Raw genomic sequence first — 72089 nt, forward strand, 5'->3', positions numbered from 1 at the left:
TTAAGACTAAAACCAAAAAATCCTGTTTCTGAAAAATTTAAACCTTCTCGGGCTTCATAATGGAATTTTAGGCAAAAACATAAATTTTCAAGAAATTTCATAGTACACAAACCTCTTTTAGCAATTTTTTAAAAAAGGGTATGCGGGTTAAATTTTTAAGAATTATAAATGCGTTTTTGAATAACCAGCAAAACAAAGGGGCAATAATGTCTTTTCGCACCACAGGGTATCAATATCCTAAAGTTGACTGAAAAGTTTATTTTTTAGTCGACTTTCTCTCTCTTCTCTCGAACGTTCATTGGAGAAGATGAACTCCTTTGTCGGGTTTTCGGCCAGAGGTTCCGACGGGAAGTCCCACCGAGTGTTTGGGTCGGTATTCTTGGCTCAGATCTATCTCTAGGAAAAAATCCAAACCAAAATGGCAGTCAGACGATCGACTTTCGGTGTTTTCTTTTTTCGGGGTTTTCTCAAATGAGTTTTTCTGGTATTCTGTTTGTTTTGTTTGCCTTTTCAGGGAGGCGATGGATATCTTCCCTACGGGTCATAGTTCTAGACAAGGAGAGAGAGTGAGAATAGTAAAAGGTCGATCAAAGATCGGGGCCGCCGATAAAGTAACAGTGATCGCCAAAAAAAAACTGACGATAGACCAACAACAGATAGTTTTCTTTTATTTATATTTATTATATATGTTTTATTTATTTATTTGGACTTGTATTCTTATTGTAGGTTGCTACAGATGCAAAGGAAAAAGAAAACTATTCACCACAGGTATGATGCTTTTCAGATATGTAGGAGCAACACAGAACACAGAAGGGGGTCTCTGCTCTTAAAGTCCCTCAAGCGGAAATGCATTCAAGCTAAAAAAAAAATTCTGTTTCTGTGCAGGTTTCAGTCATAGAGAAAAACAAATAGAGGGCTTCCTGAAGCCCGACTAACCTATCACGCTTTGTCTTGCAGGTTTTGTTGGCAGAAGTAAAAAAAAAGGATGTGGCAGATTCCAAAGATCTTAACCCGCTTTGATACCACTGATGGATGGCACAACAGGAGCTCTGATATGGTATCCTCCAGAATCACGCAGCAGCAGAATATAAATTAGGTCAAGAAGGAGAAAAAGATAGGTTAGTGTTCTGAAGGTTTGCTTTGAGAGGCTTTCTGTTGTGTTGTTCACACACCCTTGACTACTGAGCATGTTCCAATTTATAGATTGCATCTCTCGGTTTCCTTTTGGCTCAACTTTTGCAGATGAGCTTAGCGAGATTGTTGGAACGGGCAAAAACAAAATAGTTAGGTAAAGGTTTTATTTGAAAGCGGTTTTGAAAATTGTCCAAGCATATCCATGAATGGGCCCTGTTCGTGGATATGCCGAGATGTGCGGATTATGGCCACACACCCCCAACATTGTTTTCTGCTTGACCTCAAAACTAATGTTTTTAAAATTTCGGCTCAGCCCTACTCTCTGGTTGTATAAAGGTAAAGTCCAATCAGTAGCGGTTCTTCGCCGGGTATATGGCGGTTGGGTGATCTTGGAAAATTTCCACGTACAATCACATGCAAAATTGAAGGATCTTGTACCCTTTCTCAACAAACAGTGGCAAATCAGAGGGACACATTTTCTTTATTTACCACCACGTTTGGAAGCGAGAAAATGGTAGAAAAAATACAAGCAGGAAAGAAAAAATGTCAACTTTTTCAGCCGTTCCAAATTCCAAATGAAAGAAATTTTTTGAAAGAAAAGTGTGATTTTTGATAGGAAAAATTCTTCCACCTGAGGGGAGTGGAGGAATTTTTCATTTTTCCTATAAAAAAATCCTTTTGCAGTAGGGCAATCATTCACTTAAAGGATATCTCATTCCATGAGCTTCCTCAATCTTCCTCTTCCTCATGCCTACCACCATTTTCATGTATCTATCTCTTGGGTGTGGTCGACCATCTCTCTCTCTCTCTCTCTGTTGGGTGTGGTCGATCACCTCTCTCTTTTTGAGAGGGGTCTCATAAACTCTCTTTCTCATTTTGAGAGAGGGCTGATCGTCTCTCTCTCTCTCTTTCTCACATTTTCACTCCATTATTCTCATGTTACACAAACAATATAGTTTTTTGAGAATGCTTTTTTGGGAGTAAAAAAAAACTTACTTTTTGAAAAATGTTTAATCCCATGTTGATCATCTTTGAAAAACTCCCTGATTTTAAAAAACGTGGGGAGTTGGCTTCCCTCTAGGAGCTTGGATCTAGGGCTTGTCAATTAATATTTAAACTTTGGACATTGGACTTAGATTTGGCTTTGGACTTGGACTTGGATTTGAATTTTGATTTGGTTTGGTTTGGTTTGGGTAACTTTTTATTAATTATTTTGGAAAAACTTGTACCCCATAAAATCACTTGAAAGGCTTTTATTTTCTCTAGCATTTTGATATTTGACCAAGGCAATCAAAGGTCTTTTGCAATTTTACTGAGAGGCCACACCTAACCTTAATGGCTAGCCTCAATGTGGCTAACTATGGTGGGACGTTAGTAATGGGTGGCGGCCACAATGGGATGTTAGTGGGCACATGGAGCCTATTGGAGGTAGTTGTTTGGATGTTAATGGGTGCATGCTTACCATTTGAACCTTTATGGATCCATTCAAACTAGGTTTATATAAACCTAGCTGCCTCAAATTAGTCTATAAGTGAGTGAGTTTCTTCTCCCTCCCTCCCCCTCTCTCTCTCGTTATTTCTTGTAAAGCTGTTTAGGATAATTGTGTCGTGATGACTAATATTAGTGTCAGGAGTGATTAATATTGCACGAGAGGTGCATGTTTGGTTGTATCTCAAAAGCAAGATTGTGTTCAACTCCACTGCACTCATGTTCAATCCCGATAGAATAACTATCACTTTTAAGAAAGCACTGTTGTTGCACACTTCCAAGCTTCGGTCTCACTGATCACAACAAAAAAGTTTCAAATATCCAATATAAACTGCATCAGTGATAGAAGACCTGGCCGCACTAGCTCAACCTGCCATACCTTAGTAGCAGGATCCTACCCTAATAAAAAAAGAAGTATACTTTTAAAGAGACAGCATGCACAAAGGTAAAGAGAGAAGGGGTTGACCGTGTGCTGGTTCTTGATTATTCTCTCTCTAATGGTGCCTTTAATTCTCTAGGTCTTGATGCTTTAGGTGGGAACGTCAGATACTTCAAAACCATTGGAGGGAAAGGGGTATCAGGCTAGAGATCCTAAAATTAATGATTGCCATGCGTCTCAGATTCAAGACAATAAAACATACCCTTAAAGTATTTATCTTGATTTTCAATTTCTTCAAATTTTCTTGTTTTATTATTTCTTATTGTTTAAAATATTAAATATTTTTTTGGATTTATAACCCGAAGAAACTGCACCCACCATGAAGACCTGGTCATGCTGGCTCAGCCTACCATACCTATGATCGTCCTGCCAGCAACCTAAAACTTTGAGGCTAGGACCAGTCTGCGGGTATTGGAGGAAAAAATTCTTCTCTCTTTAGGTCAGGCTAACCTGGCTTTTGGGAGGCAGTTTTGGTTAGTAAATCTCATGAATTTTTATTTATTCATTTATTTATTTTTTCTAAGTAACCAATTGAGACCTATGATCCTGTTTCCAATAGCTTTATTTAAGCTGGTGGTTGATCCTGGGTTTAAAGGTTAGGTAGTCCACCCTATAACACTGCAAAAATCTAGTTCAAAAGATCACTTGCCCTGCATATTTGAATCTTTGGAGTCCCTTTTTGTTTTATGGTCATTTTGACCCATTCTATAATTAAAAGCTTTTTTAGTTTAATGAATTTGTCTAGTTAGGAGCGTTTGATATCTTTGGTCATGCTTGCAGCGCGTACTGTCCATTGGGCAGTCCCACCTAAACAAAATGTATAGGTACAATGCAGTTCTCTTGGCTATTTCTTTTTTTCTAAAGGCAAGCTCGGGTTAAGGCAGACCCTTACCAGTTAGACAACTATACCATTGGGTTTTGAACTTGTAACGTCCCAACACAAGGTGACGTGCACTAGCTGCTCCTACCAGACAAGCACCCCCCATCACAAGTTTCATTTCCCTTGAGATCAAACCAGAAGCAATGTAGAGCTAGTCCACTCTCCTGGGATTTACCACTATAGGGTGTGGCCCATTAGGGCATGATCCATGTGGTTTCCACATCATAAATAAAAGAAAAGGAACTATGAGTTGCCTGAGTGGCAGCAGGGCAGGGGAGAAGGTGCTGACCCCTTCATCCCAGGTTCGACTCCTATCGGGCGCCCGGTGCCTTTATCTGGCAGTCTCTGTAAGGGGGGGCGGACCTTTAAGTGAGGGTTCCTTGTCATAAAAAAAAAAATAATCTTTTTATGTTCGGTTAGGTTTCCATGTTGTCAACATCTTGGAACAGCAGTTTAGAGAAACAGATGCACAACCAACAGAAATTAATTGACTTACTATGCCTAACCTGTCATCTGCACCAATAGGATCTAAAAACCAATGTGCAAACCCTCAATTGCATCACAGGCTTGCATGTGTGATGTAAATTGGAATCCCGATTTACAAGAAAAATCTAATCAACTATGAATTATTTAGAGAAGACAATAAATAAAATCCAAAAATAGCAAAAATTATAAAAAATGCAGGAAATTAACTAAAAACAAGAATAACTGAAATAAAAAATAAAAATAACAATTTTTAGAATCTAACTCAGGTCTTTCTAATCCCAGATCTGTTACTTATCGGGGAATAATCATAATCCTAATAGACTTACACTACCATTTTTTATAAGTATCAATTAAGAAGACAAATCCTAATTCTACTAAACTACTAAAATGAGATATAGATTAATTATTGAGATCCAATATATCTATTACAATGACTCAAAATAAAAAAGTGTCCAAACTAAAATAATATGGATCTCAAATGATTCAATGAACTACAGCGACCTGAATACGTGTAGCTTTGCTCCAACATCAATGTGAATCTACCCAAATGCATGGGTTGGTAGTGAATAGTGAAGCAAGCTATTGGTCAAGCCATGCATAACAAACCCAACTGATCTTGTACTAGTAGATGCCACTTTCTTTGGGTATATATGGACCTTCATGCCATCAGCAAGGGACCAAAGGCATTATAAAAAAAAGGAAATCAGATTTATAGCCACATGATAAAGTTATTTTACTGTAGAGTAAGGAATTCATGTTTAAATAATTGTTTATTATGCATGAAATATTCTTGGTGCAGTGGAGAACACCTTGATGAGATCATGTCCAAAAGATTTTTTCCACTTTTATTTTGTATTAGGTTAGACATCAATTATATATCAATGCAACCTGTCCCTATGTTTTGGCCGAAGGTTCCTTGCAATGTTACACTCCAATTGCAGATATATGAAAGGAATGGGAAATTTTCATTTAGCGACACTTTTTGCATAATTTTCTAAAACAAGTCCGTATTTTCTGAAAATACATACCAAGACAGTTTTTTTTCACTGAAATTGTCGCATTTCATTATGCAATAGGAGCAGTTTAGTAATTTTATTGTACACAACTCACGGTTAACCTTAGCCACTCAACTGAGGGTCACCATTCATCAGTTTCAGTAAAAAGTTGAGCCTTCAAATATTGTATTTTCAGAAAAAAATGGGACTAGTTTTGAAATATCAAGCAAAGATTGGGAGTCTAAATGAAAATTTTCCAAAAAGAAATTGATGCAAGTAAAAGGAAAAAGAATAAAATGAAATAAAGATTTCCCCACTTCTAACCAAGAGAAAGAGAATCAATTGTCAGTGGAAAATTCACTTGGAAATGTACATACGGGACAAGCAAAGTGTGGATTTACATGTTTGCATACATGAATATAAAGAAGATAAAATCTTATACATCATGCCTTAACAAGTATGTTAAGCTCACATTTATCACAAATTCAACCAAGCTCATGTTTAACTAGAAGAGTATTTTAGATTCCCCAAAGAAGTAAGGCTGAACCATGCAACTTCCTTTATTTTGGTCACTTAAAGCAGGTGTGTCAATGGGTCGGGTTTAACCTGGACCAGCCTTACCAAACCTTATAAGGTTTGGTGATAAATAAGAAGGGTCCATTAGAATCCGGGTTGGACCCAAAGGGTCCGATTAATATATGGAGCTGGGTATGGTTTGTGGAATCTTGTGAAAGTTTGTCACAAGATTGACCTTGTGACCAACAATGACTGCTTCAACTTTGTATGTTTCAATTAATTCAAAAAAAAAAAAACGCTTTTCTCAGCTTTATTTATTTGCACCCGCTTGAGACCAAAGCAAACATGCCTCAAAAGTCTCGCAAATGAGAAAATGACTCGTTTGCTCTCACGACTCTACAAACTTATGTTTGTTTTGATGCGAGGGAGTGGAGCTGGTGAGCATCGTTCTTTTATTTGGAGGAGTTAACAATTCTCATGGAATGTATTTTTTTTTAAAGAAATGTGAAGATTCTTGTTCAAAAAATTAAATTTTAAGATTTTCCAATAACAAAGTTCATCATATATTTAGATTTTCAAAATAATTTATAAACAAAAAAGTAAAATTCTTTTAACATTAAAAAACATTTTTCCATATCAAAGAAGTTTAACTTTTTAAACTTCAAAAGCAAAAAAGAAGCATTAAGTTACCACGCATCTTAACTGAAGAGAGCTTCTTGGGAAGTATGCTTCCTCTAACTTAGGGGTGTCAATGGGTCGGGTTTCGTGCAGACCTAACCAGACCCAAACCTCATTTAAGATGATGGTATCTGGTCTGGACCTGAGTTCAATTGGACCCACCATAAGACCTGAATCCTATAAAGATTAACCAGACCCAAACCATAACTGGTAAAATAATATTTTTTTGATCTTTTTTACATTGAAAAATTATGGATCTTAGTCAAAACTCAGGTCGGGTACGGGTTTGGTATGAAATTTCTTAAACCATACCTGGCTCCATATATTGACGATCCCAGTTTCTAATAGTAACTTCTTATTTATCATCAAACATTGACCCCCCCACAGGGCTTGCTTCCGGGTCAAACCCTACCCATTGGCACCCCTACTCTAACTATTTGCTGCCCCTACCTCCTCACCAAGCAAAGCATCTACATGTGAAATTCAATTCTTGCTTTGTAGCTAAATATTATAAAGTAGATATGTTAGTTTCAAAAAACATGTGGGGACCAACGGGGGCTCCGCTTGTTTGGTAGGAGCAGCTAGTGCATGTCACCTTGTGTTAGGACGTTGCAAGTTCAAATCCCATTAGTATCATTGTATAACTAGGGATGGCAGTGGACCAGGGCGGAGACGGGGGACAAGGTCTCCACCCCTGCCCCATCTCAAAATTTTGCCCTCCATCCTTGCCTTCATCCCCACAAGGGTTTTGATTTTAACCTCCATCCCCGGTGCAAGGTGGGACGGGCCCCGTTTCTCCCTAGTCCACTACCATCCCTAAAGGTTTTTAGTTATTTTACTAATGAGGATCGGGGATGGGGCGGGAGAAAGAGTAATTTCATCCCCATCTCCATCCCCGCATGGGTTTTGATTTTAACCTTCTTCCCTGCCTCCATCCCCGTTTCATGTCCTCCATCCATGGTCCAAATAAAATGAGGTGTGGCGGGCCCTGTTTTTTCCCGATCCATTGCCATCCTAGGGGTCTGCCTGTGCCCCACATGTACAATGCCATTGAACAGTCAATTACATTAAGGGCCTGTTTGGAATATGTAGCTGGGATGGGTGCTTATGGAATTTATGCATTTGAACAAGTGGCAGCTGCCAAATCCAAGATTTAGTGTAAATACATGAAAGGGCCTAACTTCCCATCCCAAATGCATAAACACCCATTCCAAACAAGCCCTAATAGCTAGATTGTGGCAATTTTTTTTTCCAAAGAGCACACTACAAATTTTAAGGTGGCACTTGCAACCTTTTTTTCAACAGAAAGGCTATCCAATATCTTTATCTATTTTTCTTAAATAAAAATATTTTTAAGTAGTTTAGAAACCCAAGAGGTAAGCTCACTGAGTTTTATGCTGCCAAAACAATGACCGTAAGTACGGCAGGCAGAACCAACATGGCTAGGTCTATGTTCCTGAGGGTGGTTTTCTCGTGTAAATATTAAAAAACAAAATCTTCATATATCAATTAACTCAAAGTGATAACTTGAGAAGAACATTCATGCAACCTAGATTAGTTGATCCATCTGGATCATCAAACACTAAAACTGGCGAGTAACATACTAGTGGGACTCACATTTCACATGTGAGTATAGGATCAAGGCAAGTATGATAAATAAAGAGGAAGAACTACATTGAGAGCTAAAGAAAGCAAATGAGCAGCATGATCATGTTATTATAATTTTACTCAGAATCGGAGAGTAAATACCAACATATATAAGTCCACTGACATATTAGATTTTGTTAAAATATAAGAATACTCTTTGTTTATGATCTTGGATACCAACAATTTCTATGGAGAGCAGAAGTGATCTGAAAAGTGATTTGGCATCCTCACCGTGGGGTTTTGTGGGATGAAGCAATGGACGGTGAAGATAAAGTGATTTGACAGATCACCTGATCTGCTCTCATTTCTATGCTATTACTTGCGTGCAGTTTTAAACTGTGGATATCAATACAGGTCACGGTCAATGTAACACCTCTCGGCCGGTAACCGGTCGTTGCACAGCGGCAGTTTTTTTTTAGGGTTAAATTAAAAAATAGAGGCCTGAGACTTTTAAAATGGACAAGTTTTTAGGCTCAACATTTCTTAAATAAATGTTTCGAGTGTTGACAACCTTTTAGATACACAATGCCCAATTGGGCATGTTGGTGCATTATTATATTTATGTAAGCATGGTTTATTAATCAAACAGATAGAGTTCGACAACTGCTGTCGATAAATTAGTTGTTAAAAATCACTTCTTAGAAAATCATTGTTGAGAAGCTGCACTGACTTGAGCAGCAAATCAACAGAGCAACTCAGGTCAGGGTCGATCATAGCAGTCCAACTGATGCATCTGAATGGCTAGGATCGATCATTCCACATTTAGGTGTGAATGTTGGTTGGACGGTTAGGATTGAATGTAGGATGAAATCCATCCTATGTCAAATGATGAGATGTGGTAGGTGCTTGGGTTGTCAGCATGGAGATGCCGGTAAATATTGACTTACTATATGCCCAAAATATGGAGTTTTAGTACAGTAGTGAAGGCAATGTCACAGATTCAAGGGTAAGTTTGGGTGTCAAGTGAAATCTGACCAAGGTCATTAATTCAGAAGTTCTTAATGTAAGTGGTGATATAGTCAGCCCTTAGTGAGATGGGGCCTAAGCCTCTAGGTGGGTGGTCTAGGTTCAAATCCCATGAGCATCACTCCCTGTACAAGCCAAAGCGTGGTGACTCTCTGGAGGCAAGGGGCAAATCCTCGGAGTTTTAAGCTGCCAGGACAGTGAATGTAAGTACCGCAGGCAAAGCCAACGCAACTGGATCCATGATCCTGGGGTGGCTTTTTTGAGTGAAAAAAAAAGTGGTGATATCATTCATAAACTTGGGTCACACATTTCACAGGATGTCAAGGAAAAACAACCCATACAGGTATTATGAAAAGTGCATGTAATAGGCATCACTCATCTCTAACCAGCCAAAACTCGGAGTCAAGCGTGGCCCCCAGGGATCCCCTTCTCCAATCTCCATGTTGTGTCCCAACATTTTTGTCCAAGTCCTTCACAAAATATGATGGTGCATTTGAATGCCGTGGATCTCTAATCTGTGTATTGGTTTTTAGTCTCGGTACCATAAAGAGGTCCGAGCTAGGTAAACAAACATGGTATCTGAATTCACATCAAAATGTAGATTTGCAGATAACACATTAAAAAACAGCTTTATGTTTAACCGAGTCAATCCAGCTTGCAGTTAGTGTTAACAAACCATCCATGTTTGTGTGTGTGAAAATGTGTTCCGAGACTAAGTGTGAATGAGCTTCCTAACAGGAATTTTTATGACAATGGTTCTGAAAAAAAAAAAAGACAAAAACAAAGATACACCCTTTCCATCTTAATCTTTATCCAAATGAAAGCCATGAAAAGTCAGCTGACATTGGGGACCCATGGTAATAGACAATTTAATATGCAAGGGAAGGGCTCGAGGAAAACCAAGGATGTATGTATATCGTGCCAAATGTTTGAGAAAATTTTGATTGTTAGGTTAGAGGTGGGGGCTCTCAAGGCTGTGGCGACTCCCTGGGAAGGAGGGTAGTGTGTGTTCTCCCTGAAACACAAATTTACGTATTCCTGTGTGTACGGAGGAATATCTTGAGACCCGCAATAATTCATATGCCAATGTTGCCCACGATGATTTTATAATAAAATAACATATAAAAAAGGTAGATATGCTTTTGACGAAAATGTCCTCAGATAAGATAGATATGCATTGTATGAAAATGCCCTCCCGCTCCCCGTAAATAGATTTGCACGTTTCGCCTTTATTTTTGGCTTGTGTTACAACACATGGCCGCCTTCTCGTTCCTGCCTGATGAGTTGTGGAGCTGATTCAAAGTTTTTGCCCTTGCAGGAAGGGGGGTTCGGGGGCTCCCCCTGCTGCGGGTCGCACTGCGTGGTCAGCAGGCGGGGGTCCAGGGGGGGCAACGCCCCTCGAAAGATTTTTTTTTGGGCTTACGTTTGAGACTCGGTTTCTTATGGATCAGACCCAACTTGTTTAAGTTTAGGGTTGTCGCTATTGCCTTGTATAAATTCTTTCTTTTCTTTCTCTCTTATAACTGTTGAAAAGAGCAATAAGATTTCTCTCTGAGCGGCCATGATTTTTTTTATTCTCTCTGTTGAAAAAAACAATTTATAGTAGAAATCAAATCAAAGAGTAGTGATTTACAGTAGAAATCAAATCAGAGAGTAGTGATTTACAGTACAAATCAAATTAGAGAGTAGCGATTTACAATAAAAATTAGATATAAGAATAACGATTTATAGTAGAAATCAGATCAGAGAGTAGCGATTTACAGTAAAAATCAAATCAGAGAGTAGCGATTTACAGTAGAAATCACATCAGAGAGTAGCGATTTATAATAGAAATCAAATCAGAGAATAACGATTTACAGTAAAAATTTGATTTGTACTGTAAATCATTATTCTCTGATTTGATTTCTATTGTAAATCGCTACTCTCTGATTTGATTTCTACTGTAAATCGCTACTCTCTGATTTGATTTTTATTGTAAATCGCTACTCTCTTATCTAATTTTTATTGTAAATCGTTAATCTTTGATTTGATTTCTAGTGTAAATCGCTACTCTCTTATCTAATTTATACTGTAAATCGCTACTCTCTGATTTGATTTCTACTGTAAATCGATACTCTTATCTGATTTATACTGTAAATCGCTACTCTCTGATTCGATTTTTACTGCAAATCGCTACTCTCTTATCTGATTTCTACTGTAAATCACTACTCTCGGTTTTGATTTCTACTGTAAATCGCTACTCTTTGATATGATTTTTACTGTAAATCGCTACTATCTGATTTGATTTCTATTATAAATTGTTACTCTCTTATCTGATTTCTACTATAAATCGCTACTCTCTTATCTGATTTCTACTGTAAATCGCTACTCTTTGATATGATTTTTACTGTAAATCGCTACTCTCTAATTTGATTTCTATTGTAAATTGTTACTCTTTTATCTGATTTCTACTATAAATCGTTACTCTCTTATCTGATTTTTATTATAAATCGCTACTCTCTGATTTGATTTATACTTTAAATCGCTACTCTTTTATCTGATTTCTACTGTAAATCGCTACTCTCTGATCTGGTTTTTACTGTAAATCGCTACTCTCTTATCTGATTTTTATTATAAATCGTTACTCTACGCAGTTTGACGTTGTCATCATTATCTTTGCTGTAAATCATTATTCTTTGTCTACTCAATTCAACGTTTGTACCCACGTATCATGATGAACAATAGATAGGATGCTGATTTTTCTGGTAGTTCAACTATTTCTCATGAACATACGACGAGAAAGGGTGCTCTGACGATAATAAACGATGGCGACGACAAAGGGTGCTCTGGCGGCAGCAAACGATGACAAATGATGCTCCGACGATAGCAGACGACAATAAATGGTGCTTCGACGACAACGGACGATGACAAATGGTGCATCATCAATCGGAGCTCCTGTTACAGCAGATGGTGCATCACCAAAGGGTGATCCAGAACGTTTATGGCGACATATTGCGAGGAGCTCCTGTTAAAGCAAGTGAGTTTATACCTCAGAGCGAAAATGATGATGATTTTAACCCTTTCTGATGGAAGGACATTTTTATCTTTTACTCAAAACATCATTTTATGACGCTAATGGCAGGAAAGGGTACTTAAGTCTTTGCAAGCACACCAGACTTCGATACTAAGTGATGCTGACACACACGGGGAAATGAGCCCCATGTGCTTACATATGTGGCGCTCATTCAGACCCGAGAACACGCACCTGCGTATTCCGGGGGGAACATATAACCTGCTTCGCTGGGCAAGGGGTAAACCCACAGGGTTTTGCGCTGTTAGGATATATAGTGATTGTAAGTACGGTAGACAAAGCTGGCATGACTAAATCTCTGATCCTCAGTGCGGTTTCTCTAGTTAAATATAAAGAAAAAAGCTATGACCTTGATGAAATATTATTAAGTATGACCTTGAGTGCTTTCATTTGGCAGAAGAAAAATATATATTTTTAGGCTAATGAAAAAATCTCGATCATTGAGGGAACATTAACAGGTGTATGGTTGGTAAAACCCTTAAGGTCTATCCATCCACCAAGGAATACACCCAGCTTCGACCCTGTAGGCAAGGGACACTCCTTGTGGGTTTTGAACTCGTGATGTCCCTTCAGCTGAGTGACATTCGCGAGTTGCGTTTTTTTGATAGGCTAACTTGATCAAATTTCATTTGGCACATAGTATTGCTCTTTAGAGAGAGAGAGGTGACCAAATTGGATTTTGTCATTTTAATCATCAAATGGCACGGTGAAAAGCACCAACAATAAGCCAAATTTTGATTTGGCTGCTTTTGCAGATTTTTTTAGGGTTAATCTTTCCAAATGGTTGGTACATTTGAGTTTTTTTTTTCAAGTAAATTTCATTTTTTGTATAAAGAATGAGGATGACAAGTTACCTAACACCTCTAGGATCTTGACCAATGTGTCACTGATTGCTTTTGGTTGGGTCTCAAACTCAACAGAACGTCCAAAACAAGTGACATGGAAGCAAATATTTTACCCTAGTTTGTTGTACACTCTCATATTGAAAAATCAAATTATGGACAGAGATGTGACACCTATTTCTATCTTTATCTGCTGTTGCTGGTCTTGTTGATCAAGTTGATGATGTTATTATCATTATCATTATTTTTTATTATTAACGTTATGATTATTATTATCAATATTATTGCCATTATTTTGTATCTTTTTGGTGAGTAAAAACTTGAAAGTTGGTATCTAACTCAAACACGAAAGACCCTCAAATGTCAATGCCGCCCTAAGGGTCTAGAGAGCCACAAAAAAGTCTATGGTTGAATTCCTTCCAGTTGTAGGGCTTAAAAGGTCAAAATGAATGTTTAAAACGTTTGATTTCCGGCCACCGAAGCTTCTCACCACGTTGCATTTCCTGGTAGAATCTACCCGTCTTCACCTCTGGTCTGGCTCCCCTGTTGTTCCTCCTCTAGTCTAATCCGATGTTACCTCCTTCCAACCTTTTTCTCTCATCTGAATATAAGAAACTTTATAACCCATATATATATATATATATATATATATATATATATATATATATATATATAGAGAGAGAGAGAGAGAGAGAGAGAGAGAGAGATCCTCCTAACTAAATTTGGGGGAATGGTTGTTTTTTATTTTTTTATCATTTTTTTCAAACGTTAGATTAACCACCATATCTATCTATCTATCTATCTACAGAGATGCCTGACTCTTTTTTGTGCCTACAGTGTGCCTACCTACGGAACTTTGGAAAGATTGTTTCTATTTTTTCTAAAATCTGACAATACAAATGTGATATACACGATACATTTTATGAGAATCTACTTTGGATCCTCCGATTTCAAAACCAAGTTAGGTTTTTATAAGATTAAAAAATCAGCAGTCTATAATTTTAAAAAATAATCAATGCTTAAAAAATTATTTTTTTCTCAAAATAACATGACCCAAGTATAATTTCCTAGTAAATTGATCATGCTAGGGACAAATTTTTAAAAAACAACCTGACCCTATCCAAGCTCGGTAGGCACAAAAAGGTCAAATACCTACCCTTTATATATATAGTCTAGCAGCTACTAATGAAGGTAAGAAACTAATGAGTAGAAATCACTCATTTTTTCAAAACTTATTTAATTTTTTTTTAGATCAAATGTTAGGGATATGTTGGTTTAGTAGAAAACTTGTTTGAATAATGTGATTAAATCAGGTAATTAGGCTTTTAAAGGGGCCCAAAAATCAACAGCCCACAATGTGTCAAAAATTCATAATTGAAAAGATCATACTTTTACATCAAAAAAGCATGATCAAAAGCTTGATTCTTAGCAAACAAATCATGCGGAACACATCTATGTAGTTAGATTGAGTCTATACAAATTGCACCTATGATTTCTACCTCATCAGTTCCTTACCTTCATTAGTAGCAAATATTTTTCTGATATAAAATCAAAGTACATAGATCACATCTTTACGATCAGAATTAAAAAAAAAACAAAAAAACATGAAAAACTTATTTAGCATGTTTTATTTAGCACAATCTCATTACTCTATATATAGAGAAATGGGTTCGTGTTAAATGCAACATGCTAAATGGGTTTTATGCTATTTCCATGTTTTTTCTTCTGTTCTGGACCCCATAAATGTATTGGGCATGGTCCATTTACGAGAAATCTACACTTGGAGTTTTTGATGAAAAAATAATATTTGGAGCCTCAAAGATTTACAAAGTTTTTGGATCGTTGATTTTTTGAACATTATAAAAACCCACCCATGTGTCTGAATCCAACACTTCAAGAGCTGATCCCTATAAAATCAAGAATATAGATCATATTTATACGGTCAACATTTAAAAATAAAATGAAAAAACTTGAAAAACTCATTTAGCACGTTTTATTTAGCATATTTCATTTAGCACAAACCCATTAATTACTCTATATTAGGATTATTTTTACAAATCTAACCCTATGTATGATTTGCTAGGAAATGATACTTGGATCATATTTTTTTATATAAAACATGAATTTTAAGCCTTGAATATTTATGTAAATCTTAGACCATTGTTTTTTAAACCTTATAAAAACCCACTTGTGTACCGGAATCCAATGATCCAAGAAAAACCCTTTTAAAAGCCCAGGCGGTAGGCTAGAAAAGTGGTAGGCGGCTACCACCAACTCATATATAGAGTCACTAGAACATGAGAACTAGAAATATGGGCATTTCCAACACTTTTTTTGTAAATCCAACCATGTGGATGTGCTTGAGATGGTGAATTTGCTAGGAATCAACAATTGGATCATGTATTTTTGATGAAAAATGTGATTTTTGAATGCATGAATATTTATGAAGATTATGAGCCATTGATTTTGAAGCCTTAAAAAATCTCATTTATGCATCAAAATGGGACGATTCAAGAGCATGTTCTTATAAAACTAAACATGCAGTACGGTTAGATTCAAGAGAAAAAAAAATCATGAAAATCACGGTTCACACATTACTTCTCATATTTTAGTGATTCTCCCTCTCTCTCTCTCTCTCTCTCTCTATATATATATATATATATATATATATATATATATATATATATATATATATATATATTTTCTTTGAACAAATACCAAATACATGATCAAGTTTGACTTGTGGTCTATGAACCACTAATTAATATCAATGTTTCATCATGAGGGTAATTTGCAATTCAAAATCCCAAAATATGTTCCAATAAAAGCTATACTTGGTAATCAAAATCATGAACTTTGTTACAGGGATCTTAATGATTTTCTTGACTTGGAATATTTAATCCAACAAAGAATTATTTATTTGAGAACACCAACTATTGGAATACAATGTAACAAAATAATAATTAAAAGAGAAAAGGGAAAAAGAATGTGATTTGGTAACAGGGTAAGGGTGGAAGCTTCCATCAATCGCCTTCTGATGAGATCATATTACGTTGAAGTCTCCTGTGGATCTCACAAAGCTACTCAGCACACCAATATTCAAATTCTTTAAATATATATAAACCCTCTTCCCCAACACACCTTAGCATCCATAACCAAACCTAGAGTTACATACCAAATTCAAGTCTCTATCTCTAGAGTTACCAAATTCAAGACTCTCTCTACCCAATCTCATACATGGAAGGGCTCATTCCTTACCTCTACAAAGCCATTGTCCAGTCAAAGAATGGCAATTATGCTGTCCCTCTTGGTGCATCATGGTTGGGTGAGTCTCCTTCAGCCTCTTACATGAGACTCCCTGGTGATTCTGGCAGGTTCCAATCAGAAATCCCACTCCGTCCTGATGTTGCATTCTCAACCTCCTCTGCCTCTGCTGCTACTGCCACTGCTGTGCAGTCCCCTGTTCGCCGCTCTGCGCTACGTCAGACGGTCTCCGGCTACTAGGTGAGGAACACATGGTGGCTAAACTAGTCCTTTGTTTGGCTTACTTCAAAGGAGATAATAATTCTATGGACTGCCAAAAGGGGTGCCCTGATCTACGCTAAGTGTAAATTGTCCATTGTTGCAGAAGTGCAATTTGTACATGTGCATTGTCATTGAGTTGTAGAGATAGGAAGAAATTCCTATTCTGTTTTGTGTTACCATATTGAGCTCTAGAGCTTGAAGAAGTTCTTATTCTAGAGTATGTTATATGTTATTTGGTGACATTTGCCTTCCTTGCAATTTTCATTTTTTTTTTGGATTTACAACTGGAAGAAACCTCTCCGGGCTAGGACTCCTGCCCCCGAAGCCTATGCTAGGCATTGAGGAAACACCCATGAGAATCAAACCTTGACTTCCCATCTAGCAGCGACGCCCCCACCCCACTAAGCAAACCCCCCTAGAGCTTGCATTTTTCATTTGGTTCCTTGTTTGTTTTGTACATGAAAGCCAGGGTTGTCCTCTTTCATTCTTGGATTTGGAGTTTTTGACCACCAATCTATGATCATAGCATTGGGAAAAGTGTGATTGGATTTTTTTTGTGTGACAAGAAACCCATTTGGATGCAAATGAGTAGGATCGAGGATGAAGGTTTTGCAATTTGTTGCTGTTGTGGATCGGAACCCCCCCTGTATTTCACTGTTCTAGATCCACACTATTTGCATTGCTAGTAGTAAACATTGGGAGAGTGAACTAGCCCTATGGTGCTGCTCTATATCTGTCATGAGTTTGATCATAAAGGAAATCCTGTGATGTCTGGGACTTTGGACATCACGATGCTCGCCCTCACCAATGGGTGAGCTTGCATGAGCTAAAAAGCGTCATTGGAATTACAGGGACAATCCTGGGTTTTGTTCTTTAAATTGAGTGTAATACATTTCAGGATGTCACCCATCCCATTGCTATTCTCACCCAAGCACACTTAACTTAAGCGTTCTCGAGTATGCTTGCACCCAGAGTTTGTTAAAAAATTTATGAGGACCTAGATAAGTTTGGTTTATTTACATAAACCTGCAGCTTTAATGTGTTTGGACCAGAGTATGTGGCTTGAACTCGAGTCAGCAGCTTCAATTAGGGTAGGGTTCGATCGGTTAGGCCCTTGGGAGTTGGGTCAAATTGGATTGAGCTATGCCCTAAGGCTTGCTTCAATCCAAGCAAATCCATAATGCTCAACATCCTAAGTAGGGTCTTGCCCTACTAACTCTATTTAGTAGAAGCATAGCCACATGTCTCGCTCTTGCAAAAATATCAACAATGAATCTCATGATATTATGAAAAATCTAGTTTTTTTGAGAATTTTTTTTATAGAAATTATTGGTATATATTTATATAAAAAGAACTGAACATATTAGGCCTCATTTCTCATTCTGCCCCATTCTACCTTATACGTTTTAAGTGTTTTATGATAGATCTGAACTGTTATATGTGTTTAACATTCTCAAATTAGTGGGAATCGACTTTTGGATCATGTTTTTCGATGAAAAATGTGTTTTTATGAGACAGAACTGATACCTTCATAGTCATTGATTTTGGATCACCAAAAAAACCTATATACAGGTCAGATTCCTTCGATCTAAAAGACGATTCTCACTAAACAAAACCTATAGATCACATTTACGGTGTTAGACATGAAAAAAATACTTAAAACGTTTTTGAAAGGAGCCTAATGAGACCTAACCAAAAGGGCGGCCTAAGGAACATTACTCTTACATAAATACATACTGATGCAATGCATTTCAAAATAGATGATGGCAGAAGCTATCGTGCATTTTTTATATAATTGAAAATATCATGATAAAACAAAAGGATATTTTCAAAATAGCGGCAGTATCCCTGATTAGGGGAGAGAGAGCCAAAAAGCGATCAACATTACTTAAAAGTGAAACTCAACAAAGCGTTGAGTCCCACAAGCACAAACACCACGGCACAACATGAAAACACCATTTACACAAAAAACAAAAAAACCCGAACACAAAACAAAGAACTCATTAAGGACCACAAACATCTAGGATCGGTTGGAGAGAGAGAGAGAGAGAGTATGATACCATGAATCCCTTTGGGCCTAACATTTTTTAGCCACAGGACGCTCCATAAGTTGGTGGAGTGGGCCTGCCCTATAAGGGTTGTTGTAGAGACGATCGCTGATGGTAACCCTAAAATATTGACATGGAATCCTTTCATTTGGTAGGATTTGGTATAGGTACAGTGACAAATCTCGCGAAAATATAGTGAGAACCAAAAGTTAAAAAGGATGATTTCATGCAAGTTTTACGTACGTCAAAAACATAAATGTCACATTTTAAATGTGATATTCATGAAAAACTGTGTTTTTTTATTTTTAAATATTTTTATTTATATTTCATTATAAAAAGTATTTTTTTACTTTTAATTTATTTTTTATTGCCGCCCAAAAAACATGATTTAAAAAAAAAACAAATTCTTGTGAGTTTTTGGCTGCCTCGTTTTTAAACTTTTGTCACTATAGGTCAGCCATTCAGGTCAGATTTGGGTCGGGTTTTGACGAGCCCAAATCCAACTTGGAAAGATAACTAATCTGATCGGGATACATTTAAGATTATTTAAAATCCTTAATTATCTGGATCCAACTGTGGATCCCATTAGGCATTATGTGATTATGTATGATTTGGATTGCCTACAATTTCATCCACCCGTTTCTTAATTAAAAGAAGCACACCAACCTTGTTTTTTTTAATAAAATTCATTATTATCAGTGCGTGATTAGTGTTCTTGTTTGTCTGCTTATCAAAGTTCATGATTAATCGGGAATCTGGGCTTCGAGAACGTACCTATTAATTAATTTGTTGCGGCTTTCTAGAGGAAAGCAGATTCATTGCGTCATCCCACCAGGACCCAACGGTCTTTATGCAATTTGTAGACAGTCACGATGCCAAATCACTTTACTTAAAGTAATTTAGCAGATTACCTGATCTGATCTCCTTTTAAAGAGAATCATGAGATCATGGCTACAAGATAATATGTAAAAGGACACATGGACCACAAAAAACTTTTTTAGTATTTTTTAATTTTTAAATCATTTTTAAGTTTATTATTATTATTACTTTATTTTATTTTTTAGCTTGGGTCCTTGCTAATATATGATGCTTTTCATTGGACGGCTACGATTCAAAAGCGACAGAGAGTATATATTGAAATCATAAAATGCGACCAAGTTTGTGATTCTCCTGATTTCCTATCTACCCTGTTTGGAAACTGGGAATCGATGGCAGCTAAGGATGAAGTTATGGAATCCCCAAAATTTATAGTTTTTAGCAAATCCACATGATTGCTTGGGATAAGTAAAATGATTCAACTGAGGATTTACCACTTTCAATTGTGCAGCTGTTTGGAATGCAGCTGAAAAACTGAAATTAATACTGAAAGAGCATTGGAGAGGTGGTCGGAGCAGTCACCGGTGTGGGAACTGGTGTAGTATTTGGTAACTACCACCTCATGCAGGTAGGAAGTGAAATGTGGAACTGGAGGTGTCAAAATATCATGATAAATTTAGATGTGGTATTATTTATTATAATGAAAATATCATGATTTTATTGCAATATCTACAGTTTTATCAGCTATTCTCGATAAAAAATGGGTTAATTTATAATATATAGAACAAACAGATATTCCATATTAGGTCATTTCAATGATATAGATAGGTTCAAGCTTGGACCATATTCTACTTGATAAAGGTGCAAGCAAATCCAATTCGTCCGGGCATTAGATCTCAATCCAACATGTTACTCTTTGATATGGATCGGACAGGTAATTATTGTCAGACATGCATTAAGATCTGGATGGAATTGATCCATTTTCACTTCTTTACATGTAACATGCCTTTTTTCAATAATTTCCTAATGCATCCACTACTACTATTTAAAATCGGATCAAGATGGATCCGTGGTGCACAATATACAACTTCAGAATCGGATCTACGCGATATGTACCATGTATAACCCGTTTGCACTTATGTAGACAACTTATGCTTCAGTCTATTGACAACCCAAGAGCTCGAGCCAAGCCCAGGGTCGGGCAAGCTGGGTTCAAACCAATCTCGGTCCACGAGGAGACCACGCCACCGATGGCTCTCATATTTTTAATACGATAAACCTGCATTGTAGAGAGCAGAAAGCTTTTAGTCCCATATTGCTTATTTCTAAATATTTCAATCTCTTTATATTAACAAGGTCGACTTCATAAGGTGTCTCTTCGGAGACATCTGATAAAATTGGAACGATACAGAGAAGATTAGCATGGCCCCTGCGCAAGGATGACACGCACAAATCGAGAAATGGTCCAAATTTTTTTGCCATCCTCTGCTAGCAACTTTTTTTTTTCCTGTTTTTCCCTTCTTTTCCTTTTGCCCTCTTGGGAAGAAGAAGAGGGTCCGGATCGATATGAGTTTGATTTCGAGTTTGCTCATTGGGAATCTTCGATTTCATGGAATTCTCTTTTCTGTCATTTTTCAGAACGAATCTTCCGTTCGTTTCTTGCATCTGTTCTTGGTGGTGAGCGAATCTTCGATGTTGGTGGATATTTCTGGGGCTATGGTGGTTCAGAATCTTCAGATTGTAGGTTTTAAGCCACCATGGTTGTGAAATCTGCTATTAGTCTTGGGATTTATTTAGTTCTCTAGGGAGTACTCAGTTGGGTCTTCTCACAGTTTTTCATGTGTTTTTTTAGCTTCTCAATTTCTTTTTTTGATAGGCAGCTTCACAATTCTTAATTGAGGATAAATATTCAAGGTCTGAGGGATTTCTCTTTTGTTTGGTGTGTTTCTGACGTGCCCTTGTTTATAAAATGCAAGAGAATCAGATTTTTTTGGTTGCAATGGGAACCCCGCTTCCCCCAATATGGGAGACAATCTTCTTTAATATTGGATGCATTCTTCTCGTGCTGAAGGAATCATACTTATTTTTGAAAACCCTTCTTCTGTCTTTAAAACTTTCCACAGGAAAAAAAATCTGTAACTTTGCTTGCTTCCACTACTGCCTTCTATTCGTATCGCCACCATCATTTTTCTGTCATCTCCTACTGTTTTCTAATGCTTACAGATTTGGAGAAGTGGAAGCCATCAATTCCGGGAATTGGCGCTTGCTTCTCTTCTCCTACTTGGCTAATCAGTTCTGGCATCCACTTCTTGCTTTTGGCAACCATGTTCTGGAATGTTGCATGAGGAAGCTCTTTTTAATACTGCAGGAGAATGGCTTGAAAAGAGTTATGGGCTTGTTGCGAGATCGATGAATCATAAACATCAAGAAGTTCAGAAATTTCATTAGTACCTCTTTTTAGGCAGTGTTGATGAATCTTTATTGAGGTGTGCACAAAGAAGGACGAAGAGGATGAATAAGGTTTGCATCAAGAGGGATAACGTACATGGATTTTGCTCTTTAATCTTATGCCCAGCTATTGAGCCCTTATAACCTTTATTGGAGTAGCCGTTACTTTTTCAGCATAACAAAAGGGGGAGTTACGGGCCTTCCACATGTCAAAAAAATGTAGAGTTGTAATTATCCATAACCACAGTAGGTCTGGATCCTACAATAAATTCAGTTTTCATTTTGGATCAAACAAGTGTTTGGAATCTAAGCGCCGAGTGGGAAGTGTGGAATACCCATTGACAAAGTCGTTTGTTATGGATTCAGTTGTACAAAATGGTGAAATTGGAATGGTATTTGACACCTCCGATTTCACATTTCACTTTCCACCTACATAAGGTGGCAGCTGCCAAATGCTATACCAATTCACGCACCCGTGCCTATTCCAACGACCTTCCTAATGCTCTACTAGTTTTCATCCGCAATCCAAACAGCTGCACAAGTGGAAATGATAAATCTATTGCTGAACAATTTTGCTTATGCCAAACGACCACGTGGATTTGCTAAAATCATAAATTTTGAGGAATCATAAATTTTGAGGATTCAGTAACTGCATCCTTAGCTACTACTGTAACACCCCGATCTGAAACTTTGAGAGTCGAGTTCAGTTGGTATTACTTTTCGGAGAGAAAGTGTACAAATTAAGTTCACACAGATAAAACATGGTTAATTTTTTTTTATTATCTTTCAATAACTCACTTTCTTTACATTGTTCATCATTCATAACAAAAGAATATAATAATTACATAAATGTTCAATGACAATAAAGTAAAAACTATCAAGTGCTTTATCGAAGAAAAAGTCGATCAAGTCCTGTCTGTGCTAGTGTGCATAAAACCTATAGTTGTAATTAAACAAGAAGTGAGTCTACAATTCAATAAAAAATAATTATAAGTAAATAAATATTTAAACTTACAACTATAGTGAGCTCTAAGTCCCTAGTCTGAGTTTAGTTTTCGACACATCACATAAATTTGTATGTTTTAATTACCTCCCATTAACCCCCTTAAACATTCTGTCACACCAAACTAATCTTAGGTCGGCTATACCGATTACAACCCTCTATAGGAGTAACAATCTTCGTATAACACTCAAATTCTACATGTTGGCCAGATAATGAATCATAGACTCTCAGTGGCCTTCGAACCACCAGACATTATAGTAAAACAAAAAAGGAACCCTGCTGGTAGCTAGCCGAGAGGTCAGACTCAATCTCAATCTCGGTATGGTTCATGTTATATCCTAACCATGATGGTTCTCAACCATCTATGGTCGTCTAGAGTCCCCAACTACTGTGTGAGTGTAACCCTAAGTCATAGGCTAAGTTCAATACATAGATCCACATTCTCAAACTCGTATTTCACTTATCCTTTCATGAGTGATATCGTGAAATGATCATGACAGATCTTATTCTTTAATCTCAGGATGATGTTAGGACTCACACCTATCTCATAATAAGTACACAATGATATATGGTCTCCATATTGTTAAATCATCGGTGGTCCACTCTCCATGGTGGTTGTACTCTGACCGCGAACTAGGTAGTGCTTACCACAGGTCGCCACTTCTGAAATTTAAGGGGTTATACATGCTAATCTCAATATATCTATTCATACAATATGAATATAATAAAAATAAGACTCAAGTCTAAATACAATATCATCACAATGCATGTCATTAGCAATTTATCACATAGATATGTTATTACAAGAATAATCTTTTTAACATGCATGACATACAACAATTAACATGTGTATGCAATCATCTCATAATATCATGCATGGTCAATTTATGAATATCATTTTTACACTTAAAAGCTATCATGCTATTTATGTTAATTCATAACAATATGCAACATAAAAATGTTTATTCATACTTATAATATCCCTTACCTCGAGTGTGAATACCGTGCTTTAATCGTAATCGAGTCTCAAGATGCTTTGATCATAAAATTTGGTCATTACATATGCATATTCGTATTAATGCACAAAACCTCTTATATTTTAACAAAATTAATTACCAAAATACTTTTCCTGAATTGACTCATGAGACCTCAATTTTTGTGTCCTTGATTTGACTAAAACTAATAGACAAACAAATTCTTCTCTACGATGTGAGTCTAACGCATTAAACCTTACTCGATTCCGAGTTCGAAGTGCGAAGTTATATCTAATTTACCAAAATGAATTTTGGATACTCACAAGGGCATTTTGATCATTTCAAAATTATTTTCATAATTAAAAAATAACTCATAACCAAATCCAGATTCATTTCCGATTTGGATTCAAAATTGTCTAACCGGATCCAGACCCCTTACTAATCTGGATCCAAAACCGTTTGATTGGATCTAAACTCAGTTCTGATACGGATCAAGAACTGATCCAATCAGATCCAAAATTGATCTGAAATAGATCCAGTTCTATTCTGGTTTCAGAACAATCAGTCTGGATCCAGACCCTTATCTCTCTAGATCCAGTTATGTTTGGATCTATCCGAATCAAATCCAAATGAATCTGAGACCTTGTTAGATCGAACTAGTTCGGTCTGAAACGGTTTGATCTAAACCGGTTTAGTCTGAATCGACTTAACCAAAACCGGTTTGACCAATACCTTTTTATTTTATTTTATTAAGAACCATGCGGTTCGGTCTGGGTGCGACCCAAACCGACCCAATTCGATCTAGGTCGCACCCAGGCCGAACCAACCCTTTTTTTTTTAATGCTGGGGCTTGGTCTAGGCACGATCCAGACCGATAGCTTCAGTTTGGGTCATGCCTGAACCAACCTGGTTTGGTTCGTGTCACACCCGGACCAAGCCGGTCCCCTTCTTTAAACCCTAACAGAAGGCGATCACCCCTTTCATCTTCCCCTTCTTCTCAAACAGAGAGGGGCCGACCACCGCTCTCTGTCCTTCTCTGTGGCAGAGGGGCCGACCATCGATGTCGGCCGACCGCCCCCCTCCTCCTTCTCTCTCTTGTAATCCTCTATTTTTTTTTCTGCAGCTTCACCAACAGTCATGGCTGCCGGCTCCATTTGTTCGAAAAAAAATGCAGAAATGAAGAAGAAGGAGAAGAAGAAGAAGAAGAAGAAGAAGAAGGGGAGGAGCCTTACTTTGTCGTTGCCGGCTGGATTCCGGTAAGCCCTCAAACTTTTTTTTTCTTCTCCCTTGCTCTTTGCCGCTTTCTTTCAGTCGTTCACTTGATGCGAGGTGGACGGAGCTGCGTGAGGGCTTGGGTGAGGATAAGTTCACCCCTCCTGCAAATTGTTCGGTCTACCGAAGAGGCTGTTTCTCCCAATGGGGAACCATTTTTTTTTTTAAAAGAAGTTATCCAGTCGGACGAAAAGGTCGGAGGGGGTGTTTACAACCACGGACTGGAATATTCCAAACAGGTGTGTCTATATCCATGTGGCATAGATATAGAGTTGTACATTTTCTCTTTTTAATGCCTCCATTTTTCCCAGGAGGGACCGAAAACCACCCTCGGCTAAGAGACCTGGCTGCGCTGGACCATGCCAGACAAACTTACAGTTGCTTCTACATGGCATCAAACTGAAGGGCACCAAATGATATTACATTGAACTTCAGCAATTTACTGTGTGCCTGCCATTCAATTGTAATGAAAGGAATGGCCAAGTATTTCTTGTATTCTGGACTCTGACCAGATATATAGCTTAGGTTTGAACAGTTTCCTTGTGTATGCGTATCATTTAACCATAAGAATGGGTATGCATGGTTTGTTTCTTTGTATTTTTAGGCCCTACTCATATCTGCTCTAACTACCAAGTTCATATATCTATGTTTAAAATGGTGGGAGAAAGGCCACAAAAAAAAAAGCATCCTGAACTTGCTCAAGCTTCCCATTAAAGAGATGACATGTTGCATATCCAAGTATTGAGATGGGCTCCGCGTGGTTGGTAGGAGCTGTCAGTCCACGTCTTCTTGTTATCGGACATTGCAGGTTCAAAACCCAGTGGTACGTCGAATAACAGCTTGCCTTTCAAAAAAAAAAAATCTCAATCTAACATGTTATTTACCTTTCAGAGGTTGGCCACATAAGGCAGGGTGGTCATGGGGCCCTACCCGAGGTTTTCCTCGCTTTTATAAGGGTTCCTCGTAATAAAAAAAGCATGTTATTCTCGGATACAGATCATAAAATAAAATCAACTTTTCCATATCAAGATTTGGAGTCACACTGGTACATTTGTCCCAGATCCACAATATCACATCTGGATCAAATCTGATCCACGCATTTTTCATTTCAACATTTCCCCAACTATTATTTTAATCGGGTCAAGGGGGATCTTTGATGGACAATATCCAAATTCAGATTCTGATCTGCATGATCTGGATCATATATGACCCGTTTGCACTTATTTAGACAATCTCGCGGGTGTGCATGTTATTATTATTATGCTCTATTGACATCATCACAAGAGGCCGGGCTAAGCTCGGGCAAGCTGAGCTTGAACTATTCAAAATCTCGACCCATGAGGAGTCCGTGAAAAGGTTAGCCCCATATCGCTTGTTTTGAAATATTTTCATTCTTTATCTTAAGATGCCTGGCTAAAACATGTTTTTCTTCGGAGACATCTGATAAAATGAGACATCTGATAAAATTGGAACGATACACATAAGATTAGCATGCCCCCTGCGCAAGCAAGACACACACAAATCGAGAAGTGGTCCATTTTTTTTTGCAATCCTCTGCGACTTTTTTTTTTCTTCTCTTTCCTGCCCTCTTTGAAAGATGACGGGGAACCGATAGATGTGAATTCAATTTCGAGTTTGCTCTTTGAGGGGTCATTATGGCTATCTTCGATTTCATGGTATTCTCTTTTCTGTCTTTTTTATAGTGGATCTTCATGTTGTTTCTTGCTTCTGTTCTTGGTGGCGATCAATATTCGATTTTGGTGGATATTTCTGAGGCTAAAGTTGGGTGGTTTGTTCAGATTGTAGGTTTTAAGCCCCTCTGGCTGTGGAAGCTCTTAGGAAATTTGGGATTTATTTAGTTTTGTAAGGAATACTCGGGTATTCTGATTATTTCTCATGAGTTTTTGGCTTCTGAGTTCCTAATTGAGGATAAATATCCAAGTTTCTGAGTGGTCTTTCTTTTGTTTGGTATGTTACTGACATGCCCTTGTTTGTAAAGTTTCGAAGAATCAGATTTGTGGGAATGGAAATCATTTATTAGATGTTTGCGATCCATATTTTTAAAATTAACGTCAGTATGTTCATTCCGGTGGTTGTTAAGGGAGATGGTGATCTGTAGGTGTAGAATATGGTGTATCTCGGATTGCAAAATAGGGATTTTATTGCTCATTGTTCCTCTGTATTGAGTGTTTGGGACTTTCTCATTGTTCCTCTGTTAGGGGGTGTTTGCATACTTCATAGTGTGAACTTGCTAACCAGTTTCAAAGAAATCATGTGTAGAGTAAGGTGTATCTTTGTTTGTAATGTGAACCCCAATTCCCCCAATATGGGGGTCAAGCTTCCTTGATATTGGAAATGTTCTTCCCGTGCAAAAGGAATCATGTTTCTTTTTAGAAATTAGAAAAGCATTCTTCTCTCCATAAAACCTTGAACAGGAAAAAAGTTCATTTAAGAACGACACGTTGCTTCTATGTGACTCCTTTGCTCGCTTCCACCACTGCCTTCATTCCATAGCCACCATCATTTTCTAATGCTTATGAACCCCAATACTGTTTTTTAATGCTTAGGGAAAAGGAAACGTGGAAGCCATAAATTTCTGGAATTGGCTGCTACCACCTTGATCAATCTTGTGTCAAAGCATGTCTTAAACACTTGCTTCCCACCTCCTGCTTCACTCTTCAGTTGTCACACCCATTTCTTGCTTTGTCAACCATAAGTTGGTATGTTGCATGAGGAAGCTCTTTTTTATTGTTCAGGAGGATGGCCTGAAAAGGGGTATTTACTTGTAGAGACAGATGAATCACAAGCATCAAGAAGATCATAAGTTTCAATTGAGGCCCTTTTGTCTAAATGACATGGAGAATGGAGATTGCCTAATGAGAAATCCATGTCGAATTCCATGATTTGAGAACATTATCATATTTGATCGTGTGAATTCTGGTGCAGCAGACCTTGTGTAGTTTCTTTGGCTCGAATGCCGTAGAAAAGGCTTTGAAAAGTTTACAATGGGTTTCTAGAGGTGTTTAGTTTTATCTTTCAAGGTTAGTAGCTCAATACACACAATCTTGTGAAGGCAAATGTTCAAGGTTACGCTTGTGTGGAAGATATCTGTTGGATTCAGGTATTGGATCCAAAGTATGGATCCAGATATTGGACCTAAAGTATGGATCCAGGTATTGGACCTAAAGTTGGCCATTATTAAATTGTATCTCCTTATATATATATATATATATATATATATATATATATATATATTTCTCTACTTATCTTCTTGTAAAACCCCTGGGGTATTTTAGTCATTTCCCCATTTTTTCGCATATTCATAATTATGAATATGGTTGTAATTTATTTTAATCTTTTTTCCTTTCCTTTCTTTCTTTTTCTTTTCTTTTTTTATTGTTGACCAAAGTCAACCTTGAAAGGGGCCCATCACTAGTCGTTGGGCTCCTCCAACGGTTAAAATTTTAACAGTTGGAGGGGCTCCAACAACTAGTGGAGCCCCTCCAAGGCCTCACTTAAATGTGTTATAAATAGGGGTGTTCTCCCTTTGTATGGTTATATGCTTGGAGTTTTGTTCTCCATTGTTTTCAATACAACAACAACAAAAACTACGCCTTCATCCCAAAACAATTGGGGTCGGCGATATGAACCAAAAAAAAAAAATCATTTTGGGTCTTCCACATGAATCCTTCTCCTCCAATCATTTCTATCCAATGCCATGTCCTCGGTGAGGTTCAAAGCATTCATATCCTTTCCTATCACCTCCATCCATGTCTTCCTAGGCCTACCCCGACCTCTTTTAACTAATATATTTCCCCATTTCTCCATCCTTCTAATTGGAGCATCATTAGGCCTTCGCCGAATATGTCCAAACCACCGTAAACGATTCTCTCTCATCTTATTTTCAATGGGTGCAACACCTACCTTCTTACGTATCTCCTCGTTCTGAATCTTATCTTTTATTGTATTTCCACAGATCCATCTCAACATATGCATCTCAGCTACACTCATTTTTTGAATATGATGTCTCTTGGCAGCCCAACATTCCGTACCATATAGTAAAGCGGGCCTAATAGTCGTCCTATAAAACTTTCCCTTCAACCGCAATGGCATTCTACAATCACACAACACTCCAGTTGCACTTTTCCATTTCATCCATCCAACCTTTATCCTATGATTTACATCTCCATCAATTTCTCCATACTTTTGAATGATAGATCCCAAATATTTGAAACAATCATCCACCGGTATTTCTTACTCACCAACCTTCACTACACTCCCATCACTACTTCGTTGCTTACTAAACCGACATTCCATGTATTTTGTCTTACTCTTACTCAACTTAAAACCTCTTGCTTCCAATGTCTGTCTCCATAAGTCTAACTTAGCATTAACCCCAACTCTAGACTTATCAATCAAAACAATATCATCAGCAAACAACATACACCACGACACATTTTAGCATTTGTATTCTATATTTGTACCTTTGTGTACATTCGTTCAAGTGTTCTTGTGTCTTTGTACACATTTCCCTTTGTGGAGCTTATGCTTGTAGTACACATTATTTATTTTGAGATATTCTCACATGGTATCAAAGCAAGGTTGCCAAATGATTTGATCGTTTATTGGTGTTCATTATGGGAAGCATGCTCACACTTTCATTCTTGATTATTGGCGGAGGAAAACTCGTGCAATCCTCCTTAGTGCATCTCACCACAAGAAGTAAGATTCTCACTCTTTTTGAAGTTTTTTTTTCTCTCAAAGTTGCCTCTACGGGGGAAAAACACTCTCATTTTTCCTTTGGATTTAAACTAAATGGGTCCAATTATCATGTTTGGGCTAGAAATATGGAGGCTCACATTAAGGGTAAAGGTATTTGGGGATATGTCAAAGGCACTATTTTTTAACCTAAAATCACCATCCTTGAAAAAAGCAAAATTAAGGTTCTTGATGGTGAAGAGAGGGAAACAACCTTTGAAGACTACAACAAAAGGCATGAAGAATGAGAAATGAAGAACTACAAGATTCTTTCCTGGTTCTTCTCTACCGTTGAAACAAGAATAAATGCTAATATCTTGAAGTTCAAGAAAACATTTCAAGTTTGAGAATATCTTGAGAGAATGTGCACCTAAAGAGACTTATCCCATAAGTATTATCTCTAAAAGAAGACATTAACCCTTCAACAAGGGAAAATGTCCATTAGAGAATATTTTGCCGAATTATCCACCATTTGGGATGAATTTGCTCTTCAAGAACTTAAATGGAGTGGAGAGGCAATTGAGCTAAGACATAAGCAATTAGAAGATGATCACTTTTTTAATTTTTTAAATGGGCTTAGACCCGAGTTTGAGCAAACTAGATCCTCTCTCTTGTCTTCTTTTTCGTCTTTACCTCTAGAGGATGTGCTTACTAAATTAAGTGGAGAAGAAACTAGATTGGGAATGAATAAAACCAATCAAAGTGTGTTGGCCGTTCCCTCTAAAGATGAGGATGAGGGGGCCTATGCCGTTTCTAGATCGGGGAATAATGTAAAAGCATATAAACCCTCTCATTTCAACAAAAATCAAGGAGGCAAAGAAAATGGTAGGCAATATGGTAGAAGAGATTATAGCAAAATCAGATGTCACTTTTGCAAAGAACCGGGACATATTAAACCGGTATGTCCAAAATGGAAAAGAATGGTGGTTATGTCTACTACATTCCAACCAACCAAGGAGGAAGGATCATCAACTTCGTACAATGCCACATTGTCTTTAAATCAAATCATGGAAGCTCTTCAACCTCTCCTCAAGGGATCCGTTTTGGGAGTCGCCATGTCTACCTTCTCTCATCTTGGTAAGACTCTTTGACTTTTAGATTCAGGTGCATCCTTTCATATGACTCCAAATATTTTGAGTATTTCTAAATATATCAAAAATTGTCATATTCTTTTGTCTCTACCGATGATGAAGCTTTTCCTAAAATAAAATAAATTGAAGATTTTGAAAAACAAGGTTTTTTTATTCCTAAAGTTAGATTCATTCCAAAATTAAATTTAAATTTGCTTTCCGTCTCTCAACTACTGGATCATGGGTGTGTTATCGAATTCTCATCAAATAAATGTTGGATACAGGATCGCCGGTTCGAAAAGTTGATTGGGGAAGACTTTAGAAAAGAAGATCTATATTATATGGAGTTTTTCCAAATTCCAAAACACTCTTTTTGTAATGTTGCCCAACATAAAAATATAAATGTTTGGCATAAGCACCTTGGGCATCCAAATATTGTTAAACTTTCTTATTTACATTTTGCTAAAAATCTATGTAAAGACAACTTCAATTGTAATGATTGTATTCTTTGAAAAATGAGAAGCTCACTTTTTGGATAAAAAACCATGTTTTCAACAAAACCATTTGAAATTGTTCATTCGAATGTATGGGGACCGGCACCCGTTGTATCTAAGGGAGGTTTTTCTTATTATGTTATTTATGTTGATGATTATTCAAGATATTGTTGGATATATTTTCTCAAACATAAATATGAAGTCTTTTCTACCTTTAAGACATATAATATGATGATACAAAATCAATTCAATGGTAAATTACAAATTCTTAGGACCGATTCCGAAGGAGAATACCTTTCAAATGAGTTTAAAAGTTATATTGAAAACAATAAAATTATTCATCAAAGATCATGTCCCAAAACACCACAACAAAATGGCTTAGCCGAATGAAAACATAGACATATAATTGAAACCACTACGACCTTACTTATTTCTCAAAATATTCCAAAAAGATTTTGGGCCGAAGCGGCCCTCACATCAGTTTATCTCATAAACTGCCTTCCATCAACAAATTTGAAGCAAATATCTCCTTTTGAAACTCTACACTAAAAAGAACCCGACTACATTAGATTAAGATTTTTTTTTTGTAAATGTTTTGTGCTCACTGACAAAAGTGATAAACTATCTCCCAAAGCCATCCCTTGTGCATTTCTTGGATATTCGGAAACGCAGAAGGGATTTAGGTGTTATGATATTTGATCATGCATATATTTTAGGGATATTTCATATAAAAATATGCATGATTTCATGAGAAAATGATTTAAAAACCCAATTTTATGTTAGTTTCGAGTAAATGTGCTAAAATGATTTAAAAATAGAAAATGCATGAAAAATAGTTTTATTTTACATTTTAATACCTATTTTAGTGTTTGACATAATTGTAGTAGTTTAGTTTTTGAAAATCATAAAAAAATTAGAGTTAAAATAAACTTAGTTTTGTATTTTCTAAAACATAGTCATTTTGAGTTGTTTTGTAAATAACTTTTTGAAGAGAGGTTTTTGAAATGCAATTTTATAAAGAAGAGGGATTTTTGGAGAAAAGTTCAAAATTATAAATATCATACGTAGGGGGAAGAGAGGCTTGTCTTCTCTCTTTTGCCCAAGCCCTCTCTTCTTCCCCTTCCTCTCCACCTCTTCTTACCTCTTCTTCTTCTTCTCCCTATTTTCCCCTCTTTTTCTCATCCTCTTTCCGGTGGAGAATTCCGACAACGGCTGAAGCAAGAGAGAGGATTCCAACCTCTCTTCTAACCATTCCAGTTCGGTGAGTTCATTTTCTTCTCTCTTCTTCTTCTTCTTCTTTTTTTGTTTGATTAGTCTGAATTCTTGTAACAGTAGATATAATGTTTGTTTTCAATTCTATCGTACATTTTAAATTCAGCGTACTTAGTATTAGCCTCTGAATTTTATGCATTGTGCTTTATTAGATTTCTTTGTTGTTGTTTTTGTGAAATAAAAAAAAAATCGGTTCACTTTGATCTTCAATCTGATATGCTTGTGCTTCTATCAGTATGATTTCAGTAACTAAGCATAATTCATCAGATCTGTGTGCATCTGATTGGATTTCAATTGTTTTTTTTTTAGAAATTTGATATGAAATCCATTATTCTTTGATTTTAAAATCTGTCGCTTGATTTCAAAAAAAATAATTTCTATAAACATTTGATCGATCATCTGGATCGATATTTTCTTCTTAAGAGACAGATTTGTGCTTTGTTACTTTGATCTGAATGTTTAAATGGATCATCTGATCTTAATGTCATTTTAAACTAATTTGAGGTTGCCGATACTCTGATTTGAAATTCCAGTTTACCGTGACCTGAATCTGTCACAGAAGTTCCAGTGTATCCAGATCATCTTGATCTGGATCGAATTTTTTTCATATTTTTGGTTCACCTGAATTGGATTATCTGGATCATCTGCAAGACACAGGAAATTACAACGATAGAAGTAATTTTCACCGGAATGACAAATTCAGAGCATCTTGAACTTTGATCTGCCGTAATGTATGTCCGGCAGAGTCATTCCGGTGGGCTGTTGAGAGTTCCGGTGGAGGATATTGAGATTTCATTTCAGCTCCCTGAACCACAGATAGATCGGATGTTGTGAAACAGGAGGATTCGCCAGAATTTCTGGTGGCTCAGTTACCTGAAATGGTGGGAACCGAACTCACCTGTGTGAGGTAGTGTATTGTGATTCAATCGTGAGTCGTTGATATTGTATTTTTTTTCATTTTCACGGCAAAGAATTGTTTTGAAAAAAAAAATGTTTTCAGCAAGTGATGCTGTTTCCTAATATCTGGTGATTATTGTTTGAAGGTTGATTGATTGATTTTTGGCATTAATCAGATGTCTGTTTTAGATCAAACTAGTGATTTCTGAATGTATAAGATCTAACGATGTTAGTTTGAGTGTATTAAGGAGCATTTGATTGAATGAATAAATTTCTACTTGAACATTGATTTTTGAGCTTTGTAGAGCTACTGGTTTCTTGATTAATCTGATTATCGGTCATCTATCCAATTTCTAAGCAATATCTGGCCTACATATTTGATGAATGATCAGTCGTGTTAATTTTTGAACATATGTTACTAGTTGATTAGTAACTACTTGTACTTAGTTGTTTTGAATTTAGGTTTAATTAGTTGATTTGAAATAATTAGCAATGGTAATTGCTTTGTGATTAAAATACTTAGCTAATTAGTAATTAGTTTACTTAGTAGAGAAATATGATGTTAGTTTTTTATACTATTTTTAGTCTTAGAATTAATTAGTTAATTGTCATTAGCTTTCTTTCATGATATCTTTTAGAATTTTTTTTTAGTGTACTTTGTTTAGTATAATTTTTACTTTTATCTCGTGTACTGCTCGTGTCTTTTGACTTGTGCAGGATAGCACAGACTGGAGCGGAAGTGATTACGTGACACGAAGTACGAAGACTAAAGTTTCTTTTTACTTTTCAATTTAGAATTAGAATTTTAATTGGGTTTGTAAATATTGCACTTTAAGCCCTCTGCGAAGGGTATTCATTTGTTGTAATAGCTAGTTGTTTTTACTTTTCTTAAACATTTTACATTTCAATAATTCAGCAATAAAGAATAGTTTAGAATTGTGTGCTTGAATACGATATATTCTCGTTCTCTGAGTTCGACCCGATCTCATCCACTAGTGAGAACCGACTTTTATTATTTGATGGCTGGTTTTCACATGTTTTACATTTAAAAATCTTTTCAAAATTACAACGATTTAAAAGAAGACATCAAATTTTTGGCGCCGTTGCCGGAGAACAGCGTAATATTAGTATTCGCTTTATTGCCTAGTGTTTGTGTGCATTTAGGTTTAGAACCATGTATGTGCATATCTTAGAGACGAGCTTACTTTTCTGCACAACCCACCGATTAGGATCCCCTTAGAGGTGACTGTGTACGATTGGTACCATACACATAGATTTGATATTTCTTATGCATAATCTCTTATATGTGTAACTGCGTGGTGTTTGTTTAGTTTTTGTTGTTTTTAGTTTACTCGCTTTGTGGTTTGCGTGGTTTGGCCGCTAGCGCGTTAGTTAGGTAGAAAACCCAAAATTAAGACGGGTGCTACATCGGTCTACTTCAAGGTGTATGCACAAGCAATGATCACTCGACCCGAGCTAATTGAGTCCCGAGTTTCTTGTTAGGAGAACTCCTTATCCTATCACCATGGCCGAGAATCGGTCGTTGTTCCGTACCCTTAAGGAGTACTTCATGCCCACCATATACACTCCCACCTCCTGCATCACGAGACCTGATGTAGGAGCCAATCAATTTGAAATAAAGGCCAGTATCATTCAAATGCTACCATCCTTTCATGGCCTTAGCAACGAAGACCCATATAGTCATATTGATGATTTTTTGGAGATCTGCTCGACAGTGCGGATCAACAATTTTGGAGATGACGCATTGAGGTTGACGTTGTTTCCGTTCTCTCTCAAAGATAAAGCTAAACATTGGCTAAAGGCACTCGATACGGTTCAAATTACCACTTGGGAAGGAATGCAGCGCGAGTTCTTTAAAAAATGCTTCCCAATTGGTAAGACGAAGCAGTTTCGTAAAGCTATAATCAATTTCTCGCAGATTGAGGGAGAACAATTTCACGAGTCTTGGGAGAGATTGAAAGATCTTCTCCACAAGTGTCCCCATCACCAGGTGCCTCGTTAGCAGTTGGTGCAGTATTTTTATGACGGGCTTACTGAAAAGCACCGTCAAATGGTTGATTTGTCTTGTGGGGGCACTTTTATGCTCAAGAGTGAGGATGAGGCGTGGTCTCTATTCGAGACCTTGAGTGAAAACACGATGCATCATGCTTTGTCTTCACGGCTCGATAGGACTACATCTCTGTCTAATGGTCCTAGGAAAGTTGGGATTTCTGAAGTTGGGTCCGAGTTAGATTTGCATAACAAGGTTGACCAGTTGACTAGGAAGTTAGATCAATTCCTAGCAAATTCTTCGAGAAGTCAAATAGGAAGAGTGTGTGAGCTATGTGCTAGCCCTGCACATTTTGTTTCTGAATGTCCGGCAGCGCCATTATATCCTGAATTCGTTCAGGAGCAGGTGAATGCTGCCCAAGGTTTCGCTAGACCCATCCCTGATTCATTTACACCATCATATAACCCAGGTTGGCGAAACTATTCCATTTCCCCATCCCATCAGCCCTCTCAGACGCAGTATAGACCCAGTAACCCTTCACAAGGTTACTCGCATCCCATTTTTCCACAGGTTCATCCCCAGTCTAGTCTACCTTCTCTTCAGGAGCCCATTCCAAGTTCATCATTTCAAGAGAAGATGTTAGAGGCCTTTTCTGATATCAAGGCCACTTTTTGCTCCCATACGCAGTCGATAGCCAAGCTAGAGACTCAAATGGGACAGTTAGCTCAGACGTTGAGTAGACAAAGCCAGGGGAACCTTCATAGTGAGTCTGTTGTCACATCCAAGGGAGAGGAGTCCATGTCATTTGACTTGCTACCCACTGCTTCATATCCTGTGCAAGTCGAATCTGTTACATCCCTTCAGAGCGAGAAGGTATGTCTCCCCACTCGGGAATCGACTCATGAGCCCCATATCATTTCTACTGACGAGTCGATTTCCGTTATACCTCAGCAGAAGGGGCAAGGCCCTCAGTTGTTACAGTCATCATATAAACCCCCATTTTCTCAGCCTTTAGGATCACCGATTGTTTTTAGTAAGCAAGAGGTGCAAATGCATAAGGTGCTTGACCAAGTCAAGCATGATCATATTCACCACTTGTCTGAAGTTGCATTTATTGATAGTCGGTCGGTCCTAGACTCTCATTTCCTGACCAGTCTCTCAGATGAGAATAATCTCCGTTCTTCATATCGAGAGAGTTTTGATACTACAGTTAGAGGTAGACAGGATGGAAACACAGTGCGTAGTGTCACAGATGACACTCTTTTCTACATAGAGCTCGGTTGAGCCTGACTTCATGTCCATTGATCTCATGGACGATGAAGGATTTTTCTAGGGATCCGTCTGGCTGGGGACGTGAAACTTAGCGCTTTATGGGAGACAACCCATATTCTGTACAATTTTATATTTGTTGTTAGGATTTGTAGATTTCATTTGGTTTTATTTTTCGTTTTCTATCTTTTCTATGAGTTTCATGTTTTGTTATGTATACATTGCATTCATTACATTCATAGAACATGTATTTTTAATTCATGTCAGGTCATTCTACTCTTTTCTCTCATTTATTTCTCTCATGTGCATTTACGTAGTTTCATATAAGCATGGGGGAGTGCCACTGGGACAGTGTCATTCAAGCATGGGGGAGGGTGTAGAGTGCACACCTTGATATTTCTGTTTACGTTCTTGCACATGTTTACACATTTCTCATGAAAAGTAGATTTTTAAAGAAAAAGTTTGAACTTATATGAATGTTATTTCAAATCTGATGTTTTTAGAGGATTTTTAAGTCCCACGAAATTTTTTTTCTGACATAGATCTAAAAATTATGGTTGTTTATGTGGATTTCGAAGAAATGATGATAGATACATGTTAGAATTTATTTTGAATTATAAATATGAATATGCACAGTTTTATTTTTGAAAAACTAAGCAAATGAACAAAAGCTTAAAAGATGAGATCAAAAGAAAAAAATAGCATGCGTTAGGTTGTTTGGATAATTCCATAATCCTTAGTAGATGGAACTTAGATGTAAGTTGAAACTTTTAATTCCATTTTCGAAAAGGAGAGTGGAAAACTTTGTGATCCTAAGTAACTGAGAACAGATACAAGTTGAAATGTTTGACTCTCATGTTATAAGGGTGAATGAAGGAAGTCACTTTTATGTCTTAGTTGATATCTTTTGGTATGCATTGAAAAAGTATAGAAGATATTGACATTGCACAAGGCATAAAAGTAGACCACATGCAAGCTATAAGAGAAAAATAAGTACGCAAAAAGAAAAAGCGTGAAAAGAAAAAAAAAGAGAAAAGAGCTTAAAAAGAAAGAAAAGTGCAATGCTTAGAAGTATGTTTGAGAAAACCTGTGCAGAAAACATATGAGTGAGGATAAGTAAATGATAACTTGTTTTTATTGGATTTTCTAAGAATAAAACATAAATAATTGTGATATTTAGAAAAGTGAAAGAAATTCTTTTTCTTTGGTAGTGCATAAAAGACTCTAATTATATTTCGATTTTGAAATAATAGGAAATATTTGTGAAAATAAAGTCTTTGATTATCTACTACTTGTGAGGATGTGTAATATTATGCATACATGACAGAGATGTTTGTGGGTAGCATCACTGCAAACCCTCACGAGACCTTACTCGTCCACTGGGGTAACCCAGGGGTTGAAAGGGCTTGTTGCATGAGCTAAATGCAATCGTGATTCCTACGAAAGTGAGTTAGGTGATAGTTTGATTTCGTGCATTTTTCTAGTTCGCTCGAGGACTAACAAAACATAAGCATGGGGGTATTTGATCATGCATATATTTTAGGGATATTTCATATAAAAATATGCATGATTTCATGAGAAAATGATTTAAAAACCCAATTTTATGTTAGTTTCGAGTAAATGTGCTAAAATGATTTAAAAATAGAAAATGCATGAAAAATAGTTTTATTTTACATTTTAATACCTATTTTAGTGTTTGACATAATTGTAGTAGTTTAGTTTTTGAAAATCATAAAAAAATTAGAGTTAAAATAAACTTAGTTTTGTATTTTCTAAAACATAGTCATTTTGAGTTGTTTTGTAAATAACTTTTTGAAGAGAGGTTTTTGAAATGCAATTTTATAAAGAAGAGGGATTTTTGGAGAAAAGTTCAAAATTATAAATATCATACGTAGGGGGAAGAGAGGCTTGTCTTCTCTCTTTTGCCCAAGCCCTCTCTTCTTCCCCTTCCTCTCCACCTCTTCTTACCTCTTCTTCTTCTTCTCCCTATTTTCCCCTCTTTTTCTCATCCTCTTTTCGGTGGAGAATTCCGACAACGGCTGAAGCAAGAGAGAGGATTCCAACCTCTCTTCTAACCATTCCAGTTCGGTGAGTTCATTTTCTTCTCTCTTCTTCTTCTTCTTCTTTTTTTGTTTGATTAGTCTGAATTCTTGTAACAGTAGATATAATGTTTGTTTTCAATTCTATCGTACATTTTAAATTCAGCGTACTTAGTATTAGCCTCTGAATTTTATGCATTGTGCTTTATTAGATTTCTTTGTTGTTGTTTTTGTGAAATAAAAAAAAAAATCGGTTCACTTTGATCTTCAATCTGATATGCTTGTGCTTCTATCAGTATGATTTCAGTAACTAAGCATAATTCATCAGATCTGTGTGCATCTGATTGGATTTCAATTGTTTTTTTTTTTAGAAATTTGATATGAAATCCATTATTCTTTGATTTTAAAATCTGTCGCTTGATTTAAAAAAAAATAATTTCTATAAACATTTGATCGATCATCTGGATCGATATTTTCTTCTTAAGAGACAGATTTGTGCTTTGTTACTTTGATCTGAATGTTTAAATGGATCATCTGATCTTAGTGTCATTTTAAACTAATTTGAGGTTGCCGATACTCTGATTTGAAATTCCAGTTTACCGTGACCTGAATCTGTCACAGAAGTTCCGGTGTATCCAGATCATCTTGATCTGGATCGAATTTTTTTCATATTTTTGGTTCACCTGAATTGGATTATCTGGATCATCTGCAAGACACAGGAAATTACAGCGATAGAAGTAATTTTCACCGGAATGACAAATTCAGAGCATCTTGAACTTTGATCTGCCGTAATGTCTGTCCGGCAGAGTCATTCCGGTGGGCTGTTGAGAGTTCCGGTGGAGGATATTGAGATTTCATTTCAGCTCTTTGAACCACAGATAGATCGGATGTTGTGAAACAGGAGGATTCGCCGGAATTTCTGGTGGCTCAGTTACCTGAAATGGTGGGAACCGAACTCACCTGTCTGAGGTCGTGTATTGTGATTCAATCGTGAGTCGTTGATATTGTATTTTTTTTCATTTTCACGGCAAAGAATTGTTTTGAAAAAAAAAATGTTTTCAGCAAGTGATGTTGTTTCCTAATATCTGGTGATTATTGTTTGAAGGTTGATTGATTGATTTTTGGCATTAATCAGATGTCTGTTTTAGATCAAACTAGTGATTTCTGAATGTATAAGATCTAACGATGTTAGTTTGAGTGTATTAAAGAGCATTTGATTGAATGAATAAATTGCTACTTGAACATTGATTTTTGAGCTTTGTAGAGCTACTGGTTTCTTGATTAATCTGATTATCGGTCATCTATCCAATTTCTAAGCAATATCTGGCCTACATATTTGATGAATGATCAGTCGTGTTAATTTTTGAACATATGTTACTAGTTGATTAGTAACTACTTGTACTTAGTTGTTTTGAATTTAGGTTTAATTAGTTGATTTGAAATAATTAGAAATGGTAATTGCTTTGTAATTAGAATACTTAGCTAATTAGTAATTAGTTTACTTAGTAGAGAAATATGATGTTAGTTTTTTATACTATTTTTAGTCCTAGAATTAATTAGTTAATTGTCATTAGCTTTGGTAATCGCATCACCCCAATATAACGCAGGAACATTGGATTGAATCATAATGGTCCTGGCAACATCAAGCAGGTGTCGATATTTTCGCTCAGCCACCCCATTTTGTTGCACGAATGGGCACAATTTGTCTTGTTCTCTCTGTAGTTGTTCATCATGGTTGGAGCTTATGTCAATTAGATGTGAAGAATGCGTTTCTATATGGGGATCTATTTGAGACTGTTTTCATGCAACAAGAGGGAGTGTCAGAAGGTGTGTAGATTGAAAAAGGCAATTTATGGCTTGAAACAAAACCCTCGTGCATGGTTTCAAAAGCTGTTTGAAGTGATGTCACGCTTTGGCTTCAACAGGTCAGTAACAAATCATACACTATTTATCAAGAAAACTAACTCAGACATTGTTGTTATGGTGGTATATGTGGATGACATCATTCTTACAGGAGACGATGTGGAAAATATTGAAGCAACTAAGGCTCATCTTCAAAAACACTTTGTTACAAAAGACCTTGGTTTACTCAGATACTTTCTAGGTATAGAAGTTGCCAGGAACCGTGAAGGGATGATTTTGTCATGGACCATAAAGTTCAGTTGTTTGAAGAAGGGTCAAAACTGGTTGATAGCAAAAGCTATCGCTCACTAGTAGGGAAGCTACTGTATGTAACAGTTACAAGGCCAGATATTGCTTTAGCAGTAAGCAAAGTTAGCCAGTTTATAGACAAACCAACTGAGGTACACTGAAATGCAGCTATAATGATTCTCAGGTATTTAAAATCTTCTCCTGGAAAAGGGTTATTGTTCAGGAAAGGTGGTAATCTGGAGATAGTGGCCTATTCTGATGCTGACTATGCAGGATCTATAGTGGATAGAAAATCTACCACAGGATTCTGTGTGTTTCTGGGAGACAACCATGATTTCATGGAGAAGTAAGAAGCAAAATGTGGTTTCTAGATCGAGTGTAGAATCAGAATATAGGGCTATGGCCCAAACAACTGCTGAATTGATGTGGATTCGTACTGTTCTTCATGACCTTCAGGTGAAGGTTTCCTCTCCTATGACCATGATGTGTGATAACAAGGCTGCCACGTATATAGCAAACAATCTTGTCTTTCATGAGAGAACAAAGTACATTGAGGTTGATTGCCACTATGTAAGAGATATGGTTCAAGCTGGTTATATCTCTACCAAATATCTAAAGTCGGAGGACCAAGTTGTTGATATGTTTACAAAGCCTCTTGCTAGACCAAATTTCTCAAAATGTTGTGACAAGCTGAGCATGATTGATATCTATGCTCCAGCTTGAGGGGGAGTGTTGAGAGTAAGAGGTTTTTAGAGGTTATTTGAAATTTTAAGTTAATAAGGGACGTATATGTAATTTCTCCTTTTTAGCATCTCTATTTAACATAGAGAGTAGCCCTAATATGATTTACGAGTTCTTCTTTTCTAAACAGTCGTCTCTCTCTCTCTCTCTCTCTCTCTCTCCCTCTCTCTCTCTCTCCCTACCTAGGGTTCGGTGCTTCTCAAATATTCTTGAACAAAGGGTACACTAGTGTTGATTTTAAGCATGAATATGCTTGAAAATTACTATCAATATAGATGTTGACATTAATAACGTGCCTTAATGCGCTGATGGACAATTTAACAATGAATCAACTCTTGGAGTTGAATTAATCAACAATGTGACAAACAATCTACTGTTGATAAACAATATGAGCAGTTTGGAAATGAATCAGTTGTTGGATAGCCAACCCATGGATGGCCATTAAAGGACCATGCATTCCTCCTTAAAAAATGATATGTCAGGATAATTGGTAGATGGCCTTTCCTAGAACTCATGTGGTTAGTGGAGGTTAGCCACCTCTACTTATCATGTGAGAAGATTTTTTACTACACAAGATGCAAGAAGAAAATGACATTGCAATGCGGTGTTTCAATGCGGTGGGAGCTGAATTATAACTTGCACATACATAAAGATATTTATCATGGTTGCTTGTATAAATGCATGAATGGATGTTTTTCATGCTTTAGAAGCTTTATGCATGGTATGTAACATGATTGTATTCAATTTTATTTCTTGTAATCATTTTTATAACTATTTGGATTTGGATATGTTGATTCAAAATAATCAGGTATAATGAATGTCTAAACATGTTGCATGTATATTGTCTATGGTGAAATCTTGAATAGTGGGTTCATGAATCATGTTTGGCAAATCAATTTTTTATAAATTCATGAGATGTTAAATTTTTATGAATCCATGGGATGCTAAAACTCCATGGTACTCCACTATTGTGTATTAGAATTTAGTATGCTCAACGAATGAGAGGGTTATCAGGACCATCATTTCTGCTGGATATCCTCCATTGAACTACTATACACCTGGGGTTTTTTAAAATTCCTCCATGGCAAGGACTTACATATATAAGACCAGGATGGAGGCCTCATGGCTTTTACCAGATCTGCCCAATAAGTTCAAGTGAATGCTTTCATCCTCGTCTTCTACCACTTATCATATTCCTTTACCTACTGTCTGATTCATACTTGAAAACAGGGTCTTAATGACCAAAGACATTATAAACAGAACATGGAGGTACACATGGGCATTCTCTTCCAAAGACTAATCAACCTGCGATGTTTATGCCACACATGAAAGACACTGGAAAACAGCAGGTAAGCAGCACTTTATTCCTCACTGATGTCTGGTTTATCTGAATTTTTGCCTTTAAAACTTTTTCGGCAAATGAATATTTTGCTTCCTCTACACCCGCTCTGGTCACCCGAGTGGTAGCGGGCCTGGAGAGAAGGTGCTGACCCCTTTGTTCCAGGTTTGACTCCCACCGGCCTTTCACTGGTGGGTTCCATAAGGGCTTGGTTGTCGGTGACCCCACTTGGTGATTACGTGCTTCGGCGGGGAACTTGGTCATCAAAATATGAATATCTGCTTCCTCTAGAAAAGGTCTATATAAGTTGCACACTTCAATTTGTAGTGCAACACATCCTTTCGTTGAGGCCAATTGGAACTGAAGCATGTGTTGGAACTAGGAACTTAATTGTTTCACCTATGGCGCTATGCGGCCAAGAGCATCAGGACTATGTCCAAGTCATGGACATGCTTAGAAATATCATACCTTACTGGGTGGTGCCTTTGTTTGGTAATGAGAGAATTGTTATTAGAGATTGATAAAATGCAACATATTCTATGAAAAACGGTCTTAATATTTTTATAGATTAATGTCTAAAGCATGCATATCATACTGTGGATCGTATTTTCATAATTTTACTTCCCCCTGTGGTACATTTTGTAATATATCTCTGCTCATATCCTGTTGAAATCAGTCACATTTAGAGGTGCTTCTGCCTCTGTTCTGCCAATAAAAGATATGGTGTCATCTACGGCACATTTGAAAGCTCACAAAACCCATGCATGCTTGTCACTTCTATTAGAGTCGCACATTTCACTCCCAGAAATCCAGCCCATTCTACTGTGGAAAAGAGTTCCCAACACTGGATTTAAAGTGTGCTTTCTTTTGCAGATTCAATGTGTTGGATTCTATGTGACTTATTGCCATACAACATCACTTTCCGTAAGAAGTTTATTGGTCCATTTTACAAAATCATAAATGCAGAAATTTTCAATCCTTATTTCGTGCAAAACTATATTTCACCGGGTGATGTATGTAATTCTTGATGCCATCATTATGCCTGCAAAACTATATTTCGTGCTACAACTTTCCACTTGACTGCACTTGATTTTGATGACTGGAGAATGGCCTGAAAAGAATGCGCCTGCAAAATTTCGAGCTTGACCAAGGAACATGGTGAAAGTATCTCCTAATTCCAGAGCTCTCCTCTTTCACTAACCTTTGAAATCTAAATGGGCTTGGTAGGAACCCTTGTTATCTACCATGTCATCAGCACTAATTGTCTCTAGGATACTGATAATATACGCCATCTCCTCCTCAACTTCTTTCATCGATGGCCTATCCTGCCTCTTCTCCTCCAAGCAACCCATTGCCAGAAAGCCCAATGCCCTCATTGTCTCCAAGACCTCTTGTGAAGTTCCTGCCATCAACTCCTCATCCACCAACTCCATCAGCCTCCCCTCATTTGCCCTGTTCTGCACATACACCACTAGGTTGGCTTCTTCTATCCCTCTGCCAAAGTCGATAACCTTCTTTGAAGTTAGAAGCTCAAGCAGAACTACTCCAAAGCTGTAAACATCACTCTTATCAGTCAGTTGGAAGCTCCTGTAGTACTCAGGGTCCAAGTATCCCAGTGTGCCCTGTGCACTTGTTGATATATGTGACAGATCAGTGTCAACCAGCCGCGATAGTCCGAAATCCGAGACCTTGGCATTGAGCTTCTCATCAAGAAGAATGTTGCTTGATTTGATATCTCTGTGATAAATGGGAGGGAAGGCTGAGGAATGGAGATAAGCAAGGGCTTCTGCAGTCTGATGGGCAATGGCTAATCTTTGCTTCCAATTGAGAAAGTGATATTGGTCGCCATTAAGATGGTCGTAGAGATTACCATTCGAGATGAACTCATAGACCAACAATGGTTGCTCCAGCTCCACACAGCAGCCTAGAAGCCGAAGGAGGCTCCTGTGATTGACTTGTGAAAGGATCCTCACTTCATTAAGCACTTGTTCAGTGCTCTTGGTGTTGCCAACTTTCGCTGACTTGACAGCAACCACAGTGCCATCATCAAGGGTGCCCTTGAAGACTTCACCGAAGCCGCCGGAGCCCAAGAAGTTGTCCTTGGATAAGGAGTTGGTGGCCTTCTTGATCTCCTTGCCACTGAAGAGCTTTGCAGGCCTTCCACCGTTGCCTTGGGACAACATCTCTTGCCTCTCCCTGGCAAGCCTCTCTTTTTCCTCCTTGGCTGTCACTTTCTTTTTGTATACCAGGATGCCGACGACCGTTGCAATAAGCAAAGCAGAAAGTGAGATTGTCAATCCTGTGCACGAAACAACATCATGATTCATTAAATATATAAAGTTGCCTTACACAACTGAGATTGTCAATCCTGCGCATGATGGAACATCAAAACTTTCATTAAATAGATAAAATTGCGTTGGTCACACTAATCCATATGTTGGTGATATCAACATTGATAAAACTTACTCTAAAAAAAAAAAAACATTGAGAAAACACAGTTGTCTTATAACTTTTATTTGGAACTCTCTACTGGGACGAATATTGGTAGTTGTAAAATTAAGTGGGTGACATCTATAGAAAGGAGAAAGAAGGAAGAGGGGCTCAGAGACAAGATGAGCCACTCGTGGCTCGGTGTGTGTCCAGCTCGTAAAGAGCTTGTGAAGCAGGTTTGGCAGGCGAACCTGAACAGGTATTCTGCTCATGTAGGCTCGTTAATTAGTAATGAATATATTTTATAGGTATTTATATCATTGCAGCTCTGTTTGGGAGCCGGTGTCAGAAGCAGGGATGGGGATTTCCCTGATCCCTGCCTTGGCTCCGCTGCTTGTTTTGGCGTAGATGAGGGAAGGGGAGATAGGAGTGGAGTTGGGTCACTCTTTTTTGGCAGAGTTCAACATCCTTTCGAGGATCTTGTTGTGGACTCCGGTTCCATCTCCCCAAACCCATCTTAGCTCCCATCTCCCTCTCAACTCTGGCTCCCAAACAGAGCCCGAGTGCAGATGGTTGAAGTGTTTGGCTTGCAAGCCATAAATTTTAGTTGCTTGCAACTGTGAAACAGTAAATGAGCAAGTTTGAGTTGGGCTAGGAGGGAAGCAGATCAGGTCATGCTGAACATGAGCTTTTTTGCTCATGCCAACATCGTGGCGTCTGTTTTGTATTTTGAAAAGTTAAAAAATCAACAGAACAGTTATATGCTTAGTGACATTCATCCAAAATGCAAACAGATGGTCACGATGTTGTCCTGAGCAAAAAGCTCATGTTCAGCATGACCTGATCCGCTTCTGCTAGGAGAGGGATAGAAAGAGAGAGAGAGTAGGTGGTAGCTGCCTACCAATTTTCTAGCTTACTTTTAACCTATCGGGCTTGGAAATGATTTTTTCTAAAATCTGACCATACAGGTGTGATCTACATATTTAATTTTATAGGAATCGACTTTTGATCGTGCGATTCCAACACGGGGGTTTTTATAAGATTTAAAAATCAATGGTGTACAATTTTTACAAAATATTTAGTACTTCAAAATAATCTTTTTTATCAAAAAACATGATGCAAGTGTCATTTCTTAGCAAATCGACCATACCTAACACATCTGCAGGGTCAGATTTGTGAAACACAACTTGAAAACACCTATTGGCAGGTGGTAGGCTGGAGGTATGCTAAAAAAAGTAGTTGGCAGCTGCCACTATATATATATATATAATCATATTTTTTTAGAACTATGCAAAACCAATTAGTGGACAGAAGTTTTTTTTTTCCATATGACTGACCTGCAATGAGGGGAGTGCGATTTGTCCGGCAACCTCCATTGTTCAGGCATTCTGTTTTTCCTGCATACACAAAAACCGTATGTTTACTTTTGAAAAAAAATTAAAAACAGGCACCAAGTTGTGTCATGTTTGGTGTAATCACTCCCTATAATTTAGTTCGTGAACACCATAAATCATGCTAGGTTAGTGGGAGGAGCGTAATATATGCATCTCATTCCCAACAACTTATCATATTCATTTTTCAGCAAATAACCATTTGTTGTGGTTATTGTTCTAATAGTTTATGGAACCCTCAATTTCACAAGTAGGTAATGAATCAAAGGCACCTATAGTATATAAAAAAAGGGTCTTGGTGAATTAATTATTGGTTGGATGCTGGCATGAGAAAACTAATTCCCAAAGCAAGCAAAATATTCTATGCAAAAGGCTGTTTGACGTTAGAGAAGCAATGTTGGCGATCACCAATTATGTGCAACGGACATTAGCCAAACACACGTACACAACTATAAAATTTTTATATGCCTTAAATTATAGGGTTTAAGTGTGAAACATGGAAGTCCATTTTGTCGTTTAGTTTTCATAGTCAAACAGAGCATCACCAAAAAGTTCAAAAGGTAGGTGGTTATCGTCTGACATATGTTTCAGAGGATTCTATGTTCATCTTAGCCATCCAACTGATAGGTCTGAATATGGCTCGGAGCAGTTCACACCCAGGTGAAAATATGGTCTAATTCTAGCCATTGATTGGATGGCTAGGATTGAATGTAGGATGGATCTCATCATATATGTACGATGATGAAATCTGTATTCAACTATAGATGCAAGGTGAAAACTAACTTACTGTTTATACAGTTTCCGGTCAAAGGGTTCCAACGGAAGCCAGTATCACAATAGCACCTCCTCTTCACACCCACCTGCACCAAAGGGTTAGCCAAGCACCTGGAATTGGGCACTGCAGCATCACAGTCGGTCTGGTTCCTGCACTCCAGCTCCAGTGGCAACCTCCACTGCAACTCTATCCCCTGCGGCGGCCACCGCTCGACGGGCAAAGACAAGTCGATGCCAATGAAGCTCCGGTATGCGGTGCATCCTGCCAGGTTCGTGCTTGATAGCCGTATGCCGTATGCCGTTGCGGAGCCCCCGGCGGTGAAAGTGCAGCAGATGCTCATGTTCTGGCAATTCGCAGCCTCGGGCACCTGCCGGACGTATCTGTAGCAAGGGCTGGAGGGGCTGCAGTCCAACGGAGTGGTAAGGAGGCGAGGGACACAGTTGATGTACAAGATGGAGTTAGCACTTGTCAAATTGAAAGGCGAGCTCCGGTTCAGCAGAACTCCATGGTGCTCGAGGTCAGTGGTGGTGCATGTGTTTTTGATGAAAGGTGCCGGCTGGATCACGAATTTCTGCGATGCGGGATTGATCGATGTGATCGGATACGTAGATCCGTTTACGATCCGGAAGTAAAGCTGGCCGGACGTGGAGTTGCAGAAGATTGAGTAGTTGGGGTCGCCACAATCCTGGGACGTGCTCAGGGGGTATGGGACGACGTTGGCACCGCAGTTTCCGCATTGTTTTCCGGTAGAATTTCCGGCGAGCAGGGAGATAATGAAGAAAAAGATGATGGAAAAGAGTTTTATTTTAGTGAGGGACAAGGAGGTCTCCATCTTGGGGTTTGGAGGGAGGAAGAGGGTGGTGGATAATACATGAGATTGGTTGGTGGGGAGGGGAATATATATGAACGAAGGAGGTAAGGGGGGAGGCCTGTTTAGAGGCGGGCTTGACTTCCGCAGGTCTTCTATGACTTTTTTTTTTAAACATATTGTAATAATCAACTAATCCTAGCCGTTGGTTGTACGGTTAGGATTGAGCATAGGATGGATCCCATTATCTGTCAGATGGTTTCCGAGTTCGAGTTTAGGACCGGGGAAGCAAGCTCGTGGCTACGCTCGATCATGTTGGGCTCATAAAGAGCTTTCCTGGGGCGGTTTCTCCTTATAAATATAAAATAAAAAAATCTGAATGTAAATATTAGGTAATCTGCTCGGCTAGACTTGTATAAGCTCGTTAGGCAGTAAGAAATATATTTTACATGTATTTTGTGTAATCCTATTTCTCTCGTCTCTGAAACAATGTGTTTTTTCTATAAACAAGTGAGCTCGAACTCAGGCTCATTATGATCTGGAAGTGGGGTTGGCTCGTCACAATAAGCTCGGCCCATTCAGCTCGTTTACCAACTCTATTTGAGACGTTTCCACCTTTCATTTTTTGTTTGGGAGAGAGTAAGAATAATCTCATTAAGAGAAAACAAAACAAAACAAAACACGAACAATGCTAATCAGTGGTGGTCCTTAAATCAGTTTGAATGGGTTTGGTATGGGGGGCCCTCTGACTGAGACAGGGCCTTAAATGTGGTGGGTGTAGTCCTATATGGGTTCCATATCCTAAACCAAGTACCAGGGCAGTTTGAAACCGACTAGGTTAGATCTTTCAATATCGTTGGGTCCAGGATCCAATATTGTCAGAATCAGTTTTTAAACTGAATTCCTTTTCAAAAAGATTCAGAAAACCAGCCTCAATTGGATCGAACTAACTATTTAACAATTGATTTAAAAAAATAAATCAAAAAACAAAGAAAAAGATTCAGGAAAATGATCTAAAAAATAAATAAATACATAAATGAAGTAATTGATATCGGACGGTTCCGTTTAGTTGCATTTGATAAGCCAACTACTTACTAGGGATGGCAGTGGACCGGGGGAAAGCAGGGCCCTGCCCCGCCTCACCCCGTTTGGACCAGGGATGAAGGGTATGAAACGGGGATGGAGGCGGGGATGAAGGTTAAAATCCATCCCCGTCTGGGGGTGGAAGCGGGGATGGACATGCACTTTTCCCTGCCCTGCCCCATCCCCGCCCCGACCATTTTTCCCCGCAATATCCCCGCCCCGCCCCATCCCCGTTTGAACCGGGGATGAAGGATAAAATCCATCCCCACCGGGGATGGAGGCAGGGGTGGAGGATAAAATCTTGAGGCGGGGTGGGGGTGGAGACCTTGTTCCCCGCCCCGCCCCACTGCCATCCCTACTACTTAGCAAATACATGTCTTTATATCCTACTTTTGATAAAAAAATAGATGGGATGAGATCAGAGTTGTCAGTATCGGTAATTAACGGCCCTGAATCGATTGGTCACCGATTCAGCTGTATCGGCTCAAAAATAAAATAAAAAAATATTATGTTGCACGTTATGATTGACACTTGTTAAAACTATTAAAATCATATTAAAAAAATAATTTTTAGTATTTTTTATATTTACCGATTTTCTGCCGATACAATACAGATAAGTATATAAGTTGTATAACTGGTAGGGTCTGCCTAATTAACCCCAGCTTACCTTTCAAAAAACAAAGAAAGAAAGAATTTTCATGAAAACGTCGTGGCGGAATTAAGACTTTTAAGAAGGTCATATATTGAGCCTGACCTAGGTCTGAGTCAAATCACAGCAGCAATCTTTTCTTTGAGGAGCCCATGACAGGCTGTTGCTTTAAAACAGTGGATTCGTTCCTTACGTACAAAGGTAAGAATTTATAGATTTTTTAAATACTGAAAGTAATTGGAAAAAAGTCTAATAGGCTAACTTTTTGGTGGGCCCGACTATATTGCCATTCCATTCCATGAAAGTAGGATAAGTTTCACATGAAACTTGAGTCCCAACCAAGAGAAATTATGATAGTTTGAAAAGTTTTATTTTGTCCGAAACTCTTTTATTAGATAATCCAAGGGAAAAACCCCACAGATCGCACCTTAGTTTGCCTCCGGTTGGTAAAACCCTTAAGGTATCCCGGGGAGATTCAACCTTGCGCAAAGGGACTCTACTGATCGTGGGTTTCAAACTTGTGATGTCTCGTCAACTTGGTGACATTTGTTCTGGTCAAAAAAATCCCACGCCTTCCTTTGCCTACTAAAGAGTAGGTGCCAAGCTTTGACCTTGCAGGAATATGATCAAACTTATGATGCCCTCCACAGTTTTATGTGCTAGGGCTGGGAAAGGAGATGAGCTGCTCATGGCTCGGCTTTTGTCGCATTGTAAAGAGCTTGTTCGAACGGTGAAACGGACTCTTGTTCGTTCTTAACTCAGTTCATATAGGTTCGTTAATTAGTAAAAAGAATATTTTATATCATAAATTGCATATGGTCAAAGTGTTTGGCATGAAACAAGTTTAGAGTTCAAATAGTATTGCTTATAGCTTTGAAAATAATGTATTTATTTTGTCAATGCGCTAATTGGTAGGTTTAGTGTCCAAATTTTATTTATTTCAATTTTACAAATAATATATATATATATATATATATATATATATATATATATATATATATATATATATATATATATATATATATATATATATATATATATAGCGATTCGCTTGTCTAATTAGTTGGGCTTACCATGAGCTCGTTCGTGGTTCAACTCATCACAATAATTAATGAGCCGAGCTTGAACACTCTCTTCTCGGTTTGTTTGACTGGTTTACCAGCCCTAGAGTCACCCCTATCAGATGAGCAGAACTCTCGTATGCTTTCAAAATAAAACTTGTGATACTTCTACTCATGTCTTGATTTTATTAATTGAAAAGTGTGTTTAAACTTGTATAAACAGTCGAATAGTGCAATACGTCAATTTCAGTAGGAGGTAGTGGGACAACGGGTCAGGTTTGGTTTGTTGGACCCAGGTTAAACCAGACCCAGGCTTGATTTGAGATGATGATATCGGTTTGGAATCTGGGTCCGATCAGACCCACCATAAGAAAAGCTATACCTGAATCTTATAAGGATTACAAGAACCAGACCCAAACAATACCCATTAAAATAATATATATATATATATATATATATTTATCTTTTTTACATTGAAAAAATGCAGATCTTAGTCAGAACACGGGTCGGGCCCGGGTCTGGTGTGAAATTTCACAAACGATACATGGCTCCATATATTAATCAGATCCTTCGTGTCTGACCTGGATTCTAATTGGACCTTCTCATTTTTATTACCTGATCCTATAGGGTGGTACGGGTCGGGTCTGGGTCAAACCTGACCCATTGACATCCTTAGGAGGTAGAGCTGTCAATGAGCATCTAACTCATCAGGTTGTACCCAAACCTTCTCAAATAATAAGTTGCCGAATTCGAGTTTGAGTTCATGTTTTGTTGGATTAAGAAAATGAAATCCAAACGCAGATGTATAAAATAAGAACCAAAAAAAGGTTTTATTTTTCACCAAAGTGGGTAGGGTGATAGACGTTTGTGTGTGAGGTGCAGGGTTTGAATCCCACACTCTACACACTTGGCCAAGCTCGAGCTTGACCTGAGCGGAGCTTGAACAAATATTTGTGTTTTTTGATGAAGAAAATAAAATATAGAATGAAGAGAAAAATGAAGAACGATAATGAATAATGACTTCTAATACTTTTACTTGAAAAAGACTCTTCACACTTTGATACATACAATGACTCTTAGACTAGTGTTTTATAGCACTAGTAATACCTTTCTAGATGTATTGAGACTTCAAAAGGCTCTTAGAAACTTGTACCTACTTGATAACTCTAGAAGACTCTTAAAAACTTGTACCTACTTAATAATTCTAGAAACATTTGTTCAAGTTTAATTTATTCTCAACATTTGAGCCTAAGGTCGGCTCGAGCACAACTCATGTGTAGCCCTTCTCTTAGCACCTTTCATCATTAAGCAACTACAAATGCTATGAGACACAAAACGAGATACACTGCAAAGAAGGTGGTACATGGCGATAGATGCAATCCTGCAGTTTCCTCGTAGCCTACAAAGTTATGATAAAGTTGGAGGAGTCAAGGGTAAGAAATGGGGATTGGGGTATGCAAAAGGCCATTGCGTTGCAGCCTATGCAATCGATCATGGAAGCAGAACAACCCCAACCTCATCGTATGCAAACCAAAGAGGAGCAGTAGGGGCGTCGGTTATTGAAGGAAGGCATGAGATTATCGTCTGAGGGTGGATCAAAGGTCGTTCAAACAGGTTTTGATGTCGAACAAGAAGGCAACGTCTAGATGGCTTGAGAGGCCTACAAATAACTATTTAACAATCATTTCATTCTGAATTTTAATTTCAATTGAGTATCTCTCAATTTGACGTATTCTCTTTTAGATCATTTCTAAAGGAGTTTTTCACATTTTCCCCACTTACCAAAACAATGTGATCTTCTTCCTAAATCCCTCTCTCTCTTTTCCACGCAATCTCCAACCTCTCGCGCCTTTCTAACCTAGGCTGCTATTATTTGGTATTCGGACCTGGCCATCTTTGGCTGTTGGAGCCAAGATCCAAGCATGATCAGATGTTTTCACTATTGAATCTACCTGAAGCGGTTCTGGAAGCCAAGATTTGCTTGTTCCAAGTCAAGTATACATTCTGGCTATTTTATTGTAGATCTGGACAGGAACAATTCTGGTTTCCTGATTCTAAAATTTTTTCTAGACAAATCAGAGGCTAAAAAACATGGAAAATCGTTGTGATCTCGTCCGCCTCTATAGAACCTTGAGTAAAAATTTTAGACTCAGGTCTGTTACCCATCGAGATTAGGTCCCTCCGCATTACGTCATACCTATTTATTGACCTAGTTTTGAACCTAATGCTGAACCCAGGGTCAACTTTCGAACGCTGCCATTTGACAACCTTACCATAAAAAAAATCTAATTTTTTTTTTTTAAAAAATAGCATTATTGTTCTACAGACCTAAGTTATAGTTTGAAAAATTCTTATTCCATCATGAGATATAGACAAAATACCAAACCCTATCAAACTCTGATTGATGAATCCTGAATCTGTCATAGAACCCTTGCTTGAAGTATAATCATTTTCCATCCCTTAAAATCATTCTAAAATCCCCAAAAAATACCTACACCCTACTTCAGACATTAGACAACAAGAGAAACCATGTTACCTGACCTAAAACCTCACCTAGAGTCTAGAACCAAAAATTTATCCTTGACTACATCACCCTGTAATGTAGACAGACCATCCTAAATTGAAGACATGGTGACCTGAAGATCCCAAGAACTTGTATCTTATTGAGGGCTGAAACCCAACATCAAATGGGTGAACTTAACAGACAGATGATCTAGCTGCCATGATGCTGGAGTTCATGACCAACCAAACCTTTGAAAATTTTAGAGGGTTCTCAATCAACATGGCTCGGATAACCATGACACCCATTCAGAAAACTTGACAGGGTATAACCATATACAATACCCCCATTTAAAACTTGATACAAACCGATCCATTGATAGGTCTAGCAGGAGGGGGGCATCAATCCCTCTTTCAATTCATTATACTTCTCTAAGCTAGGGTTTGCTCGAGCTCAGCTAAAAACTCATCTGAGTAAAAGAGCCAAGCTTGAACAAAAGCTCAGGCTGGTTAAACATAAACATATATGCCGAGCTTGATCAAGCATTTGAACTGGATTAAGCTCGGCTAATGCTCTCGTATAATCACTAATCCTAACGTATGTATAGGTTTCGTTGGATAAAGAACCAAAAAAGGGTTTTATTTTTCACCAAAGTGGGTAGGGTGATAGACGTTTGTGTGTGAGGTCCAGGGTTTGAATCCCAGCCTCTACACACTTGGCCAAGCTTGAGCTTGACCTGAGCGGAGCTTGAACAGATATTTGTGCTTTTTGATGAAGAGAATAAAATATAGAATGAAGAGAAAAGTGGAGAACGATAATGGAGAATGACTTCTAATACTTTTACTTATAAAAATGTTCTACAATGACTCTTAGAGTAGGCTTTTATAACACTAGTAAGACCTTTCTAGATATATTGAGACTCCAAAAGACTCTTAGAAACCTGCACCTACTAAATAACTTTAGAAGACTCTTAAAAACTTGTACCTACTTAATAATTCTATAAACATTTGTTCAAGTTTAATTTATTCTCAACATTTGAGCCCAAGGTCGGCTCGAGCATAGCTCATGTGTAACCCTTCTCTTAGCACCTTTCATCATTAAGCAACTACAAATGCTATGGGACACAGACCGAGATACACCGCAAAGAAGGTAATAGATGGCGATAGATGCAATCCTGCAGTTTCCTCAGAGCCTACAAAGTTATGATAAAGTTGGAGGAGTCAAGGGTAAGAAATGGGGATTGGGGTATGCAAAAGGCCATTGCGTTGCAGCCTATGCAATCGATCATGGAAGCAGAACAACCCCAACCTCATCGTATGCAAACCAAAGAGGAGCAGTAGGGGCGTCGGTTATTGAAGGAAAGCATGAGATTATCGTCTGCGGTGGATCGAAGGTCATTCAAACAGGTTTTTATGTCGAACAAGACCTAGTCAGCCGGTGCAGGGAGGTCTAAGACCTTGAAGATCAATAACCTGGGAGAGAAGGGGGAAAAGAGGTCGCCCAGAAGGAAGGAGAGCGTGTTGAAAACACAAAAATCAGCAGCGCACCACAGTGGAGAAGGAAGGCTCCAGTCGTCCAGTCCAGTCCATTTTCAGCGACCAACATGCATGGTGGCCAAAAAATATCAGCAAACGGAAATCTCACTGTTGTTCAAACCCAATCTCGGTCCCAAAGCCCGGATCCAGTGTTGATTCTAGACGTCTGGGTTGATTTGGGTTCGATCCAGACCCAATCTTGACCCCATAACCCGGATTTGGGTTGGGTATATGGAGCCATGCGACCCATCCCCTTTGATGATGAGGCTACACCCGCTGATGTGCTTGCAAAGCTGAAAATTTGAGTGTGAGGAGCATCCAAGCAAGCAGATTTGAAGGAGCTAATTAAGATGGATGCATCTGGATAGGTTTTTTAAATTATTTTTAAAAAAATGACTGGAACGAAGAGGTGATCATGCAAGGACAGAGTTCAACTAAATAACGAGAAAATTATGAATGACACAGGATGTAAAGCCAAGTTTTTAAAACACGACATTCATAGGTATAAAACTACAAAGCAGGTTATATGTTCCCCCCCCAAACAAAGCAGTTAGCAATCATGTTCAGGGGTCCCAAAGAGCACCATGTATTTAAGCATGTGCGTCTCGTATCCCCATGTTTGTCAGCATTAATTAGCGTTGGAGTTTGATGCGATTGCAAAGACTTAAGTACCCTCTCCTCCATTGGTGCAAAAAAATATGACGATTCTTAAAAATGAGTGATTGTAAAGACTTAAGTGCCCGAAGATGATTATTTAAGACCCAGTCTCTGCACTGTAGGATTATCCGAGAAAGAAATCTCTCCAGGCCATGAACATCAACCCTCTCACTCTCTCTCTCTCCCTTCTATTTCTGCTTCTGTGCACATCCATTAGAAGATCATACATTGCTCCATCAAGCACCGACTGACCTGCACATTGACTGTTGTGGAGCCTGATTCAAAGTTTTTACCCTTACAGGAGGAGGGTTTGGGGGCTCATCCCAGCGTGGGTAGCATCATTCAACTCTCACTCTCTCTCTCTCTCCCTTCTATTTATGCTTCTGTGCACATCCATTAGAAGATCATACATTGCTCCATCAAGCACCGACTGACCTGCACATTGACTGTTATGGAGACTGATTCAGAGTTTTTACCCTTACAGGAGGAGGGTTTGGGGGCTCATCCCAGCGTGGGTAGCATCATTCAACTAAATAAGTTGTAAATCCTGATTGAGAGTTTTTACCCTTACAGGAGAGGGGTCTGGGGGTTCCTCCCAGCGTGGGTAGCATCATTCAACTTGAAGAGTTGTGGAGTTTGATTTAGAGTTTTTACCCTTACAGAAAGTGGGGTCTGAGAGCTCCTCTCAGTGTAGGTAGCATCATTCAACTTGAAGAGTTATGGAGTCTAATTCAGAGCTTTTACCTTTACAGAAGGGGGGTCTGAGGGCTCCTCCCAGCGTGTTCATGGCCTTTTGCCCTTACAGAAGGGGGGTCCGGGGGCTCATCAACCCTCTTACTCTCTCTCTCCCTTCTATTTCTGCTTCTGTACATATCCATCAGAAGATCTTACATTGCTCCATCAAGCACCGACTGACCAGCACATTGACTGTTGTGGGTCCTTACTGATGAGCTGCCTCTAAATTTATTCGACTCTGGGTCCTTACTGCACTTGAAGTTGAGTCGTTGTATTTTTTGTTGTTTGGTGGGTGGTGAGACCCTCCTCTACTCTCTCAAGACTCTTAACTTGGGCAATCTTTCTTTTGATGATTGTGGTTGTAATGTATCATTGAAGTTAAAATGGGGAATGAAATGACAATAGAAATCGCTGAAAATTTACAGAAATAAACTAGACTCAATAACGAAGACACCACTTTTTACGGATTTGAAGTATGACCTCCGGTTAGGGAGATATGACCCTAACAAGTTGGTCTTAATTCGGGTAGCGATTTACAGCGATTTGCGGAAGACACTACAAATCGCTATAGCGATTTGCGTAAGAATCTACAAATCGCTATAGCGATTTACGGAAGACACTACAAATCGCTATAGCGATGATTTGTAGTGTCTTCCGCAAATCGCTATAGCGATTTGTAGTGTCTTCCGCAAATCGCTATAGCGATTTGTAGTGTCTTCTGCAAATCACTATAGCGTTTCGTTGGAGACCCGAAAATACTACAAATTGTTGTAGGAAAGCCCGATAATACTACAAATCTTGATGTACGGGATCCGCGCCGGAGGGGAGCCCCCGGACCCCCCTCCTGTAAGGGCAAAAACTCTAACTCAGGCACATAAGTAGAGAGAGAAGGGAGAAAGAGTGAGAGGGTTGGTGTTCATGGCCTTCTCCAGAAGGAACCCTTTACCTCCCTTGATTTATTCTCTAGAGAGAGAGAGGGTTTTACAGTGTTTTACGAAGAAGGAAGAAGAAGAAGATGACGATGGAGCAATGTAGGATCGTCTGTTGGATGTGCACAGAAGTAGAGAGAGAAGGGAGAGAGAGTGAGAGGGTTGATGTTCATGGCCTTCTCCAGGAAGAACTCTTTGTTTCCCTTGATTTCTTCTCTAAAGAGAGAGAGAGAGGGTTTTATAGTGTTTTACGGAGAAATAAGAAGAAGACTTTGATGAGTCAACATCGTCCTCGACTTTCTGGATAAAGGACATGTTTGTCTTTTTTTTAACAGAAAAAGAAGAAGACTTTGAAGAGTCAACATCATCCTCGACTTTCTGGATGGAGGACATGTTTGTCCTTTTTTTGAACTGTTTGTTTTTTCTTTTTTGAATGAAGGGCATTTTTGTCATTTTTTCAAACCATCACTTTATGAGAAGAATAGCAAGAAAGGGTACTTAAGTCTTTGCAACAACACCAGAGTCCGATGCAAAGTTATGTCAACAAACACGGGAATACGAGCCCCATGTGCTTGTATACGTGGTGCTCATTCAAAGCCCCGAACACAGACGTGGGATTCAGTGAATCATCGAGGGCGAACATACACCAGCCTCTCATAAAACTAAGCTAATATACAGTTATATTTGTAGACGTCGTTGCCTTCAAAGACTTTCAACGGCAACCTGCCGCGCATTTAATAGCCAGTGGATTCCCTTTCCAATTATTATCTCACATGGCCCATTTAATTAATTAACAACCTCCCTATTGTACTGTCTGGTCCCAACTAAATCAAGTGTGAAATCATGACAGCCAAAAAAAAGTATCTTTGGTGCATGACGGCTGTCCTGAACAGATTGTAGGAGCCAATATATATGCCTTTCACAATCTGGTCTTTTAGAGTCAATACCAATGTTTTCAGTATCTGTATCGGCCCTGAATTCGTATCGAAATTCTGCTGATACAGGCCGATATGCACCGATACTGATAACATTAGTCAATACGGTTGGCAACTGAATCATATTTATTTAAAGAAAAATATAGTTAATGTAAAGCTATACATCGAAGATTAATTTGATGTGATCATGATATATATATATATATATATATATATATATATATATATATATATATATATATATATATATATATATATATATATATATATATATATATATATATATATATATATATATCACTCGGGATGAGATGACAACTGAACCATATTGGTGCCAAGTTTAGGTGAGACTAATGGAATCAAGTTTCACACTCTAGCACAAAACACACCACCTCTTCAATTTCACACTGCTGTGATTAAGAAAATGACCAAACGTATTAATTTTAATAGTTAGATGAAAAATGACGTTTAAATTAACCATTTTTATGTTCTAATAATATATTGAAAAGACCGGCCGGTGTATATTTCTTCTAAAACAAGAAAAGCCTATGGGGGTCGCTCATGCAACTTGTTAATCAGCACTGAAAATAGTCTTAACTTTCGATGGTTTTCACGTTTTAATGGCCCATTCCATAGTAAGACTGAGATCAAAGGAGCGATTAAGTGACATGGCTAAGTATGGTATAGTTAATCACATGCCAGCATTGCATGGGCCCACAATTTCATAGGAGAGGGTGGTGTATGTTCTCCCTCGATGATTCACTGAATCCCACGTCTGTGTTCGGGGGTCCGAATGAGCGCCACGTATGTAAGCACATGGGGCTCGTATTCCTGTGTATGTTGACATCACTTAGCATTGGATTTTGGTGCGGTTCCAAAGACTTAAGTACCTTTTCTTGCTATTCTTGCCATAAAATGACGGTTTGAGAAAATGACAAAAATGTCCATTTAAAAAAAAGGAAACAAGCGGCTCAAAAAAAGGACAAACATGTCCTCCATCCAGAAAGTCGAGGATGATGTTGACTCTTCAAAGTCTAGGCAGCGAAACGAACCTTAGCCGACGATCCGATGGTGATCCGACGAAACGATGGTGAGCCAACAATTTGATGGTGATCCGACGAAATGAACCTGAGCCATCAAAAATGTCTGTTTGAACTTTTTGTCATCTTCTTCTTCTTTCTTCTCTGTAAAACACTATAAAACCCTCTCTCTCTCTCTCTCTAGAGAAGAAATTAATGAAGACAAAGAGCCGAGAATCCAATGGTGATCGTCATCCTCTTTCTACTAGTAGTGGCCGAAATGTTGCTCTCGTCCAGCGGGCAGCCGACTGCGGTGGCTCCTCCTCCACCTTCGAGGGACACCTACAACGAAATCTTCCTTCAGTACACCTACAACGGAGTACAGCCTCCGGCTTCCCCATCATGAACCTCAAGACTGCCATCGGGATGGCTGACGACTACAGCCTGATCACGACGAAGATCGTGCTCAAGGGGCGGTATTCGGCATCACGATTTATGAAAATAGTGTCGCGCAAGAAAATGGCAAATCGAAAAATCGAGTAGCGATTTATAAAAATCGCGTAGAAAAAAAATAAATAAATGGCAAATCGCTATGTGATTTTCCTAAATCGCTATATCGAGTAGCGATTTACGAAAATCATGTAGCAAAAAAAAATGGCAAATCACTATATGATTTTCGTAAATTTCTATATCGAGTAGAGATTTACGAAAATCACGTAGCGAAAAAAATGGCAAATCGCAAAATCGAGTAACGATTTATGAAAATCGCGTAGCAAAAAAATAAATAAATGACAAATCGCTATGTGATTTTCGTAAATCGCTATATCGAGTAGCGATTTACGAAAATTACGTAGCAAAAAAAAATGGCAAATCACTATGTGATTTTCGTAAATCGCTATAGCGAAGAAAATGGCAAATCGCAAAATCGAGTAGCGATTTATGAAAATTGTGCAGCGAAAAAAATGGCAAATCAAGTTCCACAACTTTGAATCAGGGAGCCCCTAGACCCCTTTTCTGTAAGGGCAAAAACTCTGAATCAGGTTCCACAACTCATCAAGTTGAATTATGCTACCTACGCCGGGGAGAGCCCTCAGACCCCTCTTCTGTAAGGGCAAAAACTCTGAATCAGGCTCCATAACTCATCAAGTTGAACGATGTTACAGTCAGTGTGCAGGTCAGTCGGTGCTTGATGAAGCAATGTTGGATCGTCTACTGGATGTGCACAGAAGAAGAAAGAGAAGGGAGAGAGAGTGAGAGGGTTGATGTTCATGGCCTTCTCCAGGGGGGTTCCTTTCTCGAATAATCCTGCAGTGCAGGAACTGGGTCTTAAATAACCATCTTCGAGGTACTTAAGTCTTTACAACCACTCATTTTCTAGAATCATTGTTTTTTTTTTTTGCACCAATGGAGAAAATGATACTTAAGTCTTTGCAATCGCATCAAACTCTAACGCTAAGTGATGCTGACAAACATGAGGATACGAGCAGCACATGCTTACATACGTGGTGCTCTTTAAAGACCCCCGAACATGAGATGCAGCTAAAGCTTAGGCCTCACTTAAAAATGATGTCATGTTATTATATATCACGTGTAGTGTGATTGTACAAGTGACGATCCCCTTGGCTGCACACGTGTTGGGATTGTGACCCTATAAAATATCACTGGTTTTTGTGGGAACCAGCAATACCTGTCTCGCAGGAAGGTACTCGCAGGAAGGAGAGCCGATCCCATCATCTGATGGGATGGATCCCCACATTCAATTTTAACTGTCCAACCAATGGCTAAGATTAGTCTATGTTTTTAATCCTGTAAGTCCAGATGCATCAGTTGGATGGGTAAGAATGATATAGATGTCTCGACACCATGCAATTGCACCATCACCACCCAATGGAACCTAACCCAGCTCATCAGCTTTACTCATTATTCACAAGAATTTCAATCTTCTGCATCACCATCCTCATCCTCGCAGGATACTCTGCCGGAAAACATACGAGTTCCAAAGTCTCAAGGTATGAGATTGATGTGTTACGTGAAAATTGAGGGTAGAGTTCCAAAGTCTCAAGGTAGGTATTACCTTGGGGATATGTCACGCTTATGTTTTAGGAGGGGCATTGTAAGGGTCGTGAATTAATCTGTGGTGGGTTGTCATCCTTAACAGTTCAGACATGTAAACATGTGTTAAAAAGTAATTAGTGGATATACATTGAGGATTGTATAACACACTAAATTCAAGATGTGAATGTGGAGTAAAAGTTGTATATAGGATGACCACCCAGGATATGATGGGAACTCTACTAGGAGGCATGGTCTGGGGCAATGTTGAGGTGTGTACCTCTTAAGCAACCTGGGAATATTTCAGACGTTTCTAGGTGACACTTAGGGGTTAAAACATTGCCCACTAGACACATGTAGGATGTAGCATGAACCACAAAACCTTGGGGGCAGGTATAGCTCCTTGAGACACCTTGGGGGCAGGTATAGCCACCCTGGCTCTTCGGCTAGCTACCGTTTAAGTCCCTTTGCTCCCGGCTTGCAATCGGCGAGCTGTTGCAGCACCTGTGTCCGTAGTCTGGGCCGGTTTGGACTACGTTGTTTGTGAGTGTTTCATAAGTATGGCCAACATTGTAGACTCTGAGTTGTTTACATGGGTTGCTACGCCCGAGGAGGCTATGTCCGGAATAGCCGATTAGAGTAGAAGAGTTGTTTGAAAATGATAATAGAGATGCGGTAAAGGGGGTAAAACTCATAACTAACCTGTGTGCATAAGTAGCAAACTAAACTAAGACTAGGAGCTTAGAGCTCAGTACAGTTGTAACGGTCGTGTCTATTTGTAAATGGAATCTTACTCGGTTGTAGACTCACCCCCTTCTTTTGGTTGCAACTGTAGGTTCAGGGACTGCTGCCACCACTCTCAGGACTTAGTACGATTCTACCACATCAACCACATCAGAAGTATGGTTTTCCTTTACTTTTTATTCTGCTTTTGTCTTTGGATGGTTATGCTATTGTAAATGGATGTATGGACCTTCAAGTAATGCATAAAAGAAAAAAAATTCGGGCACGATTTTGAGCTGTTTTTGAAATTATTGAGTAATTTCCCTCTGGGAACTAACGTCCACGAACTCGGGCTCGAGAGGCCCCGGATCGGGTTGTTACACAGCTAAACCGAGCTTCGGTGTTCTAATGAGCTCATCGTTAACACCTTGAATCATCCACACTTAAGTGCATTAGCAATTGAATCTTTAATTTTGCTCGTTTAAACTTTGATTCGTCCGAAATTGATTTTTTAGGCAGAACGATCCACTGGAATCAACGAGAACCGCAATTCATGAGCACTAACCTGATCAAAACTACTGAAGCTACCGGTGACTAAAGCAATTGGCTTAATCACTTCAGATCTAAACTCAACTAGCTGAGGAATCAAAGGATATAGCATAGATTTGCTCGATCAAGTTGTTCAGCGAGCCCTTGCAAATGTGCGCCAATCTGTAATCAGAAATTATATTATGTTCCTGAGCAGAGCCTGTGTGCTCTAGCTTGAGATCTCTATAGCGAGATAGGGTCTGTTCCCTTGTGAGCAAGTGAGCCATAAGGCGCAAGTGTGTGCACTGAATTCAATAGTATTGTGAATGTGCCTGCATGCACGATCTGACAGTAGGCGACAATCGATCCTTAGTGAGGGGCTTATCACTAGCCAATGTAGCCATGTATGGTGCGGCAAGGGCACCGTACGTCTGCATGCGCCTATGCTGCTTGCAGCATGCGCCCCTGCAACTTGCGGCGGTAGTTGCTTTTTTAGCTTTTGAATTTCCTAAGGCTTATTTAAGCTATTATTGTAGTGTGTAAAGGATGCTTATGAATTTTATGAAATTGCCTTTGGCTTATATCTTGCGAGACGTTTCACTTTTTTTCCTCCGCTAAAGAGAAGCTTTTCAGCACAAAGCTGTGAGATCCTTCTCACTGTGCCATTTTGGCTCATGCAAGTGTTGTGAAACACCTAGGCCTGCTTGGGCCATCGACGGCGCGTTATCGGCGACGTTGTTGGAGTAGGCGTACGCTCGACGAGCCAAGGAACCGATCTACGGTCTTGGGACCTTCTTCTTCCTCATTCACCAAAGGAGATTTACAGCATCGGGCTTATCAGACACACGGTTCAAACTTCTGAGGGTCATCATTCAATCGTGCACGAGTGCTACTGTCCGATAAGCACTTATTTTCGTTGAGTTTGTACATCTTGTGTGGTGAAGCTATCATTTCTGCGAAACCACCGTCGCAAGTAACTCATCGCCTCGAGTTGACCTTGCTAACTCCCTACCTTAGCGCACGGATGCCCTACGGGTACCGACACTATTGTTGGATTGCTGCATGTTGCCGAGATGACTCCTAACGGACTGGAAGAATGCGAGTCACCCACGACTCCATAGCCTTTGGAGGCTTCTATCCCTACAGTGTTGTTTCCCTTGTGCATGTGCTTGTCCGTACACCGCACTACTCGCGTTGCACTGCACTCATCGCAGCCTCCCCACACGCGGCACGCTGCCCCTGCAAGCCTGCAGTCCGCTATGTGTCGCATTCTTGTGCACGCATCTGCTACACGCGCCTTGCCCCTATGCACACTAGTTGTGCACTGCTGCTCCACACTGTGTTGCAGCGCTGTGCTCTGCACTGCCCCTGCGCACTGAGCCCTACGCCCTGCGTGCAACTCCTGTGCACCACGCACCCTGCATGTCGCATGCCCGCGGCATAGCGCCCACGCACCTTGCGCACCGCACACGCTACGTCCACAGTTCCCATGCATTGCATGCCCTATGCGTCGCACGCTTTGTCGCGCAATGCCCTTTGCTCGTGCCTCTGCGCACTGTTGCGCCGCACCTGCTGCTCTGCCAACAGTAGCCTCTCACCTGCAACCTCCCTTCACCCCCGTTGGCACTAGGTCAGTATTTTAGAATTCTTTTGAGTGGGCACCTACGTGTGCTAGGGGTGGCTCTTGCGAGCTTGTAAACCAGGCTTGCGCGCTTGAGTATTTAACTTGTAACCCTAACTCTGGTTAGACGAAGCCCGTCCAACAAGCCTTTTATCATTCTTGCGTGAGTTGCATGTACGCTTTGTGGTTTGCGCGCTTGCACACACTCACGTTGGCACCGACTACTCGAGCCCAACGCCATGAGTTGTGAGACTTGATCGACATTGAGCTCAAATATCATTTTGCTGCCCGACAAAATGAAAAATTCCCGAAACCCAACCATAAACCATCGGATCCTAGGAATAGGGCCGCACCAGGCGTCAGTTGTTGCGAGGTTGAAACTAGGTGCACTCCTCGATTTGAAGTAGAAACGGTTCAGAATTGGCTAAATTCTGTATTTCTTATTTTTTATTTTTTTTTATTAAGATCTTATGATTGATTCATTGGTTTTTTAAGGGTGTGTTTGATTGTTTGTTCAAGACTGGACAGAACAATAGAATAGAATAGACAGAACACATGTTTTGTCTGATATGTATCAATTGTTCTTCGTCCTACATTTATTTTGACTCATATCAAAAATCAAATAAATCATAAATAAACTAAAAAAAACTAAGCTATAAGAAAAATATACCATAAAATCAAAGAAACTATAAAAATTACTAATTCAAACTCTAATCCAAGAAAATCAAATAAGAAACCTAATCAAATCAAGGAAAAGTCCTAATCAAATTAAATATAAAAAATTTTAATTAAAAAAATTATTCAAAGCCCAAATCAAAGAAATTTCTCATTTTTATATTTAATTCAAACCATAAAATTAAAATCAAAGAATACCCCTAATTTGAAATCCTAAATCTAAAATCCCTAACTCAAGATTTTAATTCAAAACCTAATTAGAAAAACCTTAATTAGAAACCCTAAATCAAAAAGTTGTAATTTGAAACCCTAATTTTAAAATCCCAAATTCAAACCCTAATTGAAAAAACTCTAATGAAAAAGAATGAGAGAGAGTTGTTTGCCTTCTTCTCCACCATTAACGCAAGTTCTGAAGCTCTATATGAATTGATTCTTGAGCCCGAGGATGCATCGATCGCATGAAAGAGAGAGGGGGGAATCATAGTATATACCCCTCCGCTCAACTCTTTTTTATTAACGTTGGAAATATTGTGGAACACTAAAACAACATTCCCAGGACGCGGTAGACGCGTGTTTCATTCGTTCGCCACATCCGGCGGTTGGCATGATGCACGGAGAGTAATTAAACGCGCCCTACGGAAACTTATTCACCTGATGAACCCATTTTAACATCTATTTCAAATGTTTAAGTTCATGAAACAAGACCTGCAGCTCATAACTAGGGGTGTCAATGGGTCTGGTTTACCAGGACCTGACCCGAACCAAACCCTATAGGGTCCGGCTATGGTGACAAATAATAAGACCCGGGTCCAGACCCGAAGGCCCGATTAATACATGGACTCATATATAGTTTATGAAATTTTATACCAGACCCGACCCGAGTTCCAATTAAGACCCGCAATTTTTCACTGTAAAAATGATAAAAAAAATATTATTTTACCGGGTCTGGTTCATGTAGTTCTTATGAGATCTGGGTATGGTTTATCTTATAGAAGGCTCGATTAGGCCCAAGTCCGGACCCGATACCATACTGGGTACGAACCAAACCCAGCCCGTTGACATCCTTAGTGTTAACTAATAACCGGATCAACACCCATGAAACAGGTCAAGTTAGCTAACCGCAGGATGCATAATCACATAGTGACAAATATCGCGAGAAAATGCCTGAAAGTTTAAAACGGCAATTTCTCACAAGATTTTCAAAATATCATGAGATTTATGAAAAAGCATAAATACCACTATTTAAACACAATATTAACGTTTTTAAGCAGCTATTTATTGTGAAAAAAACTATGTTTTTTTATTTTTAAATAATTTTTATTAATATTTTCTTAAAAAAATATTTTTATATTTTAAATTTATTTTTTATTGCCATAAGAATGTACGATTTATGAAAAATTTTCAAATTGTCCCGAGTTTTTGAAAAACGAGATTTTGCTGTTTTTTTAACGTTTGTCACTATGTGCATAATTACAGCTGAGGAATCACAGATGTGACCAAAGGTGTGGTTCATTTTTCAACGAATCTAGATCTTTGGATAGCAACAACAAGAGTTTGGCCACAAACCATTACAAGAATTTATTTTAATGCCAATATCGTGTTTGATCTCTCTAAAGTCTTATCAACTTCCAAGACATGAAAGTGGATATGTGAAGACTTTGAAAATATGGCAGTAGTCTTGCCCACCACAAGGGTTTGGCAATTGTCATACGTTCCTTTCAAATCTTATATTTTATGTGCTTTTTTACTAGGAGTTTAATCATAATTCTAAAAGTAGTGTCCTTTTTTTTATTCTAATTAGAGTTGATCGGTTTTCTCAATAAGCTTGGTCTCTAGACATGATATTTCTTCGCCTCTAGGGGGCTATTGAATACATTGGATCCGAAAACTGCGTATCGATTTTGGCATGGATCCACACTGAGATTGGAGATCCGTGGTATCCAAATGCTGAATCTGAAATCCACTCCAAAAACAGAGATTTCATATTCAATTTTTAATAGAGATACATGGATCCTCTTCTTTTCAAGCTTTATTGGTTGAGTCCTCTTCTACCCAAGACTGTATTATCTATTTACTATTAATAATAAAAAATCTGTCAAAAAAAAAAAACAGAGATACATGGATCTCCGACCCGATAAAAAGAAGGGTGGGAGAAGGTGATGCAAGAGCAATCAAGCGCACCCAAGATTGCGTTTGAAAGCCTCGGATCTGAGGTGACATGGGGACATGTTGAGGTGGTGCGGGCGAGGCAATTCAAACGGGAACAGAGGGGTAGGGTTCCGACGATCACACTCCAATTTGAGATCAGAGGGATTAAAATTCACCCACAGATGCGTGAGTGGACAGCAGTGACCCGCGGACACTTCTGTCCGTGCAATCAAATGCCCCCCACTAAGTTTACTTTGGAAGAGAACTTGAGAGACATGCCCTTTGGCAACTAGAGATTGCCTTGTTCTCTTTCAACCAGTGCCTCCAACTCCAAAACTCCTAAATGAATCTCATGCTCTTGAGATACGACTCTTTAATGCTTAGTCTCGAGAGATCATGATTTCTTGATGAGTCTATATATATATATATATATATATATATATATATATATATATATATATATATATATATATATATATATATATTATTTATATATATTATTTATGATCTACAATCGTCTCATATTGTAGGTGATAACCATGGGCAAGCATGCACATGCCAATCAAAATTTCGAATTAAATAGTGCTTTTTTTAAATAAATAAATCTATCTTTATTTACAACTGTGTTTTGTTGGTGCAATGTGGGCCACCGGTGCATGAACCATCGGAAACTAATACCATCCTAACATGCAGAAGACTACTTGATGGGGGGAGAATATTTTACAACTGCAACTTAATAGATTATTGTTGGCAATTGATATAATCAGTATCAATATTAGGTACGATTAATTAATATACTTTTTCTGGTTAGCAGCATTGAATGCAGCTGACCAATGGGAGGCGGGGGGGAATCTCTGAGTAGTTGGTAGGAGCTGTCACTGCACTACGGGTGTCAACCGGTAGGCTTTACCAGGATGGGTACGGTGACAAACAAGAAGACCCGGTTAAGACCCAAATTAAGATCGATTAATACATGAATCCGTGCATAGTTTGTGAAATTTTATACCAGATCCGAGCCCGACCCAGTTCTGATTAAGACCAGCAAATTTTCAACGTAAAAATAATTAAAAAATATTATTTTACTGGGTATGGTCCGGGTCTGGTTCATGTACTTTTTATCGGGTCTGGGTATGATTTCTCTTATAGTAGACTCAATTAGACCCAGGTCCAAACCCGATACCATACCCCAAAATCTGGTCCAAGTCTGGTTCTGCCTGAGTCCAAACCAAACCCGACCCGTTGATGCCCCTACAGTGCACGTCTCACTCAGCTAGTTTTCATGATTTGGGTTAGCAGGTTGGAACTTTCAAAGTTTCTTAGTTTGAAAACCAAAAGGACCCTTCAAGTCAAAACAGTCCACAATTCTTTATCTTAACGACCCTTGGATTTTTCTATACGTAAATTTAGATTCCATAAATGGTATAGAGAAGACCATAATCGGGTTAGTTTTTCTCATCCAAGTTCACTTTCAAGCCCAAATCCAATATATACCGGATCCAATTTGAACAGATTTGGTTACATACCCGGATCTGAACTAAACCGAAACACTGCATATCCCAAAAAAAATTACACGTATGATCCTATGTACTATTCTGTAGAAATGGAAGGGTGTACAGGGTCCGAACTTCAGCGATCTGGTAAACAACATTGTAACGACCAATCACATGGCATTGGACTCATACCGAACCCAAATTCAGGCCCTAGGAATATCAATGAGTTGGATTTTATATGATATCGGACCGAATTTGATTCCGCTTAGTTGCATTTGGTAAGCCAAAACCATATCCTATTGTAATGGGATGCAGATATGGTTTTGATTTCTTGCTACTGAATCCAAGTATCTAAATTTGACAGGTATCTGAATCCATTTATATGTTAAAAAGCAGGTTTTGGTAAATTTTCACTATCCGCATTCGAATCCAGATTCCAATCTATTTAGCCAAAATCCGATTAGTCGAATATGGTATTGACCACATCCGATCCGAATACGAACCGTTTACATCTGATTGGTGCTACTATGACAATGCTTAGAAGATTGCTGATTAATGTCAAACCAAAATCCAACCCGAATGTCGACTGTACAGAACAGTATAGAGAGAGAGACCGCCGCCTGGTCAAAAAAGGACTACCCAAATACGCGTCTTCCCCTAAAAGGAAAAAAAAAATTCCATCCCCAATCACCATCGTCCAATCTCCTCCCTCCGCTTCAAAATCCCCCTCTCCTCCCTCCGCCTCACTCACCCTCCCAACATGGACCCTCGCCGCCTCCTACTCTCTTTTCCGGCCACCCTCCTCCTCCTCCTCCTCTCCGTCCGGCCATCGGCGGGAACGCAGTGCCCCAACTGCGGATCCACCACAATCCCCTACCCACTGAGCACCGTCGCCGGCTGCGGCGACCCCAATTACCAGGTGGTCTGCAACGCCACCACCGGGACCCTCTTCTTCCCGACCCTCAACGGGTCCTCCTACCAGGTGACCAGAATCAGCCCGCAGGCCCAGCGGCTCGTGATCCAGCCGGCGAGCTTCATCCCGGGCACGTGCATCACCACCGACGTCCGGAGCCAGGGGGTGGCTCTGAACCAGAGCCTCCCCTTCAACATCGCCACCGGCAACACCATCCTCTACCTCAACTGCAGCAACCGCCTCCTCCAGTCCCCGCTAAACTGCACTTCCACCAGCCTCTGTCACACCTACGTCAACGCCTCGGCCGGAGCCGCCGCCTGCCGTAGCGCCGGCCTCTGCTGCACCTTCATCTCAGGCGGTTCTACTACCAACTACACCATCAGGGCCACGCCCACCGGCTGCCGGGCCTACCGGAGCTTCTTGGCGCTGAACCCGTCACTTCCGGTGGCGCAGTGGTCGGAGGGGATCGAGATCCAGTGGCTGTCGCCGCCGGAGCTGCAGTGCCGGAGCCAGGCAGACTGCAACGCCGCGGTCGGCAACTCCACTTGCTCGCCGGATCCTGCGGGGTCCGCGGGGGTGAGGAGGTGCTTCTGCAACGTTGACTTGCTGTGGAACCCGTTGACTGGCACCTGCGTCAGGAGTGAGTCTGCCTCCCTTTCTTTTTTAACGAATTTTCTCGCCCTATGCCTAGTAAATCAACCATATCGCCGCTATAAATGTGTTTGGCATGGTTGATTTACTAGGAATCCACGCCTGGATAACGTGTTTTTTTATGAAAAAAAAAATGATATTTGAAGCTCAAAATTTTATAAAGATTTTGGATGATTGATTTTTAGAACCTTATAAAAACCTGCTCATGTGTAGAAATAGAATGTTTGAAAGTGTTGATCCCTATTAAATCAAGTACATAGATAATATCTGTACTGTCAGAATTTAAAAAAAAAAAAACTAAAACTCATTTAGCACGAATTTAACAATGAATGGATAGATTATGACCTCTAAAAACAGTTTTAGTTCCATATTTGAGGGATCTAGAGTTTAATGGGTTGATTGCAGTACAAAAATTAGGGATTAGTAAAAGTATGAAACAACACTTTGGATGGTTTGTTGCCATCAGTATAACAGAATTCAGGGACACCACTGGTTTAGGTTGCTTTAGGTGTTTGGTAGGGTGACGGCGAAGTTACACATGCTAACCCCGTTGATCCTTGGGAGGAGATTGGATGAGTAGGGGTGTCAACGGGTCGGGTTTGGTTTGCAGTCAAGTGAAATCAAACCCAAACTTGATTTGAGATGATGGTATCAAGTTTGGACCCGAGTTTAATCGGATTCACTATAAGAGAAATCATATCTGGATCCTATAAGCATTACATGAACCAGATCCGAACCATACTTGGTAAAATAATATTTTTTATTATTTTTACATTGAAGATTTATGAATCTTAATTGGAACTCTGGTCGGACCCGAGTCTGGTATGAAATTTCACAAACCATACCTGACTCCATATATTAATTGGACCGTTCATGTCCAACCTGAATTCTAATCGGGCCTCTTATTTATCACCAAACCCCAACTCTATAGGGTTTGGTATGGGTTGGGTCCAGGTCAAACCCAACGGATGAGGTCATATGTCAAAACACTCTAGAATAACATTTCAACCCGACTTTCCTTGGGTGTGTGTGAGGGTACCTTGAACTGGTGAGCTCCATAAGAGCTTGGGTGTGGATGACCTAACTTGGTTGGTTTCTCTAAGTAAAAAAAAAAAAACTTCATTACTTGGAGTCTGCCTGAATTGGCCCATTCGTACTGAATCAACCCCAGACTGTTGTTGATACGGGAGTTGATTCAGGAGGGTCTTGTAAGAAGTGGATTTTTGCTTGAATCGGTTGTATCGGCTCGAATTGGACCTGATTTTTTTGTGTTTTAATAACAAAATAACAGCCTGCAGCCCCCTCTTCTCCACTATTTTTAAAAATTTTCAAGATATTTATCATCATAATATTGTTTGTATTTTTTATTGAACACTGCAAAATTTCTTCTTTTTTCTGATTTTTGTGATATTTTAATAATTGTCTTTGTGTTTTGCTCAAATTGGTGCTTGACAATTGGATGCAGATGTGACGGACTGCGCTGCCATTGGAAATTGTCACAGCAAGAGACCAC

General features: G+C 38.8%; 3 protein-coding genes, 2 long non-coding RNA genes and 2 other non-coding genes across 7 annotated transcripts in view; 6 read left to right on the plus strand and 1 right to left on the minus strand.

Annotated features, from left to right (window-relative positions):
• The first annotated feature begins 16307 nt into the window (after positions 1 to 16307).
• On the plus strand, positions 16308 to 17289 carry LOC149830563 (uncharacterized). Its single transcript, XM_090015855.1, has one exon. The coding sequence runs from the start codon at positions 16379 to 16381 to the stop codon at positions 16643 to 16645; it is 267 nt and encodes an 88-aa protein (XP_089871981.1). The 5' UTR covers positions 16308 to 16378; the 3' UTR covers positions 16646 to 17289.
• A 3613-nt stretch (positions 17290 to 20902) lies between these two features.
• On the plus strand, positions 20903 to 21005 carry LOC149830564 (U6 spliceosomal RNA). The gene has a single exon (XR_016433991.1). It is a non-coding gene; the product is annotated as a U6 spliceosomal RNA (small nuclear RNA).
• Positions 21006 to 25223: 4218 nt separating this feature from the next.
• Positions 25224 to 25824, plus strand: LOC149830565 (uncharacterized). Its single transcript, XR_016433890.1, has 2 exons — positions 25224 to 25466; positions 25539 to 25824. It is a non-coding gene; the product is annotated as an uncharacterized LOC149830565 (long non-coding RNA).
• An 841-nt stretch (positions 25825 to 26665) lies between these two features.
• LOC149830566 (U6 spliceosomal RNA) lies at positions 26666 to 26771 on the plus strand. Its single transcript, XR_016433937.1, has one exon. It is a non-coding gene; the product is annotated as a U6 spliceosomal RNA (small nuclear RNA).
• On the plus strand, positions 26740 to 45619 carry LOC149830567 (uncharacterized). Its single transcript, XR_016433892.1, has 2 exons — positions 26740 to 26903; positions 43160 to 45619. It is a non-coding gene; the product is annotated as an uncharacterized LOC149830567 (long non-coding RNA).
• On the minus strand, positions 44188 to 48732 carry LOC149830568 (wall-associated receptor kinase-like 20). The gene is made up of 3 exons (XM_090016614.1): positions 47877 to 48732; positions 47036 to 47095; positions 44188 to 45567 (listed from the first exon to the last, which is right to left on the minus strand). Exons 1-3 carry the CDS (start codon positions 48694 to 48696, stop codon positions 44465 to 44467), a joined length of 1983 nt encoding a protein of 660 aa, XP_089872740.1. The 5' UTR covers positions 48697 to 48732; the 3' UTR covers positions 44188 to 44464.
• Positions 48733 to 69643: 20911 nt separating this feature from the next.
• The window catches only part of LOC149830569 (wall-associated receptor kinase-like 20), a 5035-nt gene continuing 2589 nt past the window's right edge, over positions 69644 to 72089 (plus strand). Inside the window, exons 1-2 of the mRNA XM_090016615.1 lie at positions 69644 to 70565; positions 72042 to 72089. The exon at positions 72042 to 72089 is cut by the window's right edge and continues 9 nt beyond it. Of these exons, the coding sequence (XP_089872741.1) occupies positions 69773 to 70565; positions 72042 to 72089 (841 nt within the window). The 5' untranslated portion in view covers positions 69644 to 69772. The remainder of the gene's footprint in view (positions 70566 to 72041) is intronic.

Source organism: Nuphar pumila, chromosome 8 (assembly GCF_984573655.1).
Source record: "Nuphar pumila chromosome 8, dmNupPumi1.hap1.1, whole genome shotgun sequence".
NCBI classification, from domain to species: Eukaryota; Viridiplantae; Streptophyta; class Magnoliopsida; order Nymphaeales; family Nymphaeaceae; genus Nuphar; species Nuphar pumila.

What these genes read in the sequence shown, in the direction of transcription:
- LOC149830563 (XM_090015855.1), top strand. Translation starts at nt 16,379, where the DNA reads ATGGAAGGGCTCATTCCTTACCTCTACAAAGCCATTGTCCAGTCAAAG.
- LOC149830568 (XM_090016614.1), bottom strand. Translation starts at nt 48,696, where the DNA reads ATGGAGACCTCCTTGTCCCTCACTAAAATAAAACTCTTTTCCATCATC. An exon ending in GACCGGAAACTGTATAAACA is followed by an intron (nt 47,096 to 47,876) that starts GTAAGTTAGTTT and finishes TTGTGTATGCAG; the next exon opens with GAAAAACAGAATGCCTGAAC. An exon ending in TCGCACTCCCCTCATTGCAG is followed by an intron (nt 45,568 to 47,035) that starts GTCAGTCATATG and finishes TTTCGTGCACAG; the next exon opens with GATTGACAATCTCACTTTCT.